This window comes from Hyperolius riggenbachi, chromosome 1, assembly GCF_040937935.1.
Source record: "Hyperolius riggenbachi isolate aHypRig1 chromosome 1, aHypRig1.pri, whole genome shotgun sequence".
NCBI classification, from domain to species: Eukaryota; Metazoa; Chordata; class Amphibia; order Anura; family Hyperoliidae; genus Hyperolius; species Hyperolius riggenbachi.
The window spans coordinates 589,133,884-589,205,972 of NC_090646.1; the positions used below are offsets into that span (position 1 = coordinate 589,133,884).

The 72,089-nt window shown below is 46.3% G+C and overlaps 2 protein-coding genes across 2 annotated transcripts; both read left to right on the top strand.

Annotated features, from left to right (window-relative positions):
• Positions 1–31,616: 31,616 nt before the first annotated feature.
• Positions 31,617–32,597, top strand: LOC137540149 (proteinase-activated receptor 1-like). The gene is given in 1 exon segment (XM_068261828.1): positions 31,617–32,597. A coding segment is annotated over 1 exon segment (879 nt). The 5' UTR covers positions 31,617–31,718.
• Positions 32,598–59,712: 27,115 nt separating this feature from the next.
• LOC137540315 (proteinase-activated receptor 1-like) lies at positions 59,713–62,697 on the top strand (the record flags this gene model as incomplete). The annotated part of the gene is made up of 2 exons (XM_068261829.1): positions 59,713–59,763; positions 61,717–62,697. Coding segments are annotated over 2 exons (1,032 nt in total), but the record flags the coding sequence as incomplete, so codon positions are not given.
• Positions 62,698–72,089: the final 9,392 nt, after the last annotated feature.

Here is a 72,089-nt window from a genome sequence, read left to right on the forward strand (position 1 = left end):
AGCGTTAGCTTAGACCTGCAAAAAGCAGGTCTAAACTAGCTAGTGCACGTCGTCGCCGCAGCATCTGGGGGTCTCCTTTAATAAGGAGACCCCCAGAGCTCCCCGTCGGGTCGCCGCACAGTTTAGAAGCCCCCGCGCAGCTCTGCAAAGGCTCCCCTGTCATACGTACCGCCGCCGATCACCCACCGCCTCTCGCCGCAAAATCCGTCACGTAATTACAGTGTATCTAACACTGTAATTACTGTCCGCATAGAAGGAGCCCGGGCAAAGCATCTTTGAATCTGCAGCCTGGGCTCCCCATTGGTCCGCTGTCTGAGCCATTTTATTGGTTCAGACAGCGGACCACTGGGGAGCCCAGGCTGCAGATTCAAAGATGCTTTGCCCGGGCTCCTTCTATGCGGACAGTAATTACAGTGTTAGATACACTGTAATTACGTGACGGATTTTGCGGCGAGAGGCGGCGGGTGATCGGCGGCGGTACGTATGACAGGGGAGCCTTTGCAGAGCTGCGCGGGGGCTTCTAAACTGTGAGGCGACCCGACGGGGAGCTCTGGGGGTCTCCTTATTAAAGGAGACCACCAGATGCTGCGGCGGAAGATGTTGGCGATGTTCGGCGGGCGAGTGCGCATGTGTGGGGAGTGAGGCCGTGGTGCTGATGGACAGCACCACAGTGTAAACCTCACTCCCCATCGCTCGGTAAAAGGGAGCATCGCTCAGGCTTTCGCCTGAGTAATGCTCCCTAACGATCGGCCATCGCGCGAAGGATATGGGCAATAGGATTTGCCGGTAATCCTCGTGCGATGGCAAGGTGATAAGTAGCTTGCATCTGCAAGCTACTTATCACCTTGAATAGGATATGGCCCTTAATCTCACACATGACAAAAAAAACAATAAATGCATAAAAACAAAGAAATTTTGAAAAAAATAAATGTTTTTTTTTACTTTCACGCTACAAAAAATATTTTAGAAGGGGAGTCAACAGGGATTTTTTCTCAAAACCTATTATTTCAATGTCTCTTGAGTGCAGAGACACCAAATTTATGTATTTATTTCCAATCTGGCATTATTGGATGTCACAGGAAAAATTGTATGTATTTGGGTTTCGGAAGACTAAAAATATATAGCAAGTTTTTTTTAGCACCATACTTAATTTATAGCAGGGCTAAAGGTACAAGACTACTGAATATCCCCCAAAATGACCCCATCTAGAAAACTAGACATTGGATTAAAATCTATGGCGGCGCCCCCTTTTTGTCCACCCTTGTCCTGCGCACTTTTTTCCTGCTACCGTAAAAACATGCTACATTATATACTACATATACTCACGCTATGCTATATAGTAACTATATACTATATATACTACCGTAATTATATACTATCATACTACACTATATACCTATATACTAATGCTACACAATCTGATAAAATCTACGCTATGCTACGCTACACTACACAATATACATATTTATTTTCGGGCAGCACAGTGGCGTAGTGGTTAGTGCTCTTGCCTTGCAGTGCTGGTTCCCTGGTTTAAATCCCAGCCAGGGCATTATGTGCATGGAGTTTGTATCTTCTCCCTTTGTCTGTGTGGGTTTCCTCCAGGCATTCCAGTTTCTTCACACATCCCAAAAACATACTGATAGGTTAATTGGCTTCCCTTAAATTGGCCCTAGACTATGATACATACATACATAGACATATGACTAGTCAGAGCAATTTTAGGTACCTGAAGTCGGAGTCGGAGTCAGTGGTTTCATTAACTGAGGAGTCAGAGTCGGGAGTCAGATTGGGATGATTTTTGTACCAAATCCACAAGCCAGGAAAGTTATAGACTAAGACGTCAGAGTCAAGGAGTCGGAGTTGGAACAATTTTGGGTACCTGGAGTCGGAGTTGGAATTGAAGTCGGAGGTTTCATAAACTGAGGAGTCGGAGTCAGATGATTATTGTACCGACACCACAGTCCTGGTAGGGACTAGATTGTGAACGCCTCTGAGGGACAGCTAAGTGACAAGACAATGTCTGTACAGCACTGCAGAAGATGTCAGTGCTATATAAATACAAAATAATAATAATATTTTTAATAATAAAGTATGTATATACTGTAATTGTAATCCTCAGCGCTGATTAGAGATGGCTCGAACCGGGTTCGCGAACTTCCGCAAAAAGTTAGGTTCGCAGGAACTTTTGCAAACCGCAATAGACTTCAATGGGGAGGCGAACTTTGAAAACTAGAAACATTTATGCTGGCCACAAAATTGATGGAAAAGATGTTTCAAGGTGTCTAACACCCGAGTTTTTTCAGTGACTACAAGAGGGAAATTTTTTTTTTCAAAAAGACCTTATAGTTTTTGAGAAAATTGATTTTAAAGATCTCCTTCTGACCGTGGGAAAATTAAACGCCTGCCGACTTTAGCGGTTAATTGCAAAGCCCCTTTAAAAGTTAGAAACACCAAAATTGCTGGGAATGTTAAGTAGAACAGTTGGAACAAGAGGAAAACATTTTTTTCAGAAAGACCTTATAGTTTTTGAGAAAATTGATTTTAAAGTTTCTATGTAAATTTTCCTTCTGACCATGGGAAAAAAAACCCTGCCGACTTTAGCGGTTAATAGCAAAGCCCCTTTAAAAGAACATTAAAGGATTTTTCTCGTGGTTGTGTTTTTATTTCATTTAACCCTTTGTGGAAATGGGTAAGGTGTACTTTGTACCCCTATACTCATTTCTCCTGGGAGGGGGGTGGGTATCTGAGGTCCCCTTTTTAAAGGGGACTCCCAGATGCCACCATGAACCCCCCCAGGGAGTCGTCGCCCCCACCTCCTCCTGGGGCACCGGAGGTGGGGAAGAGCCCCTTATCCATGGACTGGACAAGGGCTCCGGGGGGGGGGGGGGGGGGAAAGGGGAAGGCTTGGTCGCCCCTCCCCCCCGGAGCCCCCCCATACCATGGACCATGAGGGCTGGTATAGCTCAGGGTGTGAAGCCCCAGTCGGCCGGGGCTCCACATTCTGGCTATCCCAGCCTGCATGGGGGACAAGGGGTTACAGAGGCTTGGGAGGGGGGGCCCACGCCAAAATCCCAACTTTTTTCAAAGGGCGATGGCTCAGCAGTGGCACATTTTCTAGCATTGTAGGGACTCTTAGGGGGATCATGACTGGTGAGTTTCGGGCCCCTAGGCCAAAGAGGTCATAGCCTAGGGTCACAAACCTGTTTATTTTGGCAATGTTAATGGTGTCGATTCTGAGGAACATAAATCGCAGCCATGGCCGTTAGCAAAGTCTGAATCTCATGACATGTCTTATGCAGGTAGAAGGCATATTGTTGTACTTGCACTCCAATGTTGGGTTCCCTACATCTCTGCAAACCAGAGTTACGGGGGTGGAAAAATGCTAAAATCCCCCATAGGCTTTCATTGGGCCTCCTATTTCACTTTCCAAAATCTCATATTTTTTCAAAGGACGATGGCTCAGCAGTGGCACATTTTCTAGCATTGTAGGGACTCTTAGGGGGATCATGACTGGTGAGTTTTGGGCCCCTAGGCCAAAGAGGTCAAAGCCTAGGGTCACAAAAACCTGTTTATTTTGGCAATGTTAATGGTGACGATTCTGACCAACACAAATCGCAGCCATGGCCGTTAGCAAAGTCTGAATCTCCCGATATGTCTCATGCAGGTAGAAGGCATATTGTTGTACTTGCACTCCAATGTTGGGTTCCCTACATCTCTGCAAATCAAAGTTTTAAAAAAATATATTTTTTAAAATTATTTTTATGTGCTGAGTGTGGGAAATCTGAAAAAAATGGCATGGGGTCCCCCTTCCCAAGCCTCTGTAACCCCTTGCCCCCCATGCAGGCTGGGATAGCCAGAATGCGGAGCCCCTACCGACTGGGGCTTCGCACCCTGAGCTATACCAATCCGCATGGTCCATGGTATGGGGGGGCTCCGAGGAGGGAGGAGTGGCCAAGCCATCCCCTCTCCCCCCCAGAGCCCTTGTCCAATCCATGGACAAGGGGCTCTTCCCCACCTCCAGTGCCCTTGGAGGGGTTGGGGGCGATGACTCCCTGGGGTGGTTCGTGGTGGCATCTGGGAGTCCCCTTTAGGAAGGATGCCCACCCCCCTCCCAGGAGAAATGAGTATAGGGGTACAAAGTAACCCCTTACCCATTTCCACAAAGGGTTAAATGAAATAAAAACACAACCACGAGAAAAATCCTTTAATGTTCTTAATTAACCAGAAATACTTACCTGTACCTTTAAAAACAAATTCCCACGACAATATCCTCGGTAAACGATCCAACGAATACAGTATCCTCTTATCTTGCGATCTTCAATTAAGTTGATTGAAGATCTCCGACGCCCCCCACATAGCAGAGAATGCGTCCTTCGGGACGCATATCTGCCGACTCCCGCTGTCTCTCCCGATCTGCCTTCACCTGTCACCCTCACCTAGGCTGGCACCTGGTGCACCGGGTGCCAACCTAGGTGAGGGTGACAGGTGAAGGCAGGTGGGGAGAGACTGTGGGAGCCGGCAGCTATACGTCCTGCACAGGACGCATTCTAAGCTATACTAACGGTTCATTAATCATCCGGTTCTTTTTAATGAATCGGTTCTTTTTTAATGAATCGGCTCTATTTTTTTTTAAACTTTAAAATTGATTTTCTTTGAAACTTTAAAATTGATTTTCTCAAAAAGTATAAGGTCTTTTTGAAAAAAAATGTTTTCTTCTTGTAGTCACTGCCCTTCTCTACATACCCTGCAAATTTGGTGTTTTTACTATGTAAGGGGACTTTGCTATTAACCTCTAAATTCGGAGGGCATTAAAGTCTATGGGCGAACCGGAACTTTTTTTGAAAAAAGTTCCTGGTTCACTGCTAACGTGAACCACCGAAGTCCGCTGGGAACCGTTCGCCTGCAAACCGTTCAGGCCATCTCTAGCACTGATATAACATCCACTCCTGCTGCTACAGCCTGCAGTCACCCAGTGCTCAATAGGTATACAGTGTCCACCACCAAAGGACAAACCATAGGCCAGGCTTAGTAGATTTTAGCAACAGGGGGTTACACTTTTATTTCACAGTCTTCCCTACCAGGTTTCAGCGCTTTGCCGTCATCAGGGTATCCCCTGACGGCATGGCACTGAAACCTGGTAGGGAAGGTGAGATGGGCTATCTCTATCAAAGACCACCCTGATGTGTGATGAGGTGCATTTGACAACAGTCAAAAAACACGTGTTTATGCAGTAAGGGTCCAGTTTGCATGGACCCACAATGTAAGTGATTTGTTTTTAATATATGAAGACTGTGAAATAAAAGTGTAATTCCCTGTTGCTAAAATCTACTAAGCCTGACCTATGGTTTGTCCTTTGGTGGTGGACACTGTATACCTATTGAGCACTGGGTGACTGCAGGCTGTAGCAGCAGAAGTGGGTGTTACATCAGCACTGAGGATTGCAATTACAGTTTCTACAGTTTCATTGTGGATTGGAATTAACCTCTGGCAGCTAATCTGTTTGTGGAGCGCTCAATAATTCTTTCTGCAACAAAGTATGTATATGTGTAATGATCTGCTCAGCTGCCTGTGCAGGCAGGCAGCTTTTTGACCATTGTTTAGGTTTGCATGCTGCAGGACTCTGGAAAGGAGACCTTCTGTCAGTTTTGCAGCTTGTGCTTGCTGAGGAATTTGCATACGTTGTCATGCAAATTGCCTGGCCACATTCATTGGAGGCGTGTACTATAAGTACTATGTGTTTCCCACAATGCTGGGCTGGTCATAAGGATTCCTTCCTGTGAAACCCTCAAGATCAGCTTAGAGTAATTCCTGGCTAGGCAGGTTCCCTAGTGCAGTTAGGATTGTTTATCTGTTTTGTTTGTCTGTTGCGGTTGTCCTGTCCCAGCGGTGGTCGACAGGAAATCGTTCTGTTCTCTGTTCTTGGAGCATAGCTGGTGCAGCGGTTGCTACCAGCTATCTCTTCTGATCTGCCTCCCTGGATCGTACTAGCCTCTTTTCGCTAGTGCTGTGGATCCTTCTGTTCTGCCTCCCTGGATCGCACTAGCATCCTGCGCTAGTGCTGTGGATCCTTCTGTTCTGCTACTCTGTACCTGGATCGCACTAGCATTCTGCGCTAGTGCTGTGGATCCTTCTGTTCTGTCTGTCTGAATCCCACTTGCCCTAGCGTTAGTGGCAGTGGATTCCTCTGGTCTGGATCTTGGACCTAACCTCGGCTGCGGTCGCTGCTGCTTACTCCTTCTGTTTGTCGTGTGCTTGGATCACACTGCTCTGACAGCAAGAGCAGTGGATCTTTCTGATACCTGGTTCGCACTGGCTCTGACGGTAAGAGCAGTGGTTCCTGTTTGATCGATTCTCGTTGTCTGTCTGTTTGCGTGCGCTTGCTGGTGCCTGTGGTAAGGCAATCGTGTAGCAAGCGCATTTGTGTGGTGTCTGTCTTGTGTTGGTTAGTTAGGCGTGCTTGTCCCTGTTGTGCTTATCACGCGGGGACCGCGCACGAACGCGTGCACTGTTGCGAATGAGTGTGGTGTTCACGTTCAGTTAGCGTTTGTTGTTTTCTTTATCTTCTAGTTGTATGATTTGCTGTGCCTTTGCTATCCTCGTATTCTGTTCTGATCTGCCTTGTGTCGCTTCTGGCAATCGCCTTTCTTGCGGTTGCGTTTCTGTTTCGTATCTGCTGTTGTGTGTGCGCTTTCGCGGGGTGGCGACTAGGTTGGCGCACACACATACAACCTGTCCCTTTGCTCGTTCTCATTTGCAATCGCTTCTCTTGCAATTGCGTTCTGCGCTTCGTACAATTCCTGTCTGGCATTTGTGGAGGTACAGAGGATTGGTTCCTCTGCACTTCCCAGCTCCATCTGCCGACAGGAATTTCCCTCTACGGGTGCGTAGCACCTTTTGCTGGGTTCCTGCAATTATACGCTTGTGGAGGATTTCCGCCGTATCAGCGCACGCGTTGTGCGCTGATCACGGAGAAAGTTCCACAATCGTTACAATATGTATTTTTTTTTTTTTTTACAACAGAGATGTGATCTGTTCTCTCTGAGAACAGATCACATCCAGCCTGCATCCTCTTTCCTTATGATCACTGTGATCATGTGACCCCCAAAGCATCTTATTGGCTGCTCTGCTGCTAGCTATGGGACCCGGCTACAGTACAGAGCCAGGTCATGTAGCATATCGCCGGGATGAGAAGCATACGGACGGATGTCCATGCAGCGTCTTCTTCATTGTTATGACTGCAGTGATCACATGATCACTGCAGTCATGTGACATGCAAAACAGTGATTGGCCGCTTTACTAATTACCCACGGGACCTGGCTACAGTGTACTGCCGGGTCCCATGGGATACGAGCAGCGGGGGGAAGAAGCCGATGGCTGCATTAACTGAGCGCCATTTATAAAGGGCGCTGGTGGCTTTAAAGAGACAGATGTGTGCCGTTTATAAACGGCGCTTGGTAGTAAAGAGGTTATAGTCAATGGGAATCCTTTTTTTTTTTTCTTTTAAAAGCCAGATACTTACCTAAGGAGAGGGAAGTCTCTGGGTCCTATAGAGCCTTCCCTCTCCTCTCCAGGTGCCTTTGTTGCGTCAGCTCCTCCGTTTAAATCTCTTGCTGTGGGGGACTTCAGGAGTCTTCAGGAGCCAAGTTCTCCCGAAGATGGGGGCTCCATACTGTGCACACACGAGTGCATGAGAGAGGGCACTCGTGTGTGTACAGTATGGAGCAGCCCGTCTTTAGGAGCACTGGGGCTCCCGAAGTCTCCCTTCGGCGGCGGACACAGCAGTATTTGACCAAATTGGTTGAATACTTCTACGGGGGATCCTGCACTGGAACTGGAAGCCCTACTATCACCCTCCTATTTTCTTCTCTTCATCACCCCATTCATTCCCCTTAAGAGGAAAGAATAGGACGGTGATGGGAGGGACATCACAGCAAGCCTGCCTCTTCCTGTCTAAAAATTTGACTTAAAGTAAAAATCTATTTTTTCAACAAACATATTACAGGGACCTGGAGGAGCGAGGAGAGGAACAGTCAACATACAAAGATATGTGGATCTATCAGGAGCATACTTCTGTGCTTATGTTAGGTAGCTTTGTCCCGGATCAGATGTGCTTTCAGGGAAATGGGGGGGGGGGGTGATTTGTGACTTCTTCCCAATTGAGTAGGGACAAGGTATTGTCTTCTGCTTGCTTGTAGAATTGGTCAACAATATATTAATTTTAGCAATTCAGATTGGAGTTCATATTCTTCTCTTGGTGTTCTCGGTCCGGTGTTGTCCCCCATTTAAATTTGCTGCTTCTGGGAACCCTCAGGAGGTTTTAGAAGCACCCGTGTCCCCAAATGCTCCCAGAGACTTTTCTGGCTACATATGTTTTTATGGAAATTGCATTTTACCGGTACAATTTTTTGAAAGTACAAACTGCAACCACATTAGCATCAGTATGGAAAAGATTGCAATTTGTTGATCATCTTTGTCTATCTATCTATCTATCTATCTATCTATCTATCTATCTATCTATCTATCTATCTATCTATCCATCCTTCCATGTATAACAATATAAACTATTACTACTAGGGCATGAAATAAGTTATATATACACTATGTAGACCAGGGGTGCCCACACTTTTTCGTCTCGCGAGCTACTTTAAAATTTGCCGAGGCCAGGAGATCTACCAACGTCCCAAATGCTAAGCACGCGTCCCCCCCCCGCGTTAGCCAGGTATATGTGCCTGCAGCATAGGTTACATGCCCTCAGTATAGGTTAGCCTGGTATTTGGGCCCTCAGTGTAGGTTAGCCAGGTATATGGGCCCTCAGTGTAGGTTAGCCAGGTATATGGGCCCTCAGTGTAGGTTAGCCAGGTATACGGGCCCTCAGTGTAGGTCAGCCAGGTATACAGGCCCTCAGTGTAGGTTAGCCAGGTAAACAGGCCCTCAGTGTAGGTTAGCCTGGTATATGGGCCCTCAGTGTAGATTAGCCGGGTATATGGGCCCCCAGTGTAGGTTAGCCTGGTATATGGGCCCTCAGTGTAGATTAGCCAGGCATATGGGCCCCCAGTGTAGCTTAGCCAGGTATATGGGCCCCCAGTGTAGGTTAGCCAGGTATTGGTGCCCCCAGTGTAGCTTAGCCAGGTATTGGTGCCCCCAGTGTAGCTTAGCCAGGTATTGGTGCCCCCAGTGTAGCTTAGCCAGGTATTGGTGCCCCCAGTGTAGCTTAGCCAGGTATTGGTGCCCCCAGTGTAGCTTAGCCAGGTATTGGTGCCCTCAGTGTAGCTTAGCCAGGCATATGGGCCCCCAGTGTAGCTTAGCCAGGTATATGGGCCCCCAGTGTAGGTTAGCCAGGTATTGGTGCCCCCAGTGTAGCTTAGCCAGGTATTGGTGCCCCCAGTGTAGCTTAGCCAGGTATTGGTGCCCTCAGTGTAGCTTAGCCAGGCATATGGGCCCCCAGTGTAGCTTAGCCAGGTATATGGGCCCCCAGTGTAGGTTAGCCAGGTATTGGTGCCCCCAGTGTAGCTTAGCCAGGTATTGGTGCCCCCAGTGTAGCTTAGCCAGGTATTGGTGCCCCCAGTGTAGCTTAGCCAGGTATTGGTGCCCTCAGTGTAGCTTAGCCAGGTATAGGTACCTGTAGCGTAGGTTAGCCAGGGTCCTCTGGACTCCTGGAACCTCCGGCAGGCAGGCCGCTGGCCAATATGAATGGCGGGGAGAAGACGCGGCGAGGAGAGAGGCGGCGCGGCCGCTACGTTATGGCTGGGGGCAGCGCCGGGCATGTTACCAGCACGCACGTTGCAGGCTGCCCGGCGCCGCCCCCAGCCATGACGTAGCGGCCGCGCCGCCTCTCTCCTCCCTCTCTGCTCGCCGCGTCTTCTCTCCCCGTCTCCCGTGCATTCTTATTGGCCAGCAGCTAAACATGATGAGCTGCTGGCCGCAAAATTTAATGAGACGCGGCCAAGAGGCCGCGATCTACCGAGGAGGCGGTCGCGATCTACCGGTAGATCGCGATCGACCTATTGGGCAGCCCTGATGTAGACAGTATACACATGCCACCCTTACTGTGGCTGTTGTGGAAAACCGTGGCAACAAAAATAAGCTCCTTCCCCCTTACCACAAATTTTTGCAAGAAAAGCCAGAAGATTTGCCATGCAGTTGTGTTCTCACCAGTGTGGGATAGTTAAATGCCTTGGACAATGCATGAAAACCTTCGATATTTCAACGCACTGTTAAAAGTTTTGTGGTTACCAAACAATAAATATTTATGTCACTGACGTGTCTACAGCATATTTTATACTGCAGTATCCATAAGAGACCTCAGATAGACCCAAATAAATTCAGATGTAAGCCAATATATGAAAAAAGTGAAAACAGAGTTTAGATAGACAAAACTAGTAGTAAGCTGGTGCCAGGCAGGGGGGAGCTAGGGTTAAACAATGGCCTCTGATGAAGTGGCTGCATGAGATACATGTCAGACCGGTGCTTCCCTCTTCCTGCCACTACCTTACCAGGTTTGTCTGTCTGAGCTCCGTTTTGCGCTTTTTACATATATTAGCTTCTATTTAGAATTTTTTTGGGTCTATATGAGGTCTGTTATGAATATTGCAATATATAATATACTTTAGACTCAGGTGGTGACATACTGTATATAGTACACATCATTCCAAATTATTATGCAAATTGTATTTAAGTGTCCTACAAATAAATATTTTGTTTTTCTTTTAAACTCATAGATGGTATTGTGTCTCAGGGCTCTATTGATCACTGAAATCAATCTCGGACACCAGTGACAATTAGTTTGCTAGATGAGCCCAATTAAAGGAAAAGAATAGTATTCCACGGGTGCATCTTATTTCGGCGCCGCTCGGTTTCGGCGCGGTGAGAGTGGAATGACGGCTCTCACCACTGCCGCTAAATTCCGAGGTGCCATTAAATACTATCCCCCCTCCGAGTTGTCGCAACTCGGAGGGAGATGTAATTCGGGGTCTGGCAGCCGCCAGAGCCCCGAATTACCGTTACGCGCCCCACGCAGCATAGCATTGCTGCTATGGGGCACCCAGTTTCGGCGTTCCACTCTCAGAGCCGTGCGCCGAAATGAGCTGATCCGGTATTCCACCATTTTCAAGCAATATGGGAAAGAAAAAGGATTTCTCTGCTACTGAAAAGTGTGAAATAGTTGAATACCTTGGACAAAACTTTAGATAGTAATCATCATACTGGTAAAAGATTTGTGGCGGACTCAGAGCCCACATGGGTTTGTGCAGATAAAGGCAAAATGAGGAAGGTTTCTGCCAGACAAATACCTCAGATTAAGAGAGCAGCTGCTAAAATGCAATTGCAAAGCAGCAAACAGGTATTTGAACCTGCTGGTGCCTCTGGAGTCCCACAAACATCAAGGTGCAGGACCGTCTAGAGGATTGCAGTTATGTTTATACCTTTTATTTGTCCAGTCTTAACCTATGCTCATAAGCAGAATAGCTGCAGTTGGCCCAGGAATACTAAAAGTGTGGTGCAACCCTGGATGGTCCAGATGGATGGAGTGGTGGACAGTTGGTGGACGGCCACCATGTCCCAACAAGGCTCCGAAATCAGCAAGGAGGTGGCAGAGTTATGTTTTGGGCCAGAATCATAGGAAGAAAGCTGGTTGTTCTCTTTAGGGTCCCTAAAAGGTGTAAAAATTACCTCTACAAAGTATGTGGAGTTTCTGGCTAACCACTTTCTTCCATGGTACAAAAAGAAGAACCATCCTTTCTGTGACTAAATCATCTTCATGCATGACAATGCACCATCTCACACTGCAAGGAATACCTCTGCATCATTGGCTGCTATTGACATAAAAGGAGAGAAACTCATGGTGTGGTGCACATCTTCCCCTGACCTCAATCCTATTGAAAACCTTTTGAAAACCTTTGTAGCATCCTCAAGCAAAAGATCCATGAGGATGGGAGGCAGGTTTTTTTTACATTTAAACAACAGATCTGAGGGGCTATTCTGACATCTTGGAAAGAGATGTCAAAAAAGGGGTGAGATAAAGAAAGGTGGGTATGACCCGATTGAGCACAAACTACACACAATTGGTTACTGTAATAACCTGTTTAACTTTATTAATCTATAATTTCTAGAACCATAAAATACATATATTAAAAATGTGCCCGCCCCGCACCCCCAAGCAAGCCTCCCACCCCGACCTCAAGAAACCCCCGCTACCAACCCACAAATCCCCTCAGATGGTTTAAGCACTAGAAAGATTTCACTAGACGTCTGGTTGACATAAATTGGATCCAAGAATTGTATAGGTATAGGCCACAGCCAATATAAAATAGAGCGGTGGCATACAAACAGTCTCTAAATAGATAGGCAGCAAATTGCTGCAGCCGGCACAAAAAATTGGTTAGTTGCATGCAACCAGTCTCTAGATAGATGACAGGCAAATTAGTGCAAGCAAGGAGATTTTCCAGTCGGAATCATGCAGGTCAATCACAGCAAATTGATTAAAGCTCCGAGCAAAGTCTCCAGATACAACAGACATCAAGTAGGTGGTCTAAAGCAAAGCAAATTGGCTGGTATAACATTGAAGCACATCAAAGCACATGCAGAGTTCAGACCAAGTGATGAACTATCACAAATCCAGCTTGCCTTTGATAAGCAGTCCACATACATAAACAAAAGCCATGCCCGTGGGGCTGCTTACGTGTACATAGTAGATATTGTTGCTGATGTAATGTCCTCTGGAGAAGGCCTGTATTAGATGAATATCCAGCTAGTAGTCCAGGTGCACCAAGTTGCCATCCATGTAAGGGCTGATTCCTGCATGATCAAAACACCAGACTGGCTGTGGAGGAGACAAAGGCTTCTATCCATGCGGCGGAGGGAGACAGCATGGAGGCCGGGACGCTGCACATGCGTCCTCGACCGGTTTCGCCGGACTTCCGGCTTCCACTGGAGGTGTGCAAGGCAAAATGAGGAAGGTTTCTGCCAGACAAATACCTCAGATTAAGAGAGCAGCTGCTAAAATGCAATTGCAAAGCAGCAAACAGGTATTTGAACCTGCTGGTGCCTCTGGAGTCCCACAAACATCAAGGTGCAGGACCGTCTAGAGGATTGCAGTTATGTTTATACCTTTTATTTGTCCAGTCTTAACCTATGCTCATAAGCAGAATAGCTGCAGTTGGCCCAGGAATACTAAAAGTGTGGTGCAACCCTGGATGGTCCAGATGGATGGAGTGGTGGACAGTTGGTGGACGGCCACCATGTCCCAACAAGGCTCCGAAATCAGCAAGGAGGTGGCAGAGTTATGTTTTGGGCCAGAATCATAGGAAGAAAGCTGGTTGTTCTCTTTAGGGTCCCTAAAAGGTGTAAAAATTACCTCTACAAAGTATGTGGAGTTTCTGGCTAACCACTTTCTTCCATGGTACAAAAAGAAGAACCATCCTTTCTGTGACTAAATCATCTTCATGCATGACAATGCACCATCTCACACTGCAAGGAATACCTCTGCATCATTGGCTGCTATTGACATAAAAGGAGAGAAACTCATGGTGTGGTGCACATCTTCCCCTGACCTCAATCCTATTGAAAACCTTTTGAAAACCTTTGTAGCATCCTCAAGCAAAAGATCCATGAGGATGGGAGGCAGGTTTTTTTTACATTTAAACAACAGATCTGAGGGGCTATTCTGACATCTTGGAAAGAGATTCAAGCAGCATCTCTCCAACAAATCACAAGTTCAATGGATGCAAGAATTATGAAGCTGCTATCAAATACGGAGACCTGTTAAGAAGTTTTTGATTAAAATCTTTTTTTTATTTCAGTGAATATATGGAAGGGAAAAAAATTGAAAAAATTCCACTTACCTGGGGCTTCCTCCAGCCCCTGGCAGCCGTCCGGTGCCCTTGCCGCAGTTCCGGTGGCTCACGGTCTTCTCCGCTGCAGAAGCCGACATCGCCAGGTCGGCTTCCGGGTCAGCTTCTTCTGAGCTACACCGCTGACATCATCAGCGCTGCACAGCGCAGACGTAGTTCTGCGCCTGCGACGTGCAGCACTGATTACGTCAGTGGTGTAGCGACAAAGAAGCCGACCCGGAAGCCGACCTGGCGAGGTCGGCTTCTGTAGCGGAGAAGACCGGGAGCCACCGGAGCTGCAGCGAGGGCACAGGACGGCTGCCAGGGGCTGGAGGAAGCCCCAGGTAAGTGGATTTGTGTTTTGGTTTTTTTCCCCTGAACGTATCCTTGGCTGCAAATTCAACAAATGACCGTTTTCACTTCTTTACAGCCCATAAAATGTTTCAAAACTCCGCTGTGCATAATAATTTGGAACAGTATAGTTTAGGTTTTTTTATTTTTGAAAAACATACGATTATCATTAGGAGGTTTGTTCAGTAACATTCAAATATGGTTCACGACTCAAAAATGACTTGCCAGACAGAAATATCATTTGCATAATAATTTGGAATGGGATGTACAGTATTTGTATTGTTTGTGGGATATGAAGCTGGCCTGATTTCTATTTATTTTTTTACAATCTGATATTATGCTATTTTTCTATTGGCCTATGCACTGACTAATTACCTGATGAGTAAAGGGGGGGAGGAGGGGGGGTCAATAGAACCAAAAAAAGAAAAAGAAAGGAAAACAAAAATGTGAAAAGCAACATTCTGAGATAGGAACTTTTTGCCTGGGTAAAGCAGGTGCATGGGCGTAGCAATATCGGGTGCAGAGGTAGCGATCGCATCGGGGCCCTTGGGCCAGAGGGGTCCCGAAGGGCCCTCCCTTAACTACAGCATTAGCTCTCTATTGGTCCTGTGCTCATAATAATCACTTCTATAGATACTTTGAATATTGGTAATCATTAACAAACTGTTCCCCATCCCCTTATTGCACCTCTGACACTAGTTGCCATTGGCAGGTTTTGGTGCGCCGTATCAATTGTTATGTATAGAGTGCTTGGGGGACCCCATTTTAAAACTTGCATCGGGGCCCACAGCTCCTTAGCTACGCCACTGAGCAGGTGATAATCTTCTTGCTCGTCTGCGCTTAGTTTTACCTGCCTAACCCTAAGCCCCCCCTCCCAAACACCCTATTTGTACATCTAATATTAATGATGAGCACAAATTTCCCATAGACGTAATTTCACATCAAAATTCGCAATTACGATGGAAAATTGTAATGTGAAATTTCTGGAAAAATTAATTTCGTCTGTAATTGTAATCATTCATAATTACACGTAAGGATTACACAAAATCAATTAAATGTATAAATCGTAATTAAGTATGGGTGTAACTAATAATAATAATAATTTGTATAGCACTTTCTCTTGTCGGACTCAAAGAGCTGCAGCCACTGGGACACACTAAAGAGGCCACCCTGCACTGTTAGGGAGTCTTGCCTTGAACTTCTGACTACTGAATAGGCACTGACCCTGGCCAGGATTCCAACCCTGGTCTCGCACGTCAAAGGCGGTGCCCTTAACCAGTACACTATCCAGCCACTACTCTGTGAAACTGCGGAAATGTATGCAAAATTTTGCATAACCGTAGTTAGCTGATTACGATCATCACTACCACCTCCCAAAGCAAACCTCTATCTGTACACCTAATCTTAGACCCCCTCCCAAAGCAAACCGCGTCCTATATGGCAAACCACTATCTATACGCTTAAGCCTCATCCAGCCCCCCCCCCCCCCCCCCGATCCCAAAGCAAACCCCTATCTATATGCCTAACCCCCCACCAAAAGCAAAGCCCTATCTACTGTATATGCCTAACCCCGCTCCCAAAGCAAACCCCTATATTTACACCTGACTCCCCTCCTAAAGCAAACCCCTATATTTACACCTGACCCCCCTCCTAAAGCAAATCCCTATCTATACACCTAACCCCCCTCCCAAAGCAAACCCCTATCTTTACGCCTAATGCCCCTTCCAAAAGCAAACCCCTATCTACAGTATATGCCTAACCCCCCTCCCAAAGCAAACCCCTATCTATATGCCTAACCCCCCTCCCAAAGCAAACCCCTATCTACAGTATATGCCTAACCCCCCTCCCAAAGCAAACCCCTATCTATACGCCTAATTCTCCTCCAGCCCCCCCTTCCAAAGCAAACCCCTTCCTATAGGGCAAACCACTAACTATCTGCCTATCCCTCATCCAGCCCCCGCACTCCCAAAGCAAACCACTAACTATACACCTAAACCTACCCCCCCCCCCCAATGCAAAATCAAACCCCTATCTATGGGGCTAACCCTAACCCCCCCTCCCAATGTAATCCCAATCTATCTATATATATATATATATATATATATATATATATATATATATATATATATATATATATATATATATATATATATATATCTCACTATAACTAACACTAACTTCCTCTCCCTGGCTATTCCCCTCCCAACACTAATAATCCGAACATTTATATAGCGCTTTTCTCCTGTTGGACTCAAAAGCTGCAGCCACTGGGACGTGCTCAGGAGGCCACCCTGCAGTGTTAGGGAGTCTTGCCTTGAACTTCTTACAGAATGGGTACTGACCCTAGCCAGGAGTGAAACCCTGGTCTCCCATGTCAAAGACAGTGCCCTTAACCAGTACACTATCCATCCACTAGTCTAAACGTTATCATATCTTCCTATTGCACTATCCAGAGCTTGGCTATATAATAGCTGAGCCCTTGCGCCAATATCCATCCATAGCTCAGTTATATAATAGCCAAGTCCTGCCACTCATAATAGCTATATAATAGCCAAGCTCTGGCATCATTATCTGGAGCATATATATATATAGTGTAGTAGCCAAGCTGTGGCATCTGTTAAATATCCTGGGCAGAGCTCGGCTATTTAAGCGACCCCACCACATATTCGCCTTATAGCCGGCACCCAAAGTACTCTTCTAGCAGTGTATTCATTGTAACCGCTTCACTACAAAGCAATAACCCAGCAAGAACAATGGCTGAAAGTAGAGCATGGCTAACAAGCACGTTATTGAAGATCAACTAAAGTTCAATCATGTTTAAAAAAGAATACTGAAATGTCTAACCACTACACCATTGGGTAACACGGTGGCGTAGTGGTTAGCTTTCTCACCTTGTAGCGCTGGGCACTATCTGGATGGAGTTAGTATGTTCTCCCTGTGTCTGTGTGGGTTTCCTCCAGGCACTCTGGTTTCCTTCCACATCCCAAAATCATACAGATAAGTTAACTGCCTTGCCCCTAAATTGGCCCTAGACTATGATACATACAATACAGACATATGAGTATGGTAGGGATTAGATTGTGAGCCCGTCTGAGGGACAGATAAGTGACAAGACAATATATTCTGTACAGCGCTGTGGAAGATGTTGGCACTATATAAATACTAAATAATAAGTATAATGGCTACGGAAGATACCATAGCTTATTTCCTTTGAAAAAAAGTGCTACTAAAGCTATTGAAGTTTGTTTGTTTGTTTTTTTGTTTGTTTTTTACATAATAGATCGATTTGGATCAGTTTTCTAGAATCATATTAACTACTTGACGACCGCCCCACGCCAACGGGCGTGGCCGCGGCGACAGCCCCAGGACCGCCTAACGCCAATTGGCATCAAGTCCTGGTGCTCTAATTTACATGCGATCGCGTGCACGCTGCGCGCGCATCTCGTGCTCGGGGAGCGGAGCTCCACCCCCTCTTCATTCTCTGAGAGGATATTGCCGTTCAGGAGACTGTTAGACGGCAAGATCGCCATCTATTTACACAGCGCAGCACTGCGATCACGGCCAAGTCCCCCTGGGGGACAAGAGAGCGATTGGCAGTGATAGGCTGGAGCCTATCACAGCCGATCGCTGTGATAGGCTGGCTGAGGGAGGGAAGGAGGGAAGCTGGCTGGGGGAGGCAGAGCAAAGGGTTTTTTTCTTTTTTAAAAAAAGGAAACAAATATTTATAAAAAAATAAATAAACAACTGGGGGGGGCGATCAGATCCCGCCAACAGAGAGCTCTGTTGGTGGGGGGAAAAGGGTGTTCTGTGTTGTGTGGCCCTGCAGCTGTGCCTTAAAGCTGCAGTGGCCATTTTAGCCAAAATGTGCCTGGTCTTTAGGGGGGTTTACCACTGTGGTCCTCAAGTGGTTAAGGAAAATCATGTTTGATTTTCAGTACACCCTGATGTGATTGTATGTTGCATAGCTGTGTGATTGTTTTTGAGTATTAGGAACAAAAAATATATACAGACCATACATGAAACTAATCATTTATGATTTATATTTTTTCATACTTTCAGCCTTTTTCCTTCATATGTCTGTTTCACTTACATATTCACAAATACAAATACTGGGATCAAATATGACTAATAAAAATAAAATAATTTCTTTTAACTTTGTTTATTTTTTCCTCCAGTGCCGGGTGGTACCAGTTTCGTAAGCAAAGGCAATAACATTACAGAGCATGGCAAGTCTTATCTCTCTAGTAACTGGCTGACCAGATTCGTGCCATCAGTGTACACCCTGGTATTTGCTGTGTCTTTTCCTACAAACATAATAGCGATTATCATGTTTGTATTTATAACAAAAATCAGCAGCCCGGCAGTGGTGTATATGCTGAACCTGGCAGTTGCCGATGTCCTCTTTGTTAGTGTGCTGCCTCTCAAAATTGCTTACCACTTCTCAGGGAACAGCTGGCACCTTGGAGATGGAACTTGTCGCTTTGTCACTGCAGCATTTTACTGCAATATGTATTGCTCCATCCTTCTCATGACCAGCATCAGTGTGGACAGGTTCCTGGCTGTGGTGTATCCTCTGCCTTCCCTTTCCTGGCGCACAAAGAAAAGAGCCTGGCTGGTTTGCTCCTTTATGTGGGTCATATCAATAGCCAGTACTCTACCTCTTCTTCTAAAAGAGCAAACTCAAGACATACGTGAACTGGACATCACAACGTGCCATGATGTTCTAGACCTGAAACATCAACAGTACTTCTACAAGTATTATTTCTCCGTCTTTTCATCAGTTTTGTTCTTCTTGCCATTGGTTATTACCACCATTTGTTACATTGGCATGATACGAAGACTAAGCATCAAAACTACTGAGAATTCTGGTAAGAAGGCCAGAGCAGTGATGTTGTCCATTGTAGTACTTATAACTTTCCTGGTCTGCTTTGCTCCAACCAACATCATCCTCATTATTCATTATTTGCACTTTAGTAATGGATCTAATGAGCCTTTGTACTTTGCCTATATGTTGTGTGTGTGTGTCAGCAGCATCAGCTGTTGCCTGGATCCTCTTATCTATTATTTTGCTTCTTCGAGGTTCCAGAAGTATATCTATAGCATGCTGTGCTGCAGGAAACCAGAAACACTGGAAACAATGACACAGCTCTTTACTGCTGGCAAGAATCCTTCAACAGAAAACACATCCACAGCATAATAAAAGTCGAATACGCATAGCTGGACAGACTAGTGGCTAAGCCTTTTCTGTTTCCTATACTCAGATAACATTTTTGAGCATTTTAACCACTTCCCTACCACAGATTATTTCCCCCTAAAAACGACGACATGTTTCGCATCACGCGCCTCCCATTCATTCACCAATAACTTTATTGCTATTTATGACACCAAAATGGTCTATATTTATTGGATTTTGTTGCGGGAGAAACTAGGCTTTCTTTGGGTGGTAATTTTTGCTAAGAATTATTTTATTTTATATGCATTTTACTGGGATGAAGAAGAAGAAAAAAATTGAAAAAAATCAGAATTTCTCAGTTTTCTGCCATTATAGTTTAAAATAAAAAGTTCTACTGTAGATAAAACCCACACATTTTATTTGCCCATTTGTCTCAATTATTACAACATTTAAAGGGACCCTGAGGGGAACATAAAATCAAAATTTGGACTTACCTGGTGCTTCCTCCAGCCCCCCGTAGCGTGTGAGGTCCTCCGGCATCCTTTTCTTCTCTCTCCTCAGGACGTTGTCGGCTCCGGTAAATTGCAACTCTCCGTTGAAGTCGCATGTGCGCGCCCGACCAGCGCACCAATTGCGTCATTACGCCGGTCAGCATAAGCATCAGTTCTCTAAAGACTGAACCATGTATGACCAGGGAGCTCTCAGCGACTGGCGTGATGATGCAACGGGCGTGTGGCGGGGGCGCACATGTGTGACTTCACCCGAGAGTCACTAATTAGCAGAGCTGCCAGCGTCCCATGGATAGGGAAGAACAGGATGCCGGAGGACCTCGTGGGATACGCGATCACGTGAATGTGAAAAATCGCGGCAATTTTTCCGCTATTTTTACCGTGATTTTAAATGAAAGTGAATGGGAGATTTTCAAAAAGCGCTCAGAAAGTGCTAATCAATCACAAAGCGCTCAGAAAAGCGCTTACAGTGTGATTCCAGCCTTATAGTGGGAACTATTGAGGAGGGGGAATAATGGGTTAATAAATAATGGGTTATGTAATATTTTGTATTTTTACTTTGTGGCCACTAGAAGTCCCCACACTTTTTTCCTCTGTATTTTCACTTTGAGAATACTCTCACTTGAATGAACACTGGCATCTCGCTGATGCCCGCTTTCATTCATTACAGGCACTTTGATCAGCTTTGGGAACACACTGATCATGGACCGGCGAGATGACGACGAAGGCGAACAGGAGCATGTCCACAATCGCGATCGTCAGAGGTAAATAAACAAAGACGCATATCTACGCCCCTGATCTGCAAGTGAAGTTTACAGGGGCTTAGATATGCGTATCTGGAAGTGGTTAAAATTATTTACCATATACAGTATGTAATGTTCTGAAGGACTTTGCTTCTAATGTATTCATATGTGACAGCCATATTTTCTCTCATTACTTATGCATATTCATGCTGTGATTGAAAAAAATGATTACTATTACTGATTAAATGTAAGGAGGAGTAAGCCACCAAAGGGACCTAGTGAAAAGAGCAATTAGATGACTCCAAAAGCCTGTTGGAATTTCTGTTGTGTTTAAGGAACAAATATCAAAGAAAGTGTTTTTCTGTAATCCCCACATACCTATAGAGCTTTTACCCAGCAACACTAAAATGCTTTTCAGAGGTGTCTCAACACAGCCTGTGTGAAAAAAAGCTGTGTTTACTAGCTATCTTATAACAATTTTGTGTTGGCATCAGGGCTGGGGGGGGGGGGACAATTTACTGTAATCTGCCTATAAACTGTTTACACTGCGTGGCAGAGAGAGACACACACAGACAGGAACACTGAGCTTCAGCTGATGATTATTTGCACACATTTGAAGCTATATTTCTGCTTTCTAAAATTCTGAACAGATTTCAATCACAGTATTAGAGCTAGTGAACATTGTTTCTGTATGCCGGATGTGCAGGGCACAGTCCTCCATAGTAATGCCCACAGTGAGAACTATTCTCTGTAAATGTCATTTTCTTCATATAAAACATGAAAAGATGAAACAAAGCCCTTGCATTGCTATTTGCTAGTAATTACTGGAAATATATGTGGCATTTAGAATTTTAGCTAACTTTGATAGTTGTCTTTTAAGGAGTAATAAAAGCACATACATTCAATTTCTAATGACTTTAAATGGGTCTATATCCCTAAAAAGACAAGTCTTGCCTAAAACATCAGCTGTAGGGCATATGTCCCACTTCTGGCAGAAGCCATGCTTGAACTGTTGATCTTCCTCACTTGATAAAGCTCTGTTGACTGTAATGTTATGCTTGCTGTCTATGATACTCATCTTAAATAAAAGGCTACTGCTGCTAAAATACAGATGAAGTCCCCGGTTATTTTGGCATTCCTGATTTGCATTACACTCACTTGTCTTAGCTGGTTATGGGTTGAGAAGAATTGTTTACTAAAAACACACTAAGTACTGTTCATGCAATGCATAGACAAAGCTTCTTAGTGCTGCTAGCACTGGTATTGCAAACATCAAGAAAAAAGAGAGAACCAACCGGTATAGCTGCACTCAAAGAACATATGTTTATTGCAACAATATGCATAAATGCTTAGTCAGGTGAACAGCGACCCAAAAATAAGGGTGTACTTGCATACTTTTAAATACATGAAAAAGACCATAGGAAGCCCGCACCTAACCATAAACATACCCAACATATTGGATAAACCCCTCCAGTTCAAGATGGCAATAATAACGCATTTCAGTTCAGGGACTTCAAACTCAAATCCTCTAGTCCTAGCAAAAGACAGTCCGTCCCAATTAAAGCTTGCTAGCTGGACGCAAACCTACAGACATATACTATAAATAACAGTTCCTCTGCAGATTCAGCGGCTATGCGATAAGTGTTATGGGAAGGCACGTGCACAGGGGGGTGCTCTGGATGCTCAAGCACCGCCTTTTGCAAGCCCCACTAATGTGGCCTCCTCACCTGGTCCACCTCCATGTAGTGCCTGGACCCTGTGTTTTAGAGAAAAAAGTGCTTATTGGCCGGTGGACGCCAACCGCTGACAGATCTGCAGGCCAGGGATGGCCGGAGCCAGCATCTAAGTACTTCCTGTTTCGCAACATCTCCATGGCAACCAGACGCGGCTAATGCCTGGACAGAGGCATGCTGGAGGGGGATACTTGGCAAAAGTTCCACAAAAAAAGAGTCATGTTTTAATCTCTAAAGGGCAGAAATCACATTGCATTACTAAATTTGTGGAATAAAGTGCTTTAAGGCATCCAGCATGTGTACACATCGATCAGGTAGTGTAAGGGTTAGACCCGGTTCTCACTAACAGATGAAACACCACGTTTACTGCACCACAAACAACCGCAAAGAGCTTTAGCAATAAGTAGACTTCCAGGATGTAAATGATAGTCCTCTCTGTGGCAATATTTGTGTAGTGGTGACAGCCGCGATGCTTGTGTGCATGTTCATGGTAGTGCACACGATTGCGGTTTTCCAGCCCCTATGGTTGGGCTGAAGTATCACTTGAGGGGACCATAAAAAAATAAATTTTGGAAAAACGTATGCAGGGGATGTGTAAATAACTCTTCTGACACATCAAGGGAAGGGGCTGTGGTGCTAGTGGTGGTGGAGGAGGAAAGGGTAAGTGGGGTGCCCATATCAGTGCAGGATGAGGATGGCATGGCAAAGTTCCTAGTAGAAGTGGTAGAAGATGGGGTGTGCTGTGTTAACCAGTCAACTGCATCTTCAGCATTTTGTAAAATCAAGGTATGTGCCTTCTAAACACTGGGCAATATGCTACGGCCACAGGATATCACATCAGCATGACCCCTAGGACCCCTGTGGTGTGGCCTGTCTCTGCCTGTCATTTTCTAACTAAACAATATTAATATAGCAAAACTAAAGGCCCTGCCAATGAGGAACTGAATGATATGAGGGAACAGATAGGTTTATGCTATGTGCAACAATCACCACAAAATGTAGGCCCTGCCAGTGAGGCCTTATTCAGGACAGTAGTGAATAGATGGCAATAGTGGTTCTGGTCTTGACACTCAGTTGATTTTTTTTTTTAACTGAATGTCACTTCACCCATGTGACAGGTTTATGCTGTATGCAACAATCACTACAAAATATAGTCCCTGCCAGTGAGGCCTTATTCAGGACAGTAGTGAATAGATGGCAATAGTGGTTCTGGTCTTGACACTCAGTTGATTTTTTTTTTAACTGAATGTCACTTCACCCATGTGACAGGTTTATGCTATATGCAACAATCACTACAAAATATAGTCCCTGCCAGTGAGGCCTTATACAGGACAGTAGTGGATACTAGATGGCAGTAGTGGCAGTGAAGGATTATTGTGTTAGCTCAGGCATGGGCAAACTTGGCCCTCCAGCTGTTAATGAACTACAAAACCCACAATGCATTTGCCTTTATGAGTCATGACTTTGGCTGTCAGACTCATGCAATGCATTGTGGGACTTGTAGTTCCTAAACAGCTGGAGGGCCAGGTTTGCCCATGCCTGGGTTAGCTAGTTGGTGAACTACAAGAACCCGTACACCTGTCTCCAACAGCTAAAGTGTGCACTGTACACACAAAACAGCAATATAACAATAGCAAGAAAAAAATCAGCCCTTACAAGGACTATTGGATTATATAGTCAGTGAACTACTGTAGCAGCATTGCACAACTGTCTCCAACAGCTAAAGTGCACTGGACAGTGGATACACAAAACAGCAATCTACACTAAGTCTAGTTGGTGAACTACTGTAGAAGCACACCTGTCTCCAACAGCTAACGGATATGCACTGGACACACAGAACAGCAATATAACAATAACAAGAAAAAAACAGCCCTTATAAGGGCTATTGGATTATCTAGCCGGTGAACTACTTCAGCAGCACTGCACAACTTTCTCCAACAGCTAAAGCGCACTGGGCAGTGGATATGTTACGGCCAGAACCCGAAGTCTGGCCACTTCGGGTTCTGGCCGGTCAAATCTAGAAGTGGCCGGCTGATGCGGCCAATATTAGAAATAAACGTTTCTTCCGGACTTTGGCCGGCCAGAACGCGTTCTGGCTAAGTGTGGCCGGCCAAGTTCCGATCTGCCGCTCACCTCTCCCTCCCCTGATGCCGCTAGTCACTGCCAGACCTCACATCAGGACGACCCGGACCGGAGAGGTAAAGAGAGGCAGAGCAGCGCCGCACACGCGACCCGCAAAGACGCTTACACTTCCATGCAGAGGTGACGTCATTGCTCACTTCCGCATGTGAAGTGTATGGGTCAGGGCGGGTAGTGTGCGCGCTGCTCAGCTCCTCTCCGCCGCTCTGATCTGGGGTCTGGAAATAGCGCAGGCTGCCCCCCCCCCCCCCAGTCATGCAAAGCAGCCAGAAAAGCCCCCACAGCCATGCAAAACTACCCCAGCAAGGCACAGTGCCCAGCAAAGCGCCCAGCATTTACCCCCCAGCCATGCAAAACGGCCAGCAAATCCCCCCCCCCCAGCCATGCAAAACGGCCAGCAAATCCCCCCCCCCCAGCCATGCAAAACGGCCAGCAAATCCCCCCCCCAGCCATGCAAAACGGCCAGCAAATCCCCCCCCCCAGCCATGCAAAACGGCCAGCAAATCCAAAGTGTCATGCAAAAACCCAGCAAATTCCCCCCCCCCCCTCAGCCATACAGAAAAGCCCCCACAGCCATGCAAAACTACCCCAGCAAGGCACAGTGCCCAGCAAAGCGCCCAGCATTTACCCCCCAGCAAATCCCCCCCCCCAGCCATGCAAAACGGCCAGCAAATCCAAAGTGTCATGCAAAAATCCAGCAAATCCCCCCCCCCCCCCTCAGCCATACAAAGCGCCCAGCAAATCCCTCCCCCCAGCCATGCAAAGCAGCCAGAAAGGCCCCCACCCCCCACAGCCATGCAAAACTACCCCAGCAATGCACAGTGCCCAGAAAAGCCCCCCCCCCTGGCTATGCAAAGGGCCCAGCATATCAAACCCCAGCCATGCAAAAACCCAGCAAGTCCCCTCCCCCCCCCCACAGCCATGCAAAGCGCCCAGCAAATCCCTCCCCCCAGCCATGCAAAGCGCCCAGCAAAGGCCCCCCCTCCCCTCAGCAAAGCTTCCCCCCCCCCCCTCCAGCCACGTATAGCACCCACCTGACTGCCACAACAAAGCAGCTAATTTAAAAGCACATGATGTTAACAATATGCCTGCTCCCAAGAAAGCAGGATGTAGACACACTGCAGATTTATTGCAGGATTTGTATCAGTTGTAACTAACAAATAGTTCCAAGTGCCATTCATGTTTCTGGACTTTGGCCGACTGACTTTGGCCGGTTCTAGAACTGGCCGGCCAATGTCAGAAATTCCCAGCATTTTGGACTTTGGCCGACGTCAAATCGGCCAGTTCTAGAAACGGCCGGCCAATTCTAGAATTGGCCGATTTCTGGTTTTGGCCGTAACAGATACACAGAACAACAATTTACACTAACAAGAAAATAGTCACACAGCCGTTACAAGGGCTATTAAGTTATCTAGTCCGTGAACTAGTACTGGAGCAGCAAATAAAGTGCACTGGAGACACAGAACAGCAGCTAAATACGCTATCCCTCACTCAGCACAGCACAGCGCCAAATGCAGAATGTAAAATGGCTGCTGTGCTCGCATTTTTATGGGTGGGGGGGAGTTCCAGGTGGGAGGGAAAGCTGATTGGCTGCCATGTGTCTGCTGACTTTGGGGTGAGGGGTCATTTTTGGCTCCATGCATATGTAGGGGGTGCCTTGTAAAACTCACCATCTGTTCACTGGTGACCCCTAGGACCCCTGTAGTGGATACTAGATGGCAGTAGTGGCAGTGAAGGATTATTGTGTTAGCTCAGGCATGGGCAAACTTGGCCCTCCAGCTGTTAATGAACTACAAATCCCACTATGCATTTGCCTTTATGAGTCATGACTTTGGCTGTCAGACTCCTGCAATGCATTGTGGGACTTGTAGTTCCTAAACAGCTGGAGGGTCAGGTTTGCCCATGCCTGGGTTAGCTAGTTGGTGAACTACAAGAACCCATACACCTGTCTCCAACAGCTAAAGTGTGCACTGTACACACAAAACAGCAATATAACAATAGCAAGAAAAAAAAATCAGCCCTTACAAGGACTATTGGATTATATAGTCAGTGAACTACTGTAGCAGCATTGCACAACTGTCTCCAACAGCTAAAGTGCACTGGACAGTGGCTACACAAAACAGCAATCTACACTAAGTCTACTTGGTGAACTACTATAGCAGCACACCTGTCTCCAACAGCTAACGGGTATGCACTGGACACACAGAACAGCAATATAACAATAACAAGAAAAAAACAGCCCTTATAAGGGCTATTGGATTATCTAGCCGGTGAACTACTTTAGCAGCACTGCACAACTTTCTCCAACAGCTAAAGCGCACTGGGCAGTGGATACACAGAACAACAATTTACACTAACAAGAAAATAGCCACACAGCCGTTACAAGGGCTATTAAGTTATCTAGTCCGTGAACTAGTACTGGAGCAGCAAATAAAGTGCACTGGAGACACAGAACAGCAGCTAAATACGCTATCCCTCACTCAGCACAGCACAGCGCCAAATGCAGAATGTAAAATGGCTGCTGTGCTCGCATTTTTATGGGTGGGGGGGAGTTCCAGGTGGGAGGGAAAGCTGATTGGCTGCCATGTGTCTGCTGACTTTGGGGTGAGGGGTCATTTTTGGCTCCATGCATATGTAGGGGGTGCCTTGTAAAACTCACCATCTGTTCACTGGTGACCCCTAGGACCCCTGTAGTGTGGCCTGCCTCTGCCTGTCATTTCTTTTATTAAGCAATATTAATATAGTAAAAATAAAGGCCCTGCCAGTGAGGATCTGAATGTCACTTCACTGAGGTAACAGATAGGTCTATGCTATGTGCAACAACTTTCTCCAACAGCTAAAGTGCACTGGACAGTGGATACACAGAACAAAAAATCTACACTAACAAGAAAAAAAACACACATCACACAGCCCTTACATTGGCAATTAAGTTATCTAGTCCGTGAACTAGTACTGGAGAAGTAAATAAAGTGCACTGGAGACAAAGGACAGCAGCTAACTGCGCCATCCCTCACTCAGCACAGCACAGCTCTCCCTACTCTGCCCACTAGCACAGCACCAAATGCAGAATGTAAAATGGCTGCTGTGCTCACATTTTTATGGGGGGGATGGCCCTGGAGGGAAGGTTTGCTGATTGGATGCCATGTGTCTGCTGACTTTGGGGTGAGGGGTACATTTTTTGCTCCATGCATTTGTATGGGGGGGGGGGGGTCTGTTCACCGCCATCTGTGACCAGTTTGGGCCATCACTGACTGGTACAAATGTAGATGATATTGGCAAAAAGATAGATCCCTTAAGGTGCCTATTAACAATCCAATTTCCCAAACAATTGACCATTCAATCAGATCAATTGGAAATGATCCTACAGGCCCACTGACGGAAGATAAAACACCAAGCAATCCAATCGGACTGAAAGAACTGCTCCAAAATTCAGATCGAGGGAAGGAATGATCAATAGAACGATCGTCAATCAGCACCATTAACAACATCCAGTCCAAACAATTGTATGGTCGATTGTACCGTTAATGGGCACCTTTAGACTACAGACTCATAAAGACAGGGTCCTCTCTCCTGTTGTGTTTCGGTATTGCTGCATTTGCTGTGTGCACAATTAGCACAAGATGCTACTACCCGATAGACAGACACAAGAAGCCTGTTAGTGGGAAGAAGCCTGGAAAACTCCTGCTGAAGATGAAGTAGAAAGACCCCATAAGCACCCACCTAAGAACATCGAGAGGGAAACAACAGCGGTCATAGTGGACAACACAAACACACATGAAACCAGGACAACCTGCCACCTTCAGTAACACTGAAATCTGATCAATATTAAAGCGGACACAAACCAAACATTTTTTTAATTCAAAATATTTAGTTGCACCACTCTGACACATACAAAGAAAAATAAACACTCCTTCAAGCCTATGAGCATTTCAGTGCATGCTTTTCACCCTTCTCTTTGCATAACTAGGGTTATACTGGGGGCTGCCATTACTTCTGAGCTTAGTGAGAGGTTTTAGATCATGGGTGTGTTTGTCATCAGCTACCCTCCCTCACAGGGGCGTTGTCTTTGTGAAATCTCACACAAGCTGAGATCACCTCCCCTGTGACATCATCAGTAGCAGCCCGTGTTTTGTTTTTGTTTTTTATCTCCTCCACCAGTCTGCCAGATTCTGTACCGGCAATATGAAAGGAAGGGAGAGGTTCCTCCAATAAATGTAAAATATTTTATATTTGTCATCATGCAGCTGAAAAAAGGCTGCTATTTATTATTATAAGTTAGAAGTCATTTCTGAAATCTTGTATTTTTAATTGTATTTTTAATTTGGGTCCACTTTAAGTAGTGTTTTAATGCAGGACCCACACAGCCACATTCAACACCATTTCAGCACTGGACAGGTTGTGTTCCATTTAGTTCTGATACTTCCTCCTTCCAGCTTAGAATCAGGAATTATCAGAGCTAAATGAAACTCACACTGTTCCGCTGTCCAGTGCTGAAATGGTGCTAAATGTGTCTGAGTTCCAAACCATGTGGTCCTGCATTAGAACAACTTTAATATAAGCTTATTAAAACCAAGATTATCTGCTTAGTCTGAGTAAAAACCCATATAAGAAAGAAGCATTTAATGGAGGGTAATAATGACAAGTGCATCTCAGCAACAAAAATAATATTGACACAGAAAAGACACTGAAAAACACTGCAGCATTTCTAATGGAAAAATAGCACAATCTTTATTATACCAATTGCATGAAATCTGTAAAAAGACACTCTATATATTATAGACAATATATTGTATGTTGGTATGTAGGCCTGCCCAGTTTAGCGGTGCGATGCTGTGCTTGCATTGCAAAACCAGCCTTCGTTTTACCCTGCATCACCTTGCGGCGTCATGGTCATATACATAAAGCAGCCCCCATACTGGGCAGCAAGTACATCAGTGGGATTCCCGTTGGTCTACGCATCAATGCTGCGTCGCACTGCGCTTATGTCATTTACACTTACTGCGTCGCCCATAGACTTTCATTACCCCAAGCACCCTGTGTTAAGCGTGGTGCTTGCAGAATGCGCTGCCTGCAGGCTGTGTGCACGGATTGCAGCAAATTGCATCACGTAAAAGGGGCCTCAAAGACAATTTTTTTATGAAACTGACCAAATAATCACAAGTAAAGATGAGCTTTTGTGAGAAGATGCTCGCCCTCGCCTCAGCCCCGGTCCTCCTCCGTGTCTCCACTGGCCGCCCACAATGATGGCAACCCGGTTGCAGGGATCAGCTCTTCTATGACTGCATGGTGTACACTTCATCTGGCACATACTACACCTCCGCACAACTACTGCACAGGCACAGTACGCGCCAGATGACATGGACACGCGCAGAAGATCAGACCCGTCGGTAGGTCGCCATCATTACAGGTGGCCAGCGGGGACACAGAAGAGGATTGGGGCTGCGGTGAGGGACTGAGATGGCTGCTCGGGGCTGGAAGAAGCCCCAAGTGAGTAAAACAAAGATTTTTATTTTAACATCCGAAGTCCATTTAAAGTCTTAGATTTTGGCGCACAGCCGAATTGTACAGTTTGAAAATTAAATTATGGCGCACTGCCATACCACCAATATTTTATTGTTTAATGCCTGTTTCATAGATTAAAGCGTCCACTGTGTAAACCCGCTTCCCCAGCATTGCCAACATTCCCCGTTTTCATGCTGCTATTTAAACCACACTTTCCTCCAGCATTGGTGACATTCCGTTTCTGGGAACCATGCCTGTGTTCTGCCACTTTCTAAGCCCCGCTTATCCCCGGTTTTGTTATCCAGCTGCACCAATTGTCCTTGCTTTCCTTTCCCTTACTCAGCACTAGCGCTATTTATCCTCCGCTCATTGCCGGTGCCCTCAACCGGCCACTCAGTACCGATCATCCCTGCTTTTCTCTATATGCATATGCTTTATGCCGATGTGTACCACAAACAATTCCGAGTGTGTCAACTGCTGCACTTGGCGAAATAAATCTGATTCTGATTCTGACAACTCAGCACTAACACTATTTTTCCACTGCTAATTCCCAGTTTTGTTTTTTTTCGCTGCTCATCCCATTCAGCACAGAACAGCTGCTATTTACAGTAATGATCGCACTGCACTTGTGTAATAGTGAATCATATAGTTTAAGTGGATAATTCTATGGTAAATTGAGTAAGCAGGGAGTTTTCTATATACAGGTATTGCATGCTCCAGACGATAGCATCTCCTCCACTTCCTGGTTAGTTTTTGCAGGTGTCTTACAGCCACGTACATATGTGTACGCCGCCGGTGAGCTGGGCGCAGGGTGAGCCAATGATCGCTATTAGCTCGCCCTGCTGCCGCTCAAAGTGTTAAATACCATTCCCCCTCTGAGTCATCGCAGCTCAGAGGGAGATGTCATGGCGATTGCCATAACCCCGAACTATCCTTTTGCACCCCGCGCACTATAGCATTACTGCTATACCGTCGCCTGGTTTCAGTTCCTGCATGGTCAGCTAAGACTTCAGTCCCTGCAAGGTGATTGGCTGACTGCAGGACACTTGCAAACTAACCAGGAAGTGGAGGAGACATGATCGCCGGGAACACGCAATGTATAATAATGCTAGATGACAGTAATGACACCTCATTACTAACATTATTTAACATTTTAGAAATGTCCTAAAACATTAAAAAATGTATTAAAACGTCAAATAACATTGGTAACAAGATGTAATTAACAGCTTTACCCTGCACCATAATTAAACTGCGCTATTTTTTTAATGTGTGCTGAGGTCTTACTAACAGGGAGTTTATCCAGCTAGGATGGCATCTGCTGGTATTCTGCTTCAGGGACTCTGAGCATCAGGCAGTTGGGTATTATACTCAACTGGCACATTCCTCTACTGCGTCTTCTGCTGCATTCTGTGCTCTTGCTGGAACTTGCGCTATTTCCGGTGCTGCTGTTTCTGTACTCTTTCCTCTTGTCCATCTCCTGCCGAGTTTTTGCGATTGTTGCTTTTCTCGCCTTTTCTGGGTCCTCTTGTCCAATACTGGGGTCAACCGTGGCTGCTGTAACTTCAAAAATGTATTCAATTTACTGAATTTTGTTTCTTTTGTCTCCAGAGATTCCAGGCTCCTTTCCTTACAATAAAAACATTACAGAGAACGTCAAGTCTCACCTCTCTAGTAATTGGCTGACTAGATTTGTTCCATCGGTGTACACTTTGGTATTTGCTGTGTCTTTACCAACAAACGTCATGGCGATGATCATGTTTGTATTTATAACAAAAATCAGCAGCCCGGCAGTGGTGTATATGCTGAACCTGGCGGTTGCCGATGTCCTCTTCGTTACTGTGCTGCCTCTCAACATTGCTTACCGCTTCTCTGGGAACAGCTGGCGCCTTGGAGATGGAATGTGTCGCTTTGTCACTGCAGCATTTTACTGCAACATGTATTGCTCCATCCTCCTCATGACCAGCATCAGTGTGGACAGGTTCCTGGCTGTGGTGTATCCTCTGCCTTCTCTTTCCTGGCGCACAAAGAAAAGAGCCTGGCTGGTTTGCTTCTTTATGTGGGCCATATCAATAGCCAGCACTCTACCTCTTCTTCTAAAACAGCAAACTTAATACATACCTGAACTGGATATGACAACGTGCCATGATGTTCTGGACCTGAAACATCTCCAGAACTTCTATCTGTATTATTTTACCACCTTTTCAGCAGTCTTGTTCTTCTTGCCATTGGTTATTACCACCACTTGTTACATCGGTATTATACGAAGACTAAGCACCAAAAATATTGAGAATTCTTGTAAGAAGTCCAGAGCAGTGCTCCTGTCCATTGTAGTGCTTACAACATACCTGGTCTGCTTTGCTCCAACCAACATCATCCTTGTTATTCATTATTTGCACTTTATTAATGGATCTGATGAGTCGTTGTACATTGCCTATATGTTGTGTGTGTGCATCAGCAGCATCAGCTGCTGCCTGGATCCCCTTATCTATTATTTTGCTTCTTCGAGGTGCCAGAAGTATATCTATAGTTTGCTGTGCTGCAGGAAAGTGGATACACAGGAAACAACAACAACACACACTGGAAGCAAGAAACCTACAACAGAAAACACATCCACTGCATGAAACAAGTCTAATACGCCTGGATGGAAAAAGTTGTTAGGCATTCCACCATCTCCCACTGGATAACTTTAAGAACTTATCTGGCCATTTTAAAATAGTTTTACCAAACAGGGCCGAGCCTGGGCAGGAGCTGCGGGTGCAAGGCACCCAAGCGCCTGCCTATGAGAGGCGCCGCCCGGCCGCCGCTCTCCCCCTGTGCCCACCGCTCCCTCCCTTCCTCTAGCCGCCGGCGCCGCCGCGTCAGACCTCGATCAGGCGGGCGGGCGCTAGGACCTAGCACGCCGCACTGATATGCGGAAGTGTCATCACTTCCGCATTAAGAGCGGGTGCGTCCGGCGCCTTCTTCTTACTGGTCGGGTCGCCCGCTGATTGAGGTCTGAAGCTGCTGTAAGGTGAGGGGGGAGCGGCGGTGGCGGCGGGAGGAGAGGGTTGGGTGCGCTCCTGTCACTCACTACCTAAACGGGGACCCTATACCCCCTGGCTACATATACTGGTCACATATACCCCCTGGCTACATATACTGATCACATATACCCCCTGGCTATATATACTGGGCACATATTACCCCCTGGCTATATATACTGGGCACATATTACCCCCTGGCTATATATACTGGGCACATATTACCCCCTGGCTACATATCCTGGGCACATATTACCCCCTGGCTACATATCATGGGCACATAATACCCCCTGGCTACATATCCTGGGCACATATACCCCCTGGCTACATATCCTGGGCACATATACCCCCTGGCTACATATCCTGGGCACATATACCCCCTGGCTACATATCCTGGGCACATATACCCCCTGGCTACATATCCTGGGCACATATACCCCCTGGCTACATATCCTGGGCACATATACCCCCTGGCTACATATCCTGGGCACATATACCCCCTGGCTACATATCCTGGGCACATATACCCCCTGGCTACATATCCTGGGCACATATACCCCCTGCCTACATATACTGGGACATATACCCCTACCTACATATACTGGGGACATATAGCCCTGGCTATATATTATGGGGACACTGGCTGTTTGCCATTATGTGCATTTACTGGGGAAAAGCTGTCTTATTATGTGCATTTGCTGGTGAAAGTCTGTCTTATTATGTGCATTTGCTGGTGAAAATCTGTCTTATTATGTGCATTTGCTGGTGAAAAGCTGTCTTATTATGTGCATTTGCTGGTGAAAAGCTGTCTTATTATGTGCATTTGCTGGTGAAAAGCTGTCTTATTATGTGCATTTGCTGGTGAAAAGCAGTCTCTTGTTATGTGCATTTACTGGTGAAAAGCCGTCTCTTGTTATGTGCATTTACTGGTGAAAAGCTGTATCTTGTTATGTGCATTTACTGGTGAAAAGCAGTCTCTTGTTATGTGCATTTGCTGGTGAAAAGCGGTCTCTTGTTATGTGCATTTACATGGGGAAAAGCTGTCTCTTATGTGCATTTAGTGGGGAAATTTTGTCAGTAAAAATAATCTTTTGTCAGTAAATTTTTAGGTATTTGTTAGTAAAAAATAACGTGAAAGGTTGGCAACAATGGCAGGCTGTGTGGCGCAACGGGAAAGATACAGGCAGCCCACCTTGGGCTTGGCAGGTAGAAGGAGCCGACATCAGTGAGCGAGAGTAGGGTGGCCGCAGGCAGCCATAAATACGCAGTGTGTGACTGTGTCGCACTCGCAGAGCCTCTCAGCCTGAGTCAGTCCAGAGACTAGCAGACTCGCAGGAAGCCAAAGCCAGCCAGGAGCAAGCCCATGGAAGAGGGGTAAGAATGGGGTATCACATGCATGCGTAAAGAGGTGGAAGGTGTGGGTGTGATTAGGCAGGACATGGGTGTGGTTATGTGGTTGGGCGCGGTTAATTTAACCACTCCCATAGGCGCCAGAGAAAATCTTGCACCCAGGTGCCAGGCACCCCAGGCTCACCCCTGTTACCAAATATGTTAATATGATGAGCTTTAAATACAGCTTAATAGTGCATGAATCCTTTAAAGCCAATTGCACACCTGAGGCCGTTTCACACCAGCAACCTGCGCTTTGGTTGTGGTGCGATCGGATGATTGCATCGCACTCCAACACTTAAAATAGGTTTTGGAGATTGCCGCGGAAATGCACTGTCATCTCACTTCTGGCAGCAAGCCAAATATGAATTGCACGGAAGAAAAACTACGCTTCCTCGCATGCGAAACATTTTAAAATATCTGTGTCGCCATTGACTTACATGACATCCGGTCAACGCAAGTCGCCGCTGATGTTGATTGGTAATGCGCAGATGCTTTTGTGTCAGAACAGATGCTTCCAGGGCATCCCACCACGGCAGGTATGAAATGTCCCATAGACTTTCATTGCATTAGCGTTACCCTGCTGTAAAAAAGGGTAACACAACGCAATGAAAAGGTCCTAGTGTGAAAGGTGCGAGCACCACAGAAATTAGTAGTGTTGGGCGAACAGTGTTCGCCACTGTTCGGGTTCTGCAGAACATCACCCTGTTCGGGTGATGTTCGAGTTCGACCGAACACCTGATGGTGTTTGGCCAAACCGTTCGGCCATATGGCCGAACTAAGAGCGCATGGCCGAACGTTCCCCGAACGTTCGGCTAGCGCTTTGATTGGCCAAACAGGTCACGTGGTTCGGACCCGAACGCGCTCTGATTGGCCGAACGGGTCACGTGGTTCGGGTAAATAAATACCCGATCCACGTCATTTCTCCGCCATTTGTCTGTGGGTTTAGCTTTGGGTAGGCAGGCAGGGTAGTTCTCTCTCCAGCCAGGCTAGCCAGGGTCCCCCCAGTCATTGTGTCGCTGCTGGGAACAGTAGTACACCGCTCACCCACACTATATAGCATTGTGTTTACTGCCACTCTGTGTACACCGCTCACCCACCACTGTATAGCATTGTGTTTACTGCCACTCTGTGTCTCTGCTGGGAACAGTAGTACACCGCTCACCCGCCACTGTATAGCATTGTGCTCTGTGTTGCTGCTGGGAATAGTAGTACACCGCTCACCCACCACTGTATAGCATTGTGCTCTGTGTCGCTGCTGGGAATAGTAGTACACCGCTCACCCACTACTGTATAGCATTGTGCTCTGTGTCGCTGCTGGGAACAGTAGTACACCGCTCACCCACCACTGTATAGCATTGTGCTCTGTGTCGCTGCTGGGAATAGTAGTACACCGCTCACCCACTACTGTATAGCATTGTGCTCTGTGTCGCTGCTGGGAACAGTAGTACACCGCTCACCCACACTATATAGCATTGTGTTTACTGCCACTCTGTGTACACCGCTCACCCACCACTGTATAGCATTGTGTTTACTGCCACTCTGTGTCTCTGCTGGGAACAGTAGTACACCGCTCACCCGCCACTGTATAGCATTGTGCTCTGTGTTGCTGCTGGGAATAGTAGTACACCGCTCACCCACCACTGTATAGCATTGTGCTCTGTGTCGCTGCTGGGAATAGTAGGACACCGCTCACCCACTACTGTATAGCATTGTGCTCTGTGTCGCTGCTGGGAACAGTAGTACACCGCTCACCCACCACTGTATAGCATTGTGCTCTGTGTCGCTGCTGGGAATAGTAGTACACCGCTCACCCACTACTGTATAGCATTGTGCTCTGTGTCGCTGCTGGGAACAGTAGTACACCGCTCACCCACCACTGTATAGCATTGTGCTCTGTGTCGCTGCTGGGAATAGTAGTACACCGCTCACCCACCACTGTATAGCATTGTGCTCTGTGTTGCTGCTGGAAATAGTAGTACACCGCTCACCCACCACTGTATAGCATTGTGCTCTATGTCGCTGCTGGGAACAGTAGTACACCGCTCACCCACCACTGTATAGCATTGTGCTCTGTGTCGCTGCTGGGAATAGTAGTACACCGCTCACCCACCACTGTATAGCATTGTGCTCTGTGTCGCTGCTGGGAATAGTAGTACACCGCTCACCCACCACTGTATAGCATTGTGCTCTGTGTCGCTGCTGGGAATAGTAGTACACCGCTCACCCACCACTGTATAGCATTGTGCTCTGTGTCGTTGCTGGGAACAGTAGTACACCGCTCACCCACCACTGTATAGCATTGTGCTCTGTGTCGCTGCTGGGAATAGTAGTATACCGCTCACCCACTACTGTATAGCATTGTGCTCTGTGTCGCTGCTGGGAACAGTAGTACACCACTCACCCACCACTGTATAGCATTGTGCTCTGTGTCGCTGCTGGAAATAGTAGTACACCGCTCACCCACCACTGTATAGCATTGTGCTCTGTGTTGCTGCTGGAAATAGTAGTACACCGCTCACCCACCACTGTATAGCATTGTGCTCTATGTCGCTGCTGGGAACAGTAGTACACCGCTCACCCACCACTGTATAGCATTGTGCTCTGTGTCGCTGCTGGGAATAGTAGTACACCGCTCACCCACCACTGTATAGCATTGTGCTCTGTGTCGCTGCTGGGAATAGTAGTACACCGCTCACCCACCACTGTACAGCATTGTGCTCTGTGTCGCTGCTGGGAATAGTAGTACACCGCTCACCCACCACTGTATAGCATTGTGCTCTGTGTCGCTGCTGGGTACAGTAGTACACCGCTCACCCACCACTGTATAGCATTGTGCTCTGTGTCGCTGCTGGGAATAGTAGTATACCGCTCACCCACCACTGTATAGCATTGTGCTCTGTGTCGCTGCTGGGAACAGTAGTACACCGCTCACCCACCACTGTATAGCATTGTGCTCTGTGTCGCTGCTGGGAATAGTAGTACACCGCTCACCCACCACTGTATAGCATTGTGCTCTGTGTCGCTGCTGGGAACAGTAGTACACCGCTCACCCACCACTGTATAGCATTGTGCTCTGTGTCGCTGCTGGGAACAGTAGTACACCGCTCACCCACCACTGTATAGCATTGTGCTCTGTGTCGCTGCTGGGAACAGTAGTACACCGCTCACCCACCACTGTATAGCATTGTGCTCTGTGTCGCTGCTGGGAACAGTAGTACACCGCTCACCCACCACTGTATAGCATTGTGCTCTGTGTCGCTGCTGGGAACAGTAGTACACCGCTCACCCACCACTGTATAGCATTGTGCTCTGTGTCGCTGCTGGGAACAGTAGTACACCGCTCACCCACCACTGTATAGCATTGTGCTCTGTGTCGCTGCTGGGAATAGTAGTACACCGCTCACCCACCACTGTATAGCATTGTGCTCTGTGTCTCTGCTGGGAACAGTAGTACACAGCTCACCCACCACTGTATAGCATTGTGCTCTGTGTCGCTGCTGGGAATAGTAGTACACCGCTCACCCACCACTGTATAGCATTGTGCTCTGTGTCGCTGCTGGGAATAGTAGTACACCGCTCACCCACCACTGTATAGCATTGTGCTCTGTGTCGCTGCTGGGAATAGTAGTACACCGCTCACTCACCACTATATAGCATTTCTGTACTGCCACTGTACTGCTGCCAGTCAGCGTGTACTTTAAGGATAAGTGAAATGAAGAAGAAATCCTGTGAAAGAGGGAGGGGCAAGGGAAGAGGTGTTTCCCCTGATGGTTCACGTACAGGCAACAGTGGAGCACCGAAGAAAACCCGCTCAATACCGCCCATGTTGTCCAGGAAATCAACCCTCACAAATCCAAAAGAACAGGACCAGATAATTAATTGGATGACCTCTCAAGCGTCCAGCAGTGGGTTAAGCAGCCCCAGCACATCACGCACGAGGTCCGAGTCCTCAGCCAGTTACAAGGAGCCAGTGGGCACAAAGCTGACACAACCGGCAGCAACACCACGCACACAACTGCCAAATAACCAGTCCGAAGAGTTTCCTCAGGACACAATGGGGTATTCGCAGGAGCTATTCCCAGCCCAACAAACTTCCACCTTTCAAAGGTCAATGGAACAGCCAGAAATGTTGTGCCCGGATTCACAACCATTTACTGTGGGAAATGCACCGCGCACTGAAATGCAAGGCGGGTCCGAGGACTTTGAAACCCAAATCCCAGAGCAAGTTGGGCAAGAGGGGTTTCAATTGCAGGAGGTCGGCCGAGAAGATCTGGAAGACGACGTTGGAGTGACCTGCGCAGAAGTTGTTCTGGGGAGCTCTACTCCACGGCGGCGGCCCACAATCACACATGACGAGTTTGAGGAGATGGAAGAGGAGGGTTTTGACAATGTTGACAGAGACCCAGATTTTGTATGTGAAGGAGAACATCGCCGTCGTAGCAGCACAGATGAGTCTGTTGAAGAACCCACTGCTGCACGAGTTCGCCTTGTGCCACAAGGTAGGCGGCGCAAAATTTCAGGCACCACAAGCGTGGAAGTTCAAGTGAGACGCAAAAGAGGCGCAAACAGAAATCGCCAGCAAGGCAGGTGCTCCAAAGTCTGGCCTTTCTTTGAAGACTGCAGTGAGGATGGTACCATGGTGATTTGCAAGGTGTGCAAGACCCGCCTGAGCAGGGTGAAAAATATTAACAACCTCTCCACCACCAGCATGACCCGCCACATGGTATCCAAACATCCCACTCTGTGGGCAAACGCGGCAGGACAGGGTACCAGCAACACTGCCTCCCTTGGGGTCACCAGACTCACCACCAGACCCTCCTCAGCAGCAGCAGTAGCCCAGCCATTGCGTGGTTCACAACAACATTCACAAACATCAGACGACGCTGACACTGTCACTTTCCGGAATAGTGCTCTTGAGGTCTCCCAGTCTTCATCAAACACAACAACCAACAGCCCTTCAGTGTGCAGCCCTACGGTTCAGTTGTCTGTCTCGGAGATGTTTGAGCGCAAGAGGAAATTGCCAGCAAATGACCCCCGGGCCGTGGCACTAACAGCCAGCATAGCCAAGCTTCTGGCCTGCGAAATGCTGCCATATCGAGTGGTGGAGACAAACAGCTTCAAGGGCATGATGTCAGTGGCCATCACACGTGACGTGGTTCCTAGCCACTACCACTTTGCGCGCTCTGCAGTGCCTGAGTTGCATGAGCACGTGGTCAGCAAAATAACCCGAAGCTTGAAGAATGCCGTTGCCTGCAAGGTTCACCTCACCACTGACACCTGGACGAGTGCGTTCGGCCAGGGTCGATACATCTCCCTTACCGCGCACTGGGTAAACCTTGTGGAGCCTGGCAGCGATTCCTCACCTGCTACGGCGCGGGTGTTGCCCACGCCGCAAACAGCTGCACCGCCGTCCCTCCCACTGGATAACAACAGCAGCACCTACCTCTCTGACTCCTTCTCCTCCAACGCATCTCAAAGCTGTACCTCATCCGGAAACGCTAACCCAGCAGCAGTAGGATCGTGGAAGCAGTGCAGCACAGCTGTTGGCATGCGTCAGCAAGCATTGCTGAAGCTGATCTGCCTTGGGGATAAGCAGCACACAGGGGAGGAAATTTGGAGGGGAATAAAGGAACAGACGGATTTGTGGCTGGCACCGCTGGACCTGAAACCGGGCATGGTTGTGTGTGATAATGGGAGTAATCTCATTCGCGCTTTAAGGTTGGCTAAACTGACACACATCCCTTGCCTGGCGCACGTGATGAACCTAGTAGTTCAGCGGTTCCTGAGGACATACCCAGGCATGGCCGATCTTCTGTTGAAGGTGCGACGAGTGGCCAAACATTGTAGAAATTCCAGTACTGCTTCGGGGGCACTCGCCAAGATGCAGGAGCGCTTCAATCTCCCCCACCATCGCTTGCTGTGTGATGTCCCTACGCGCTGGAATTCTACGCTGCACATGCTAGCCCGCTTTTGCGAGCAGAAGAGTGCAGTGGTCCAGTACATGACGGCGCAGTACCGAGGCGCATCCGGACAGCTGCCAAGCTTCTGTGGATCCGATTGGGCCAACATGTTGGACCTCTGCCAAGTCCTCCAAAATTTTGAGCAATCCACGTTGCTTGTGAGCAGTGACAACTCTTCAGTCAGCATTACCATACCACTGCTGTGTTTACTGAAGAAGTTAATGTTGAAAATCAAGGAAACAGCAGTCATGATGCAACTGGGGGAATCTGAAGGAGAAAATGATCAGCGTGATGATACCAACATCTGGCCATCTGCCTCAGGAAACCCTGGCCCCAGCAGCTATGACGAAGAAGAGGAGGAACAGCTGGAGTTGGAGCAGGAATTTCATGTCACCACTGACGAGGGCCAGAGCGGTGCACGTTGGACTTCCACAATTCAGCGCGAATGGTCAGCAGAAGCAGACCAGGAAGAAGGTGACGACTATATGCATCACAACTATCACAACGCTCACAAGAGGATGATGAGGATTCTGGCAGGACTCTGGCACACATGGCTCAATTCATGCTAGACTGCATTGATTGCGACCCACGCATTGTGCGCATTCTGGACAACACCAATTACTGGGTTTATACCCTTCTGGATCCACGGTACAAACACAATGTTCCAAAACTGCTTGAAGAAAGAGTCAGACAGGTCAAAATGTAAGAATACCAGCAGGCCCTTGTGGAGACTTTAGAGAGGAGATTGACATCCTCCCCCTCCTCTAGCCAGTTGTACGCCAACAGACTGACTTCCGCAAACCCAGGATGACCAGGAGGGCAGCAAACAACACAAGCCGCAGCTAGTGCCCAAAAGGGAATGGTATCGGCAGTGTCCTTGGAGTGGGAAAATTTTCTGACACCTATGCAGCAGCCCACAGAACAGCAAGCGTGCAGATCCACCTCCAACACCGATCGCCTGGAGAAGATGGTCAAGGACTACATGTCAGATGGCGTAGCTGTGTTGAACAATCCATCTGCACCCTTCAACTATTGGGTATCGAAGCTAGACACCTGGCACGAACTGGCAATGTATGCAATAGAGGTGCTGGCTTGCCCGGCAGCCAGCGTTATGTCGGAACGCTGTTTCAGTGCTGCCGGAGGCATCGTCACAGATCGGCGTATCCGCCTCTCCACAGAAAATGCAGACCGTCTGACTCAAATGAAAATGAATCAATCCTGGATTGGAAACGACTACGCAACACTCCCGGACCCCAACCAAGTAACATTAACAATGAACATCTGTGATGGGTTAGCGTTTCCGGTCCCTGTTTATTGAACCTCTCATCTGTATTACATTTATGACTGCATGGCGACAAAATGCATTGCTATCCGCACGCTTCTTGTCCTCATGCAAGGCCTGGGTTGCGCCTGAAAGCGTGGTCTTCTCCTCCTGCGCCTCCTCCTGTTCCATCACGTGTGCTGCTGCTGGGTTAGCGTTGCCGGTCCCTTTTTACGGAACCTCTTATCTGTATTACATTTATGACTGCATGGCGACAAAATGCATTGCTATCCGCACGCTTCTTGTCCTCATGCAAGGCCTGGGTTTTTGTGTCTCAAAGCGTGGCCTTCTCCTCCTGCGCCGCCCTCCTCCTCTTCCATCACGTGTGCTGCTGCTGGGTTAGCGTTACCGGTCCCTTTTCCTGGAATCTCTTATCTGTATTACATTTATGACTGCATGGCGACAAAAAGCATGTTACCTGTGCAAAGAAAAATGACATTTTCCGCATTTAAAAGACATTTTTTCCTTTGAAACTTTACAATCAATTTTCTCAAAAACTATAAGCTCTTTTTCAAATATTTTTTTTCCTCTTGTACCCACTCACAAGGTGCACATACCCTGCAAATTTGGGGTATGTAGCATGTAAGGAAGCTTTACAAAGCACGAAAGTTCGGGTCCCCATTGACTTCCATTATGTTCGGAGTTCGGCGCGAACACCCGAACATCGCGGCCATGTTCGGCGAACGTTCGCGAACCCGAACATCCAGGTGTTCACCCAACACTAGAAATTAGGCTTAATATGACCCTGTGCCACTGTGCTACAGGGTCATATTGATAGCACCCACCTGGCAAGTGATGTACTCCCTGCTGGGCAGGAAGTACATCACTGGGATTCCCATCGGTCTGCGCATGCATGTCTCATTGCTTCCTGCATACATGCTATGTCACCCATTGACTTGCATAGTAAAAGACTGGTAAATGTTACTGATATTTTACTACAGCTAAGCCTAACTCTACTCTAGTTTCTCACACAGAACCCTCCATCCACCAATGCCTAACCTTAAACCCCTCTTCCTGGTGCCCAACCTTAAAACCCTATTCCTGACTCTACCCCTAACACTAAAACCTCCTTTCCTGATGCCTAGCCCTAAAATTCCTATTCCTGACACCTAACCTTAACTTCTTGCCGACCGCTCCACGCCGATTGCCGTAGGCATGGCGGCAGCCCCAGGACCGCTCCATGCCGATTGGTGTGAACGGCCTTCTCTGGGGCTAGCTGGAGATCGCGCGCACGCACACTGCGCTTGGTAGTGCGGAGCTCCGCCTTCAGACTCCCAGCAGTGATCACCGCTCAGAGACTGTTGGACGGCGAAACCGTCATCTAATTACCCCGTACGGCACTGCGATCTAAGGCAGCGCTGTACTGGGGACAACCGTGTGACACGGCTGTCCCCTCCATAGGCTGGGGAGTGATTGGCTATCATAGGCGGAGGGAGTGGGGAATAAAATAAAATACAAAAATAGGCAAATTTAATAAAAAAAAGAATAAAACAAATATTTATCAAATAAATAAATAAACAACTGGGGATAGATCAGACCCCACCAACAGAGAGCTCTGTTGGTGAAGAGAAAAGGGGGGGAATCCCTTGTGTGCTGAGTTGTGCGGCCCTGCAGCTAGACCTTAAAGCTGCAGTATGCTTAAAAACAAGAAGAGAATCGAGAGCCCAATATGGTGCAGTATTGTCAGGTAAAATTAAGAGTTCAATACAATTTTATGTATATATACTCACAAACACAGGTTACCCATAGGCAACCACTTTAAATGCAGCTATTGCTTTATCCACTGAGCGCCTCTGCTCAAACCTATTGCTTGACTCACAGAGGGGCTCAAACCTATTGCTTGACCCACTGAGTTGTGCTCCCATTTTAGCCTGAGGAAGCGGGGTCACACCTGCGAAAAGCGTTGCATTTGTGGAGTTGAATACATTTCTTGTCAATTCTGTTTTATCGAGACTCAAGTGAGTTTTCTTTTTTTTGTAAGAGGGAGGTAAGTCCACCCCAACATCCCCCTCTGCTTTTAAGCGGTTTTTAAAATGTTTTACTCTACTCTGGCACCTCTGTATACCGAGTTTTTTCTGATTAAAGCTGCAGTGGCCATTTTAGCAAAAAATGTCCTGGTCACTAGGGGGCACCGCGGTCCTCAAGTGGTTAAAACCCCCCTTCACAAATAATGTAAATACAAAAAATTATACATACAATACACATTTCTAAAACAAAACATTTCAAAATTATATAGTTCAAAATGATAAATTTCAAAATTTTTAAAAAAATAAAAATTCGATTGGACAGTTCTGGAGCTTGCTATTTATCAAATTTCTGCTTTTGACGTCCAATTTCCGATATTTGCATTAGCAAATCCCGCTCAAATTTCCTGCTTCCAAAAGGAAGCCCCTGGTTAGCACCACTGGTAAACCTTTGCATCACTTATTGCTATGCCATAGTATAGCATATAAGATTCCTTGTGAAAGCCTCATTCACATTTTATAACTGAGATTAATGCAATAGTCTGTAGTCAATATAAAAGTGTGAGTGCAGTTGCAAAGCAAATAGCTCTAAAGTCTAAGTTGCTGAGACTGAATAAATCTTTAACAAGCTTAGCGAAATAATGGTGATTGGCAAACAGTTGTCATTTACTTGGTCTCTAGTAGTGCCTCTCTGTTGCATCTTCTGCTACTTTTTCCACTGATGCTGAACCAGTGCTGAGCCGAAATTACGCATTAGCGTAATTACGCATCGTAATTCACTACAAATGCACCGTAAGCGTTACGTGTAAGGTTACGGTATTACACGTAATTAATTACGCGTAGACCATAGGTTACGTTATTACTCGTAACAAATTACGCGTAAGACCGTAAACTCCTATTGAAATTACACAGTCTGCCGTAATCGCGTAATATTACGCTCCCGTATAATATAACAAAGCCGTCGACTTTAAGGGTTAATAGCAAAGCCCCCTTAAGTGCTAAGAGCCTCAAATTTGGAGAATATATTAAGGAGATCAGAAGGAATAAGAGGAACATTTTTTTTTCAAAAAGACCTTATAGTTTTTGAGAAAATCGATTTTAAAGTTTCAAAGGAAAAATATATACATTTAAAAACCCGCCGACTTTAACGGTTAATAGCAAAGCCTGCTTAAAATTTAGGAACACCAAATTCCCAGGGTATATTAAGGGGATCAGTGGGAATAAGAGGAAACATTTTTTTTTTCAAAAACACCTTATAGTTTTTGAGAAAATCGATTTTTAAGTTTCAAGGGCAAAAATGTCTTTTAAATGCGGAAAATGTCATTTTTTTTTGCACAGGTAACAATAGTGTATTATTTTCATAGATTCCCCCAAGTGGGAAGAGTTTTACTTACTTCGTTCTGAGTGTGGGAAATATAAAAAAAAAACGACGTGGGGTCCCCCCTCCCAGACCTCTTTAACCCCTTGTCCCCCATGCAGGCTGGGATAGCCAGAATGCGGAGCACCGGCCGCGTGGGGCTCTGCACCCTGACTATACCAGCCCGCATGGTCCATGGATTAGGGGGTCTCGGAAGGGGAGGGGCAGCCAAGCTTTCCCCTCCCCCTCCGAGCCCTTGTCCAATCCAAGGACAAGGGGCTCTTCTCCACCTCCGATGGGCGGTGGAGGTGGAGGCCGCGATTTCCTGGGGGGGGGGGGTTCATGGTGGCATCTGGGAGTCTCCTTTAAAAAGGGGTCCCCCAGATGCCCACCCCCCCCCCCTCCCAGGAGAAATGAGTATAGGGGTACTTGTACATCTTACCCATTTCCTTTAAGAGTTAAAAGTAAATAAACACACAAACACTTAGGAAAAGTATTTTAATTGAACAAAAAACATAACCACGAAAAAAGTCCTTTAAAATTCTTAATTAACCATTAATACTTACCTGTCCCTTTAAATAAATGATCCCTCGCAATAGCCTCAGAAATGTTCTATCAGTTACAATGTAACAAAGTTATTACAGTGTAACAACTTTGTTACATTGTAACTACGCCGCACCCGACGTCACTCGCCGCTCAGCCGCTGCATACACTTACGCGTCCTTGCAGGACGCTAAGTCCCCGCCGGGTCCCGCCGTCCACCCCGCCCACATCTGTCACCTACATGTGGGTGACGTGGGTGACATGTGGGAGAGGCGGGGAGGGCAGCGGGAGCCGGCGGAGACTTAGCGTCCTGCGCGGACCCGACAGAGCTCTGAGCTATATAGCTCAGAGCTCTCTAAGCATCTTTGTATTTGGGCTCCAAGGAGCCCCATTGGTCCTTAGCAGACCAATGGGGTTCCTTCAAATCAGAAGGAACCCCATTGGTCTGCTAAGGACCAATGGGGCTCCTTGGAGCCTAAATACAAAGATGCTTAGAGAGCTCTGAGCTATATAGCTCAGAGCTCTGTCGGGTCCGTGCAGGATGCTAAGTTCCGCCGGCTCCCGCTGCCCTCCCCGCCTCTACCACATGTCACCCACATGTCACCCACATGTGGGTGACAGATGTGGGCGGGGTGGACGGCGGGAGCCAGCGGGGACATAGGCTTCAATTCATCAAGCATTACCGCATTCGGTAATGCTGAAAACAGCTGAGTTAACGGAGCACTTAAGAAAATGTTAATTCATCAAAGCTGTTACCGAATGAGAAGCTGAAATCACAGAGCAATGAGATAAATTACCGACTTGTGCTCAACACATGTCAGCAAATGTCAGTAAATGTTAATTCATCAAGGTTACCACATTCGCTAGCACATTCGGTGTTTATCTCAAGCTCTCCCCTGTCGTTACAGGCTTCGAAAGCCTTCTGTGTGAATGTTTTCATGATTAGCAGGAGCAGGCAGCCAATAGAAACAGCCCCTGTTCTCCTGCAAGTGCTGCTGATAGGTCACACAGGCTTCTCCACACAAGCTTTCAGACCCCCCAGACAGTGAGCAGAGATAACGGGACAAAAGATATCCCCAGATGTCCTTCGGTGGTTTAACCCTTTGAGTCCCTGTTTGAATATACAAAGATGCATGTGGTGAAATCACCAAGCATGGCATTTGTAAAGTCTCCAGGAAGTTTATCTACGTTGTGGCAAAGAAGTAAAATGTTAAGAAACACTGATGGACAGATTCAGAGCAGCAGAGGCAGTATAAGTAACAGTAACTATAACACCTTTACATCACAAAGGGATGTCTGGATGCCTTCTATTGTTATCAGCTTGTAACAACACAGAGACATTCCAAGCTGCTCTGCACCACTCTGCTGTTATCTAACAGCCTTTGATGAACTGAAGCCAGAGTACTTCGGTAACTTAACGAACCTCTACCACACATGGGAAAATATTGATGAATTAGCACAGTGAAGTGTAAAATACCGAATGCGGTATTTTAAGGACTGGGATTTTGTTATCGAACACCCTTTGATGAATTGAAGCCTTAGCGTCCTGCACGGACGCGTAAGTGTATGCGGCGGCTGAGCGGCGAGTGACGTCGGGTGCGGCGTAGTTACAATGTAACAAAGTTGTTACATTGTAATAACTTTGTTACATTGTAACTGATAGAACATTTCCGAGGCTATTGCGAGGGATCATTTATTTAAAGGGACAGGTAAGTATTAATGGTTAATTAAGAATATTAAAGGACTTTTTTCGTGGTTATGTTTTTTGTTCAATTAAAATACTTTTTCTAAGTGTTTGTGTGTTTATTTACTTTTAACTCTTAAAGGAAATGGGTAAAAGGTACAAGTACCCCTATACTCATTTCTCCTGGGAGGGGGGGTGGGCATCTGGGGGACCCCTTTTTAAAGGGGGCTCCCAGATGCCACCATAACCCCCCCCCCCCAGGAAATCGCGGCCTCCACCTCCACCGCCCATCGGAGGTGGAGAAGAGCCCCTTGTCCTTGGATTGGACAAGGGTTCGGAGGGGGAGGGGAAAGCTTGGCTGCCCCTCCCCTTCCGAGACCCCCCAATCCATGGACCATGCGGGCTGGTATAGTCAGGGTGCGGAGCCCCACGCGGCCGGTGCTCCGCATTCTGGCTATCCCAGCCTGCATGGGGGACAAGGGGTTAAAGAGGTCTGGGAGGGGGGACCCCACGTCTTTTTTTTTATATTTCCCACACTCAGAACGAAGTAAGTAAAACTCTTCCCACTTGGGGGAATCTATGAAAATAATACACTATTGTTACCTGTGCAAAAAAAACTGACATTTTCCGCATTTAAAAGACATTTTTGCCCTTAAAACCTAAAAATCGATTTTCTCAAAAACTATAAGGCCTTTTTGAAAAAAAATTTTTTCCTCTTATTCCCACTGATCCCCTTAATATACCCTGGGAATTTGGTGTTCCTAAATTTTAAGCAGGCTTTGCTATTAACCGTTAAAGTCGGCGGGTTTTTAAATGTATATATTTTTCCTTTGAAACTTTAAAATCGATTTTCTCAAAAACTATAAGGTCTTTTTCAAAAAAAAAATTTCCCTCTTATTCCTTCTGATCTCTTTAATATATTCTCCAAATTTGAGGCTCTCAGCAATTAACCTGCTGAGCGGTCTGGACGAGCTCAGCTCGTCCAACACCGCCAGAGGCTGCCGCTCAGGCCCTGCTGGGCCGATTTTAATGAAATAAAAAGCAGCACACGCAGCCGGCACTTTGCTAGCCGCGTGTGCTGCCTGATCGCCGCTGCAGCGCGGCGATCCGCCGCGTGCAGCGGCGAAAGAGGGTCCCCCCAGCCGCCCGAGCCCAGCGTAGCCGGAACAAACAGTTCCGGCCAGCGCTAAGGGCTGGATCGGAGGCGGCTGACGTCAGGACGTCGGCTGACGTCCATGACGTCACTCCGCTCGTCGCCATGGCGACGAGGTAAGCGAAACACGGAAGGCCGCTTATTGCGGCCTTCCGTGTTACTTCTGGCCGCCGGAGGCGATCGGAAGAACGCCTCCGGAGCGCCCTCTAGTGGGCTTTCATGCAGCCAACTTTCAGTTGGCTGAATGAAATAGTTTTTTTTTTATTTAAAAAAAACCCTCCCGCAGCCACCCTGGCGATTTAATCAGAACGCCAGGGTGGTTAAGGGGGCTTTGCTATTAACCCTTAAAGTCGGCGGCTACCTAACATTGATCCATGCGTCAACTTTTCCGCTTGGGAGCATTGACTTACGCATTAATTGCTAGTAGGAAACTACGCGTAAGGCAATAAGGTAACAACCTGCATTACGGTATTCTTACGCGTAATTGCGTAATGGCCATGCGTAATTACAGACATGAACCGTAAATAAATGTCTACGCCGTAAGCGTAATTCCGTAATGCGTAATAGCGTAAAATTACGCGTAATGATCCGTAAGTGTAGTTTTTTCCATTACGCCCAGCACTGTGCTGAACCTCTTGATGTTTCCTGCTGCTCCTGTAGCTATTACTGTTGTCCATCTATTGGTGAGTTGCTACTACTGCTGTTCCTGTAATTCTCTTGCCTCTACTGGAGCTCCTGCAACCACTTTCTCTTCCTTCCTCACTGTAGTTATCCCCTATGGTGACCAACAAGTGTGACTTCACCTGGACACTGCTTGCCCTATCATCACTATGAACCTTTATATTGCGTCTGTTGTAAGCACTAACTATCACCCACTTATGGAGTATTACCTTATATTTTGATTCAACCACCAGGTTTAATCTTGTATGACCTGGTAGCAACAAATGTTCTCGCATTTACGTTCCCTCATGCATTCCAGAATCACCAAATTTGCTATCATATTAAGCAGCACAGTGGGAACAAGGAGAAAAAAAATCTTTCAAAAAGACCTCATAGTGTTTGAGAAAATAAACTTAAAAGTTACGATAGGGGCTTTGCTATTAACCGCTAAAGTTTGCCTGCCATTAAAGTCAATGTGGTCTGCCATGAACAATCGGTTTGCAATCTACATCTATCACTGCTCCTAGCACTCTGTCCCCAACATTAGGTGTTCCAGTGAAGACCAAACAGTACATAGACCCTGACTGTACCTCATACCGTAATGTGTCTACTCATTGCTTATGTCACAGTGCATTACCACTGCCTATAGTAAAGGTGCAGTGAGCGTCCTTTAACCTCTTAAGGCCCGCGGTCTTAAACCCTCCTAGTGACCAGACCATTTTTTTACTAAATAGGTTACAGCAGCTTCAAGGCCTAACTGCAGGGCCGCACAACTCAGCATACAAGTGATCCCCCCTCTTTCTCCCCACCAACAGAGCTTTCTGTTGGTGGGCTATGATCGCTCCCAGGGTGTTTATTTTTATTTTTTTTATACATTTTTATTTATTTTTTTAAAATAAATAAAATCATTTTATTATTAATTTTATAACACACCCTCCCTCCCGCCGGCAGCCAATGACAGTGATCGGCTGTCATAGGCTTAAAGGGAACCAGAGACGAGGGTAAGCCTAAAAATGGTAAAAGATGTTATACATACCTGGGGCTTCCTCTAGCTCCATAAGTCTGGATCGCTCCCATGCCGCTGTCCTCCGCTGCCTGTATCGTCGGTACCAGGTCCCATCACTTCTGCCGGACGCGACCAGTTGTACGCATGCGCAGGGGCTCCCTCCGGATTTGTACGCGTGCGCCTGCGTAGTATGGAGGGAGCGCACTGCGCTTGCATCGACTGGCTTGACTGGCCGAAAGTATGGGACCCGGTACCGGTGGACAGAGGCAGTGGAGGACGGCGGCGTGGGAGCGATCCAGGCTTATGGGGCTGGAGCAAGCCTCAGGTATGTATAAATCTATATCTTCTTCATCTCTGGTTCTCTTTAAGCCTATGAGAGTGGATTGCTAATGTCTCCCCCAGGCCGAAAGTACGGCTGTCCCAGTCATGCCACACGGCTGTCCCCAATACAGCGCTGCCTTAGATCGCAGTGCTGTACGGTGTTATTAGATGGCGTCCAACAGTTCGTTTTGCCGTCCAACAGTCTCCTGGTGCGATCGCCGCTAGGAGACTGATGGTTGAGCGGGGCTCCGTCATTCATGCGGAGATGCGCCCACATCGGCGCACGCGATCTCCTGCAAAACCCCGCCCCAGGACTTCATGCCAAAAGTACATGAACCTAGGTCACATTCTGTAGGTACTGTATTAATGTAGCACACATGTCAAGCTTGTATGACTGGGACATACCTCCCAACTTTTTGATCACCCCTGATCACGCCCCCGTCACACTCCTAGTCACGCCTACCATAAAGATTTCATAAAAAAAACATGTTGTTTTATAATTCAAACCACACTGTTCCTTTCTATCCTGGTTAATTTTCCTTCATATTAAACTTTTAAAATTAGTAATATATCAATTTAAAGGATGGGAATAACGTTTGGAGTCAATCACACACATTTTCAGTTAATTCCTCCCTTTTACCACTCTCCCCCTTTCAGTATAGGTAGCCAGCTCGCCTCCACACTGCAGCAGCCATCAGTGTCACTCTCACATCTCCGTTGATCTCCAGCACAGAAGCTTCCTCTTCCCCTCCATTTCCATCAGCCGTCGCTGTGCATCTGTCCCTCCAATCGAGTCAGAGGGAAAGAGGAAGCTTCTACGTTGGAGATGAGCGGAGATGTGAGTGACTGACAGCTGCTATTCCACTTCCTCCACTTGCTACTTTGCAATGCTGCCCAAGTCTGTAGCTGCCCGCCACAATGCCAACGTGCACAGATATCAGGGTGGCCACTGCACAGGGGGCTGGCAGCAGTGTACCACGGTCAAGCGTTTGCCTGATCTCCCTGCACTGCAGCATTTGCAAGCTAGCAAATGCTGCACCAGCTTAGCCTGCTGCTTTGGTGCCCTTGCTCCTGCGGTGCCCTAGGCCATGGCCTAGGCGGCCTTGTCCTAAATCCGGCCCTGTATATATATATAGATAGATATATATATATTGTATATATGTTTAATGAAACTGCAGAGCCCATATCTTTATGACCGTTTTTGCTGGCTTGGCTCCCCGGCATTATACAATATTTCAAGTATTTGTCTGCCCGATATATGATACATATATACATATACCTTGCACACCCCACAGCTCTTCTCACACATCTGACCCTAGAGATCAGCACAAATTTTGCATAATCGTAATTCTGCATCGTAATTGGCCATTACGATGCAAATTCGTAATGCAACATTTCAGGTAAAATCGCAATAAATTTCAGATAAAATAGCAATAATCACCTGACAATCCTGACAATCCTGCTTGCTGCACAGAAGGGAACAAACCTTGCCAGAAGAAAACAAGCCAGCATCACTGATGAATTTAAGAATGTTAATCAAGACAAGCGAAACCGTATAACAGCGGTAACCTGGCAACAGGGACGTGAGACGAGGTGACGTCACCAGGAAGTGGACCAGCCGATACCCGGAAGCACTACATCTCACTTTGGTAGTGCGGGGAAGCTGATACGAGTCATTGAGCTGACGGCCGAAGCTCTGACTCACAACTTGTCCTAGTTAGCGAAAAATGACACTTTGTGAAAAAAACAATTAAAATCAATTTCCGCTTACTTGTGACAAAAAATAAAATATTCTATGAACTCACCATACTCCTAACGGAATACCTTGGGTTCTCTTCTTTCTAAAATGGGGTCATTTGTAGGGTTCCTATACTGCCCTGGCATTTTAGGGGCCCTAAACCGTGAGGAGTAGTCTTGAAACCAAATGTCGCAAAATGACCTGTGAAATCCTAAAGGTACTCATTGGACTTTGGGCCCCTTAGCGCAGTTAGGGTGCAAAAAAGTGCCACACATGTGGTATTGCCATACTCAGGAGAAGTAGTATAATGTGTTTTGGGGTGTATTTTTACACATACCCATGCTGAGTGGGAGAAATATCTCTGTAAATGGACAATTGTGTGTAAAACAAATCAAAAAATTGTCATTTACAGAGATATTTCTCCCACCCAGCATGGGTATGTGTAAAAATACACCCCAAAACACATTATACTACTTTTCCCGAGTACGGCAATACCACATGTGTGGCACTTTTTTGCAGCCTAACTGCGCTAAGGGGCCCTAAGTCCAATGAGCACCTTTAGGCTTTACAGGGGTGCTTACAATTTAGCACCCCCCAAAATGCCAGGACAGTAAACACACCCCACAAATGACCCCATTTTGGAAAGTAGACACTTCAAGGTATTCAGAGAGGGGCATGGTGAGTCCGTGGCAGATTTCATTTTTTTTTTGTTGCAAGTTAGAAGAAATGGAAACTTTTTTTCCCCTTTCTTTTTGTCACAAAGTGTCATTTTCCACTAACTTGTGACAAAAAATAAAATCTTCTATGAACTCACCATGCCTCTCAGTGAATACTTTGGGATGTCTTCTTTCCAAAATGGGGTCATTTGGGGGGTATTTATAGTATCCTAGAATTTTAGCACCTCATGAAACATGACAGGGGGTCAGAAAATTCGGAGATGCTTCAAAATGGGAAAATTCACTTTTTGCACCATAGTTTGTAAACGCTATAACTTTTACCCAAACCAATAAATATACACTGAATGGTTTTTTTTTTATCAAAGACATGTAGCAGAATAACTTTTGCGCTCAAATGTATAGGAAATTTTACTTTATTTGAAAAATGTCAGCACAGAAAGTAAAAAAAGTCTTTTTTTTTTTTGATGAATATAATAAAAAGTAAAACTCACAGCAGCAATCAAATCGCACCAAAAGAAAGCTGTATTAGTGACAAGAAAAGGAGGTAAAATTAATTTAGGTGGTAGGTTGTATGACCGAGCAATAAACCGTTAAAGCTGCAGTGGTCTGAATGGAAAAAAAGGCTCTGGTCCTTAAGGGGTTTTATGACTGCAGTCCTTAAGTGGTTAAAGCATCCACTGTATAAACCCTGCTTTCTCAGCATTGCCAACATTCCCTGTTTTCATGCCGCTATTTAAACCACACTTTCCTCCAGCACTGGCGACATTCCCTGTTTCTGGGAACCATGCCCGTGTTCTGCCACTTTCTAAGCCCCGCTTATCCCTGGTTTTGTTACCCAGCTGCACCTATTGTCCCTGCTTTCTTTTCCCTGACTCAGCACCCGCGCTATTTATCCTCCGCTCATTCCCGGTGCCATGCAGTGCTGATCATCCCTGCTTTTCCGTATGCGACTCAGCACTAACACTATTTTTCCACCTCTCAGTACTGCTAATTCCCGGTTTGGTTTTGTTAGCCTGACTGAGAATTGCCTTTGTTTATGCAGTACCATACGCGTACGTTAAAAAAGGGCGCCGGGAAAAAAGGGCGCAGGGTTTTAAAAGATAATCATGAATAACGTTTAAAAAAAATTGTGTTATATTTCGTTTAAAAATAATGTTTTATAAAGTTATAAATCATTAAATAATGTGTATAAAATCGGCAATTTTAAAAACGTTAATCTTCCCTGTTTAAAAATTGAAATTTATAATAACGTTTTATAAAACATTAATAAGAATTTTACTAAAGCTATACCTAACCCTACTCTCACACAGAACCCTCCCTGTACCTATCCCTAACCCCTAGACCCCCCTGTTGGTGCCTAACCCTAAGACCCCCCTGTTGGTGCCTAACCCTAAGACCCCCCTGGTGGTGCCTAAACCTAAGACCCCCCTGTTGGTGCCTAACCCTAAGACCCCCCTGTTGGTGCCTAACCCTAAGACCCCCCTGTTGGTGCCTAACCCTAAGACCCCCCTGTTGGTGCCTAACCCTAAGACCCCCCTGTTGGTGCCTAAACCTAAGACCCCCCTGGTGGTGCCTAAACCTAAGACCCCCCCTGTGATAAGCATTAATAACGTTTTAAAAAAATATGGTGCAGTTTTTCGTTTAAAAATGAAAAAAAAAAAAAAAAAATATTGTACGGTTTTTCGTTTAAAAGTAATGTTTTAAAAAATATTGTACTGTTTTTCGTTTAAAAATAATGTTTTAAAAATTATAAATCATTAAGTAATGTGTAATCATGAGAAACAGTTATAAAACATTAAAAGTCTCCGGGCGCCGCTTTTAAAACGTTATTTTTCTCCGGCGCCCCTTTTTCCTGTTGGGCGCCGATTTAAACGATATTTATTATGGGAGTGAATGGCGGCGCCCTTTTTGTCCACCTGCCTCATGCGCCCAAATTTCCTGCTTCCGTACCATACGCCGCTTCGTTAACAAAAATGCCAAAACGATTTAGTGCAGTTCAGACCGAACACGCCGAATCCAGTGCAGGAGACTTGGGCACAGCTGGCGCCACCATAGGCCGTAATAGGAATTATGGCTATAGCAGCGCACAGAGTGTAACTTCTGCGCCGTCAGAAGATGGAGCTGAAGTTACTTTTAAAACACTATAATTCGGCCTCCAGCAATAGCTGGAAGCTGAATTATTTAATTCCCCACCATCCATGGCGGCCTGGAGGGGGAATAGTATTTAATGTGGCCGGGAACTCATGCAGTAGCAGGATCAGCCATACCGGCTGTATCCTGCGCCCAAGTCTCCCGCGGCGATTCCTCTCCTGCCCCTAAGTCTCCTGCGCCGATTTCACTCGTACGCGTTCAGACTATAGAACCACTTTAATCACGTTATATACATTAAATAATGTCAGTTATTTTTACAAATATTGCTTTGTTTGCTCTCATTCACTGCATAAATGGTAAAGTAATCTAAAAGATTTTCATTTTTTTCCACTGCTCATCCCATTCAGCACAGAACAGCTGCTATTTACAGTAATGATCGCACTGTACTTGTGTAATATTGAAGCCTATAGTTTAAGTGGATAATTCTATGATAAATTGAGTAGGCGGGGAGTTTTCTATATATTACATGCTCCAGAGGATAGCATCCCCTCCACTTCCTGGTTAGTTTGCAGGTGTCATACAGCCACGTACATATGTGTACGCCGTCGGCGAGCTGGGCGCAGGGTGAGTCAATGATGCTGCTGCTCAAAGCGTTAAATATTATCCCCCCTCTGATTCATCGCAGCTCGGAGGGAGATGTCATTCGGGGTCTGGCGATTGCCATAACCCCGAACTATCCTTATGTACCCTGCACACTATAGCATTACTGCTATACGGGCGCCTGGTTTCAGTTCCTGCTTGGTCAGCTAAGCTTCAGTCCCTGCAAGGCGATTGGCTGACTGCAGGACACTTGCAAACTAACCAGGAAGTAGAGGAGACATGATCGCCGGGACCAGGAAATGTATAATAATGCTAGATGACAGTAATGACACCTCATTACTAACATTATTTAACATTTTAGAAATGTCTTAAACATAAAAAATGTCCTAAAACGTTAAATAACATTGGTAACAAGATGTAATTAACAGCTTCACCCTGCGCCATAATTAAACTGCACTATTGTTTTATGTATGCTGTGGTCTTACTCACAGGGAGTTTATCCAGCTAGGTTGGCATCTGCTGGTATTCTGCATCAGGGATTCTGCGCCTCAGGCAGTTGGGTATTATATATATAGCTATTTAGTAAAGAAAGGTTATGAGGCCACCATAATTATACCAATATGCAAAAATGAGTTTATTACAATAAGATACACTACAATACAAAGCACAATCCCTTAAATAGTCCCTCGAATAGTCTCAATACCCTCCCCATATTTAAAAACCAAAACATGCGGAGCCTGTATCATGCATGAGTGGTCCACAACCTGTGCCTTAAATACAGATCAACAATCATGAGTTTAAGCCTGAAGGCTAAATATTCACCTCACAATCGCCCGCGCACACATTCACCTTCCAACCTGCCACCATGTCCAATTGTATAACGGGGGCCCCCACTGGTGGAGAATATGATGTCCAATTCTCAATTGATAAGTTCCGCTATAATGAATCAAATCTCCGGATATCTTATCACCTCACAACCTTGGGTGTAATGCCTTTAAAAAGTATGGATGGGTCTCACCCGTGCACTGGTTCCTTTTCCGTATATTCAGTACCGCTTGTTCCGTTCAGTGTATTGAGGCCATGTACATGGTAGCTCCAGTATCCGCACAGATCACCGGAATAGATGACTCCATTGCGTGTATAAACAACACGCGGACCACGCCAGCCACGCTGGTACTGGATACAGGATGGAGGCGGCCGCCAGAAGTGATGTCACTGGTATGCAACCACTCCGCCAGACAAGGCTCCGCCCACCGACGCGTTTCACGCCCACTTTGGGCGTTTCATCAGGGTGTGGCCTATACAGCCTTTGCATTCGCTTAAAAACAGTCCCGTAGCTCCTCCTATTATGTTACCATAGCGACTAATAAACTTTGCCCGTTAGTTCATACGGAGGCTGCACTGGGTCACAAGTACAAATAAAGCAGTTCCTATTGTTATAATGGACATAGCTTCCAGCGGGAGTTTCCTCAAGGTATCATTGCCATTATAAAGATAGATATATATATTTTTTTGATCATTCAGAGCAAGTCCATGTACATAAAGATTTTTACCAACGCTAATGCGTGCATATTAAATATATTTCCGAATGGGACAGTAGGGCAAGGCGGAATTCCGTATCTATTAGTGGCATAGTACAACAATCACTGCGGCACCATACACACTGCATGCATTACCCCTCAATATGCACTTTACAGCAAATTTACCTAAGATTTATTCCAAAACTATCTATATCTATTATGTCTCAGGAACGGGGATAAATCTAGTTCCGCATTTAGACCTAGGGGGGTCACTGTACCTAATTTAAAGATCCACATTGCTTCCTTGCAATAGAGAACCTCATCAAAGTCCCCCCTCCTCCCAGATATTTTTAATTTATATAATCCCTTCACCACTGTTCCCCTTAAGGAATTATCATGGTACTCCCTATAATGATCATATATTATCCCTGTGGCTTTTCCTCCTGTAATCTTTCCAAAATGTTCTAATATCCGCTCCTTCAAGCTTCTTTTTGTCTTGCCCACGTATATAAGTTTACATGGGCATTGAATTGAATATATTACTTTAGTGGTGTCACAATTTATAAATGACCTGATTGTAAACTCATTTTTTCCATCACTGCTATGAAAGATATTGGTGCGTTCAACATAAGGACATAATTTGCATTTTGAACATTTATACATTCCAACTGGTCTTCTACGATCCAGCCAAGTCGAGGGATTTCTCTGTATCTCACTATGTACTAAATAATCTCTTAAATTAGGTGCCCTTCTGGCAGTAATAAGGGGGCGTGGCCCCACAACTTTGGCAACCTCCTGATCAGCAATCAAAATGGGCCAAAATTTCGTAAGTAATTCATTCAACCCCTCCCAGTGGGCACCGAACCCGGTTATGAGCCGCGTATGTCCCCCTCCCTCCGCACTTCGCGGCACCCCCCTGGGGGCCAGCAACTCTTGCCGGTCCTTACCCCAGGCCCTCTTAAGTGCCCTACGAAGAACTGAATGGGAGTAACCCCTATCCCGGAATCGCTGGTACATGAGTCGGGATTCCTTTTTAAAATCCTCGTCTCGGCCACAATTCCTGCGTAACCGGAGGAATTGACCATAGGGGATACCTCTCTTGAGGGGCACTGGATGATGGCTGGCGGCATGCAGAAGTGTGTTTCCTGCCGTGGGCTTGCGAAAAGATGTGGTCACAACTGTCTCCCCCTCCACCTTTAACATAAGGTCTAAGAAGGAGATTTCCGTACCAAATGTGTATGTCAATCTAATATTTCTATTGTTTTGATTTAGCTTGACCACAAATTCATCAAGTTCCACAGCTGTACCAGTCCATGCCACCAGAACATCATCCAAATATCTAATCCAGAGGGCGACGTGTGCACCATATTGGGGACTCGGAAATACCTCCTCCCTTTCCCAGAGTCCCAAATGGAGACATGCATAGGCTGGAGCACACGACGCCCCCATGGACGTGCCCCTCAGTTGTTGGTAGTACTGCCCCTCAAAAGTAAAACAATTCCGGGTCAGGATCAGTTCCATGGATTCAACAATAAAGGCATTATGGGCCACTGCAGAGGGATACCGCTCACGGAGGAAGAGGGACATTGCCCGGAGCCCCTCCTCATGCGGGATCGAAGTGTACAAGGATTCAACATCGATCCCCACAAGGAGGGACCCCGGGGGCAGCACAAAACCGTCCAGGATCCCCAAAACATCCCGCGTATCCTGTACATAAGATGGCAGCATCCGAACCAATGGACTGATCTTTTTGTCAATAAATTGACCCAATCTTTGAGTTGGACTGTCTACCGCCGAAACGATGGGTCGCCCTGGTGGGTCCACCATTGATTTATGTATTTTGGGAAGTACATATATAGTTGGAATATTATATGTAGTTACCATCAAGTATTCCCATTCTTGTTTGGTCAAGATACCCTCAGCTAGTCCGTCATCCAGTAGGCCATTTACCCTATCCTTAATAAATGGAAAGGGATTATCCCTGAGTTTCCGATAAGTATTAGTATCACCCAATTGGCGCTTAATTTCCTGAATGTATTTCTCCTCATCCATGAGGACAACATTGCCCCCTTTGTCACTAGGTTTTATAATCAATTTAGGGGCCTGTTGCAACTCTTTTAAGGCAATCATTTCTTGGGAAGTCAAATTTCTGTCCCCATGGAGAGGAGAAAGCCTCAATTTCCATAATTCCTGTTCCACTGTGTCCAAAAACACCTTAACATTTCGATTTTGTGTTAATGGTGGCATATAGATGGATTTGAGGCGAAGATTGGTGTTTTGTGGGGGTGGGGGTATGAGCAGAGGGTTATCTTGCTGACTAGTCTGGGGAGGAGACAGATATTCTTCCACAGAGATATCATCATAATATTCCATGGTCATAGAATGATCCACCGATACTTGTTCTTGCATTAAGGATTCTAAAGCTGCTAAAGTTTCTCTCTCACTTAATGTGAGAGGAGTATATCCCTGCAGTTGTTCAGTAGGTTGTTGAGGAGATTGTCCATAAGATAATTTCAACAATACTTTCCTCAAGAACAGATATATATCCTTATAGATTTCAAAGATGTCACCAGAGGTGGTTGGGGAAAAAGACAGTCCACGTCTGAGTAATGAAACATGCCTATCCTGCAACTGGAAGACTGAAAGATTTATTATATTCCTGCCAGTCTCCCCATCTCCAGGTTTCACTTTCTCTGATTGCCACTCCTGGTCACTCTGGCTGATACCTCCTCGTCCATCTGTTCGTCTTTGTCCTCCTGCTCTGTCCCCCTCCCCCCTACATTTTTCCACTCTCCTCGTCCTCCTCTCCCTCCTTTGCCTCGTCCTCTTCCTCTTCCTCTTCTGTTCCTCCCTCTCCCTCTCCTGGGGGTATTGCCCTCTTCTAAAAAAGTTACTGACTTTCTACTGCCTAGGGAGCCATCTGTATCAATACTTGATGGCTCCAAGCTTTCAAGCCCAGAGGAGCCACAGGGATAATATATGATCATTATAGGGAGTACCATGATAATTCCTTAAGGGGAACAGTGGTGAAGGGATTATATAAATTAAAAATATCTGGGAGGAGGGGGGACTTTGATGAGGTTCTCTATTGCAAGGAAGCAATGTGGATCTTTAAATTAGGTACAGTGACCCCCCTAGGTCTAAATGCGGAACTAGATTTATCCCCGTTCCTGAGACATAATAGATATAGATAGTTTTGGAATAAATCTTAGGTAAATTTGCTGTAAAGTGCATATTGAGGGGTAATGCATGCAGTGTGTATGGTGCCGCAGTGATTGTTGTACTATGCCACTAATAGATACGGAATTCCGCCTTGCCCTACTGTCCCATTCGGAAATATATTTAATATGCACGCATTAGCGTTGGTAAAAATCTTTATGTACATGGACTTGCTCTGAATGATCAAAAAAATATATATATCTATCTTTATAATGGCAATGATACCTTGAGGAAACTCCCGCTGGAAGCTATGTCCATTATAACAATAGGAACTGCTTTATTTGTACTTGTGACCCAGTGCAGCCTCCGTATGAACTAACGGGCAAAGTTTATTAGTCGCTATGGTAACATAATAGGAGGAGCTACGGGACTGTTTTTAAGCGAATGCAAAGGCTGTATAGGCCACACCCTGATGAAACGCCCAAAGTGGGCGTGAAACGCGTCGGTGGGCGGAGCCTTGTCTGGCGGAGTGGTTGCATACCAGTGACATCACTTCTGGCGGCCGCCTCCATCCTGTATCCAGTACCAGCGTGGCTGGCGTGGTCCGCGTGTTGTTTATACACGCAATGGAGTCATCTATTCCGGTGATCTGTGCGGATACTGGAGCTACCATGTACATGGCCTCAATACACTGAACGGAACAAGCGGTACTGAATATACGGAAAAGGAACCAGTGCACGGGTGAGACCCATCCATACTTTTTAAAGGCATTACACCCAAGGTTGTGAGGTGATAAGATATCCGGAGATCTGATTCATTATAGCGGAACTTATCAATTGAGAATTGGACATCATATTCTCCACCAGTGGGGGCCCCCGTTATACAATTGGACATGGTGGCAGGTTGGAAGGTGAATGTGTGCGCGGGCGATTGTGAGGTGAATATTTAGCCTTCAGGCTTAAACTCATGATTGTTGATCTGTATTTAAGGCACAGGTTGTGGACCACTCATGCATGATACAGGCTCCGCATGTTTTGGTTTTTAAATATGGGGAGGGTATTGAGACTATTCGAGGGACTATTTAAGGGATTGTGCTTTGTATTGTAGTGTATCTTATTGTAATAAACTCATTTTTGCATATTGGTATAATTATGGTGGCCTCATAACCTTTCTTTACTAAATAGCTATATATCTAATTATCTTTGGGTTGGCCCCACCCTATATCACACGGGGACATCAACCAATATACAAGGCACCATTACCGCTCTATTTAATTAATTATGTAGTTGGGTATTATACTCAACTGGCACATTCCTCTACTGCGTCTTCTGCTGCATTCTGTGCTATTGCTAGAACTCACGCTATTTCCGGTGCTGCTGTTTCTGTACTCTTTCCTCTTGTCCATTTGCTGCCGAGTTTTTGCGATTGTTGCTTCTCCCGTCTTTACTGGGTCCTCTTGTACACCAATTCTGGGGTCAACCGTGGCTGCTGGAACTGCAAAAATGTATTTCATTTACTGAATTTTGTTTCTTTTGTCTCCAGCGATTCCAGCCGCCTTTCCTTATGATAAAAACATTACAGAGAACGTCAAGTCTTACCTGTCTAGTAATTGGCTGACCAGATTTGTTCCATCAGTGTACACCCTGGTATTTGCTGTGTCTTTACCTGAAAACGTCTTGGCGATTATCATGTTTGTATTTATAACAAAAATCAGCAGCCCGGCAGTGGTGTATATGCTGAACCTGGCGGTTGCCGATGTCCTCTTCGTTACTGTGCTGCCTCTCAACATTGCTTACCGCTTCTCTGGGAACAGCTGGCGCCTTGGAGATGGAATGTGTCGCTTGGTCACTGCAGCATTTTACTGCAACATGTATTGCTCCATCCTCCTCATGACAAGCATCAGTGTGGACAGGTTCCTGGCTGTGGTGTATCCTCTGCCTTCTCTTTCCTGGCGCACAAAGAAAAGAGCCTGGCTGGTTTGCTTCTTTATGTGGGCCATATCAATAGCCAGCACTCTACCTCTTCTTATAAAACAGCAAACTCAATACATACCTGAACTGGATATGACAACATGCCATGATGTTCTGGACCTGAAACATCTCCAGAACTTCTATCTGTATTATTTTACCACCTTTTCAGCAGTCTTGTTCTTCTTGCCATTGGTTATTACCACCACTTGTTACATCGGTATTATACGAAGACTACGCACCAAAAATATTGAGAATTCTTGTAAGAAGTCCAGAGCAGTGCTCCTGTCCATTGTAGTGCTTACAACATACCTGGTCTGCTTTGCTCCAACCAACATCATCCTTGTTATTCATTATTTGCACTTTATTAATGGATCTGATGAGTCGTTGTACATTGCCTATATGTTGTGTGTGTGCATCAGCAGCATCAGCTGCTGCCTGGATCCCCTTATCTATTATTTTGCTTCTTCGAGGTGCCAGAAGTATATCTATAGTTTGCTGTGCTGCAGGAAAGTGGATACACAGGAAACAACAACAACACACACTGGAAGCAAGAAACCTACAACAGAAAACACATCCACTGCATGAAACAAGTCTAATACACCTGGATGGAAAAAGTTGTTAGGCAGTCCACCATCTCCCACTGGATAACTTTAAGAACTTATCTGGACATTTTAAAATAGTTTTACCAAATATGTTAACGTGATGAGTAGTGTTGGGCGAACAGTGTTCGCCACTGTTCGGGTTCTGCAGAACATCACCCTGTTCGGGTGATGTTCGAGTTCGGCCGAACACCTGATGGTGTTCGGCCTTTTAGTTCGGGTTCGCCCGAACTGCTCAGTGCCCGGCCGAACAGGGCCCTGTTCGGCCGAATACGGCCCCTCTATGGGGTCGCAGGCATAAGGGGGGAGCATGCCCCGATCGCGGGGGGGGGGGTCGGAAATTCCCCCCACCCCCTCCGCTAGCGCTCCCCCCTCTGCCCGCTTCCCCATAAAAAAATTTGCGTAAAGTTAAATAGTACCGGTGGTCGCTGCTGCAGTGGCTGGCTGGCAGTGGTGTGAGTGAGGAGGAGGAGTCCGAGTAGGACGCATTGAGGCCGGGCAGCGGGCGGTTCAGCGGTAGTACCCTTGTGGTACTTCCGCCCTTTCTCTGACCTCACGTCCTCTACGTGATGACGCATACGAGGGTACGCGTCACGCCTCCTCACTCACACCACTGCCAGGCCAGCCAGCCACTGCAGCAGCCACCACCGGTACTATTTAACTTTACGCAAACTTTTTTGTGGGGAAGTGGGCAGAGGGGGGAGCGCTAGCGGAGGGGGTGGGGGGAATTTCCGACCCCCGCCCCGCGATCAGGGCATGCTCCCCCCTTATGCCTGCGACCCCATAGGGGGGCCATATTGCGGCATGTTCGGGTCCCCATTGACTTGCATTGAGTTCGGGGTTCGGGCCGAACATGCCGAACATCTGGCCCATGTTCGGCCTGTTCGGCCCGAACCCGAACATCCAGGTGTTCACCCAACACTAATGATGAGCTTTAAATACAGCTTAATAGTGCATGAATCCTTTAAAGCCAATTGCACACCTGAGGCCGTTTCACACCAGCAACCTGCGCTTTGGTTGTGGTGCGATCGGATGATTGCATCGCACTCCAACACTTAAAATAGGTTTTGGAGATTGCCGCGGCAATGCACTGTCATCTCACTTCTGGCAGCAAGCCAAATACGAATTGCACGGAAGAAAAACTACGCTTCCTCGCATGCGAAACATTTTAAAATATCTGTGTTGCAATTGACTTACATGACATCCGGTCAACGCAAGTCGCCCCTGATGTTGATTGGTAATGCGCAGATGCTTTTGTGTCAGAACCGATGCTTCCAGGGCACCCCACCACGGCAGGTATGAAATGTCCCATAGACTTTCATTGCATTAGCGTTACCCTGCTGTAAAAAGGGGTAACACAACGCAATGAAAAGGTCCTAGTGTGAAAGGTGCGAGCACCACAGAAATTAGGCTTAATATGACCCTGTGCCACTGTGCTACAGGGTCATATTGATAGGACTAACCCGGAAAGTGATGTACTCCCTGCTGGGCAGGAAGTACATCACTGGGATTCCCATCGGTCTGCGCATGCATGTCTCATTGCTTCCTGCATACATGCTATGTCGCCCATTGACTTGCATAGTAAAAGACTGGTAAATGTTACTGATATTTTACTACAGCTAAGCCTAACTCTACTCTCGTTTCTCACACAGAACCCACCATCCACCAATGCCTAACCTTAAACCCCCCTTCCTGGCGCCTAACCTTAAAACCCTATTCCTGACTCTACCCCTAACACTAAAACCTCCTTTCCTGATGCCTAACCCTGAAATTCCTATTCCTGACACCTAACCTTAACTTCTTGCCGACCGCTCCATGCCGATTGGTGTGAACGGCCTTCTCTGGGGCTAGCTGGAGATCGCACGCACGCACACTGCGCTTGGTAGTGCGGAGCGGAGCTCCGCCTTCAGACTCCCAGCAGTGATCACCGCTCAGAGACTGTTGGACGGCGAAACCGTCATCTAATTACCCCGTACGGCACTGCGATCTAAGGCAGCGCTGTACTGGGGAAAGCCGTGTGACACGGCTGTCCCCTCCATAGGCTGGGGAGTGATTGGCTATCATAGGCTGAAGTCTATGACAGCCGATCATGCTGATTGGCTGGCGGGGGGATGGGGGAATAAAAAAAAATACAAAAATAGGCAAATTTAATTAAAAAAAAGAATAAAACAAATATTTATCAAATAAATAAATAAACAACTGGGGAGCGATCAGACCCCACCAACAGAGAGCTCTGTTGGTGAAGAGAAAAGGGGGGGGGGGGAATCCCTTGTGTGCTTAGTTGTGTGGCCCTGCAGCTAGGCCTTAAAGCTGCAGTATGCTTAAAAACAAGAAGAGAATCGAGAGCCCAATATGGTGCAGTATTGTCAGGTAAAATTAAGAGTTCAATACAATTTTATGTATATATACTCACAAACACGGGTTACCCATAGGCAACCACTTTAAATGCAGGTGGGGAGCATTAGGACCTGACCCCACTCAGGTTAAGAAGTCGCTCTCTTAGATAGTAGATGGGGATGCACCCCTCCACCCAGGGTGGACTAGAAGATCAGCAAAAACTTGGTATACAGACAGGGCCGGCCCGCTCATGAGGCGGGGTGAAACTTTTGCCTCAGGCAGCAAATTTCCAGGGGCGGCACCCACCCGTCCGTGGGTGCGGGGAGCCGGCCCGCCGAGCTGGAGGGGTAGCTGGCAGGACAGGGGTATTGGGCCAGCGGTGGGGAGGGGGGTCGGACCCCCCCCTCCCTCGCCTGGGTCCCCCGTGCTCCGCTCCCCTCCAGCCTAAATAGAAGCAGCCGTATGTGTAAGAGGCACGGGCGGGGAGACACTCACCTCCTCCTCGCTCCAGCGTGCGCTCCACTGACATCACTTCCTGCAACGCTGCAGGAAGTGACGTCAGTGGAACGCACGCTGGGAAGAGGTGCTGGAAGAGCTGGCCCAATACCCCCGTCCTGCCAGCTACCCCTCCAGCTCGGCGGCCCCCCAGAGGGGGGGGGGAGGGGCGGAGGTGACAATTTTTTTACAATTTGCCTCAGGCGGCAAAAAGTCTAGGGCCGGCCCTGTATACAGAGGCGCCAGAGTAGAGTAAAACATTTTAAAAACTGCTTAAAAGCAGAGGGGGATGTTTGTGTTAGAAACGTGTATTGTATGTATAATTTTTTGTATTTACATTATTTGTGAAGGGGGGTTTTAACCACTTGAGGACCGCGGTGCCCCCTAGTGGTGCCTCTGCTCAAACCTATTGCTTGACTCTTAGAGGCGCTCAAAGCTATTGCTTGATCCACTGAGCGCCTCTGCTCAAACCTATTGCTTGACTCACAGAGGGGCTCAAACCTATTGCTTGACCCACTGAGTTGTGCTCCCATTTTTGCCTGAGGAAGCGGGGTCACGCCTGCGAAACGCGTTGCATTTGTGGAGTTGAATAAATTTCTTGTCAATTCTGTTTTATCGAGACTCAAGTGAGTTTTCTTTTTTTTTGTAAGAGGGAGGTAAGTCCACCCCAACATCCCCCTCTGCTTTTAAGCGGTTTTTAAAATGTTTTACTCTACTCTGGCACCTCTGTATACCGAGTTTTTTCTGATTAACCTCCTTGCTGGTTATCCCGAATTCAGTTCGGGGTAACCTGCGCAGGAGGATTTCTCAGGCCCCGCTGGGCCGATTTTCATAATTTTTTTTGTTACAAGCAGCTAGCACTTTGCTAGCTGTGCTGCCTCCTTGCCGGGGGAATTAGACCGGCAAGGAGGTTAAAGCTGCAGTGGCCATTTTAGCAAAAAATGTCCTGGTCACTAGGGGGCACCGCGGTCCTCAAGTGGTTAAAACCCTCCTTCACAAATAATGTAAATACAAAAAATGATACATACAATACACATTTCTAAAACAAAACATTTCAAAATTATATAGTTCAAAATGATAAATTTCAAAATTTTCAAAAATATAAAAATTCGATTGGACAGTTCTGGAGCTTGCTATTTATCAAATTTCTGCTTTTGACGTCCAATTTCCGATATTTGCATTAGCAAATCCCGCTCAAATTTCCTGCTTCCAAAAGGAAGCCCCTGGTTAGCACCACTGGTAAACCTTTGCATCACTTATTGCTATGCCATAGTATAGCATATAAGATTCCTTGTGAAAGTCTCATTCACATTTTATAACTGAGATGAATGCAATAGTCTGTAGTTAATATAAAAGTGTGAGTGCAGTTGCAAAGCAAATAGCTCTAAAGTCTAAGTTGCTGATACTGAATAAATCTTTAACAAGCTTAGCGAAATAATGGTGATTGGCAAACAGTTGTCATTTACTTGGTCTCTAGTAGTGCCTCTCTGTTGCATCTTCTGCTACTTTTTCCACTGATGCTGAACCTCTTGATGTTTCCTGCTGCTCCTGTAGCTATTACTGTTGTCCATCTATTGGTATGTTGCTACTACTGCTGTTCCTGTAATTCTCTTGCCTCTACTGGAGCTCCTGCAACCACTTTCTCTTCCTTCCTCACTGTAGTTATCCCCTATGGTAACCAACAAGTGTGACTTCACCTGGACACTGCTTGCCCTATCATCACTATGAACCTTTATCTAGCGTCTGTTGTAAGCACTAACTATTACCCACTTATGGAGTATTACCTTATATTTTGATTCAACCACCAGGTTTAATCTTGTATGACCTGGCAGCAACAAATGTTCTCGCATTTACGTTCCCCCATGCATTCCAGAATCACCAAATTTGCTATCATATTAAGCAGCACAGTGGGAACAAGGAGAAAAAAATCTTTCAAAAAGACCTTATAGTGTTTGAGAAAATAAACTTAAAAGTTACGATAGGGGCTTTGCTATTAACCGCTAAAGTTTGCCTGCCATTAAAGTCAATGTGGTCTGCCATGAACAATCGGTTTGCAATCTTCATCTATCACTGCTCCTAGCACTCTGTCCCCAACATTAGGTGTTCCAGTGAAGACCAAACAGTACATAGACCCTGACTGTACCTCATACCGTAATGTGTCTACTCATTGCTTATGTCACAGTGCATTACCACTGCATATAGTAAAGGTGCAGTGAGCGTCCTTTAACCTCTTAAGGCCCGCGGTCTTAAAGAGACTCTGAAGCGAGAATAAATCTCGCTTCAGAGCTCATAGTTAGCAGGGGCGTGTGTGCCCCTGCTAAACCACCGCTATCGCGCCGCTAAACGGGGGTCCCTTCACCCCCAAACCCACCCCCGCAACACTTGGTCCTGGAATTGGTCGCTCCTGGAGGCAGGGCTAACGGCTGCAGCCCTGCCTCCAGTCGCGTTTATCAGCGGCGCATCGCCGCCTCTTCCCCGACCCTCTCAGTGAAGGAAGACTGAGAGGGGCGGGGGAGAGGCGGAGATACGCCTTGACAGACGCGCGTGTGGCAGGGCTGTGGCGGTTAGCCCTGCCCCAACCAGGAAGCGCTCCCTCGCTGCACCGAGGGGATTTGGGGGTGAAGGGACCCCCGTTTAGCGGCGTGATAGCGGCGGTTTAGCAGGGGCACACATGCCCCTGCTAACTATGAGGTCTGAAGCGAGATTTATTCTCGCTTCAGACTCTCTTTAAACCCCTCTAGTGACCAGACCATTTTTTTACTAATTAGGCTACAGCAGCTTCAAGGCCTAGCTGCAGGGCCGCACAACTCAGCATACAAGTGATCCCCCGTCTTTCTCCTCACCAACAGAGCTCTCTGTTGGTGGGCTATGATCGCTCCCAGGGTGTTTTTTTTTATACATTTTTTTTTTAAATAAATAAAGTCATTTTATTATTAATTTTATAACACACCCTGCCCCCCGAGGCAGCCAATGACAGTGATCGGCTGTCATAGGCTTAAAGGGAACCAGAGACGAGGGTAAGCCTAAAAATGGTAAAAGATGTTATACATACCTGGGGCTTCCTCTAGCTCCATAAGTCTGGATCGCTCCCATGCCGCTGTCCTCCGCTGCCTGTATCGTCGGTACTAGGTCCCATCACTTCCGCCGGACGCGACCAGTTGTACGCATGCGCAGGGGCTCCCTCCGGATTTGTACGCGTGCGCCTGCGTAGTACGGAGGGAGCGCACTGCGCTTGCGTCGACTGGCTTGACTGGCCGAAAGTATGGGAACCGGTACCGGTGGACAGAGGCAGCGGAGGACGGCGGCGTGGGAGCGATCCAGGTTTATGGGGCTGGAGCAAGCCCCAGGTATGTATAAATCTATATCTTCTTCATCTCTGGTTCTCTTTAAGCCTATGACAGCGGATCGCTCCTGTCTCCCCCAGGCCGAAAGTATGGCTGTCCCAGTCATGCCACACGGCTGTCCCTAATACAGCGCTGCCTTAGATCGCAGCGCTGTACCGTGTTATTAGATGGCGTCCAACAGTTCGTTTTGCCGTCCAACAGTCTCCTGGTGCGATCGCCGCTAGGAGACTGATGGTTGAGCGGGGCTCCGTCATTCATGCGGAGATGCGCCCACATCGGCGCACGCGATCTCCTGCAAAACCCCGCCCCTGACTTCACGCCAATTGGCCTGGAGTGGTCCTGGGGTTGCGGGCCCCTGCTCACGCCGATTACCGTGGAGCAGTCGTTAGGCGGTTAAAAATATATTACTCTCTTTGCTCATAGGATTTATTCAGACAATGTTGCTTGCTATTATTTTCAGTTGTCATCAAACTTTCATCTTCATTTTCAGCAAATTGTTTTGTAGTGTGTGAAACTACTGAAGACAAAATACCATTATGATAGCCAAGTTAATACATTTTTTTTAAATGCAGTAATAACAAAATAAAATGTATCTGTTTGCATTTGAGTGTTATTTTATTATTTCTTTTATTGAAATGAAAGGTTTTATAGCTCTGTGGCTGTTTCATGAAGACATGCAGTGCCATGGGAAATCTGTGATACACATTCCTGCCTCTCCTCTTGTTAGGTTTGCTTTAAAACTTAAAAAGAAAAATCAACAGATTTGAATATTCTGACAATATCATCATCATTCTAGACTGCGGTTTCTAAGCATCAGGACTATTAGGAGAAACCAGAGGCATAACTACAAATCATGGGGCCCCCCACTCCAGTGTTCACACCCTTACCTTGCTGCGTAACCCTCACAGCCTGGGGGCCCATCTTGCAACGGTCATAAAACTTGTGTGGGCAACATAATCTCACAACCATAACAAGTGTAGCTACACAGCACCTGAACTAAAGGATGGATCCGCTCATAGAGAGTGTACTAGTAGTTACAGCTCTGGGCCCCCTGTGGTTGCAGGGGCTTATACCCTGTAGTTACACCCCTGGAAGGAGGTGATGTTATTCCCAATCGCCACACTGACTACTTGTTGGAGACAGGACAAGAATCCACTTGATCCCTAATTTTACGTTCACACTGCATCAGTTGCTTTGAAGAATAATTCTGCATGTCAACTCACTGCCCATACAAGTCTATGGGCCTGATCATATCTTTTCAGAATTATTTGCATCTCACTGACCATCCCTACTTTGTGACATAAGCCCTTCCAGTGACATACGTGCAAATCAAACCCTTAAATATGGTATTCAAATTAAACGGTTTGACTTACACATACTGTACGTGTTGACAGTCAGTAGCAATCCAGTACCGGATTGGGTGTTAGTGGGTGCCCTAATTTCTTTTTAAAACAATAAGTGGTATATTGACATCAAGAAATGTATGCAGCCAAAGCCTATTTATTAGCCGTGTATTAAAATAATTCTTACACTGTTAATGGTAGGGTTCTCAAACTTTGCACAGTTGGTCACTGGGTGACTGAGATTAATATTCAGAAAAGTGGGTGGAGCCTACAAAGCCAATCAAACTTCACCTATTGATTTTCAAGAGGAATATTTAATTGCTGCCATTCTTGCACTGTTAATGTCACAAGTCTCAAATCTGCTACAGTCGGTCATTGGGTGACTGGGGTTAAAATTCAGAAAAGGGGGTGAAGCCACAGCCAATCAGATTTGTTTCATTTCAATGGAAACTATTGATGCCAAAGAAAGTAATTGAGAAATTGTGTTAGGTTTAGAAAAAGTGGGCGGAGCCAACGCCAGCCAAATACATACCCGGGCAACGATAGATTATATATATATATATATATATATATACAGTGGCAGACAAAGCCATCAATGGTGTAAATGTTCTGATAAAATACATGAACCTAGGTCACATTCTGTAGGTACTGTATTAATGTAGCACACATGTTAAGCTTGTATGACTGGGACATACCTCCCAACTTTTTGATCACCCCTGATCACGCCCCCGTCACACTCCTAGTCACGCATACCATAAAGATTTCATAAGAAAAACATGTTGTTTTATAATTCAAACCACACTGTTCCTTTCTATCCTGGTTAATTTTCCTTCATATTAAACTTTTAAAATTAGTAATATATCAATTTAAAGGATGGGAATAAAGTTTGGAGTCAATCAAACACATTTTCAGTTAATTCCTCCCTTTTACCACTCCCCCCATTTCAGTATAGGTAGCCAGCTCGCCTCCACACTGCAGCAGCCATCAGTGTCACTCTCACATCTCCGTTCATCTCCAGCACAGAAGCTTTCTCTTCCCCTCCATTTCCATCAGCCGTCGCTGTACATCTGTCCCTCCAATCGAGTCAGAGGGAAAGAGGAAGCTTCTACGTTGGAGATGAGCGGAGATGTGAGTGACTGACAGCTGCTATTCCACTTCCTCCACTTGCTACTTTGCAATGCTGCCCAAGTCTGTAGCTGCCCGCCACAATGCCAACGTGCACAGATATCAGGGTGGCCATTGCACAGGGGGCTGGCAGCAGTGTACCACGGTCAAGCGATTGCCTGATCTCCCTGCACTGCAGCATTTGCAAGCTAGCAAATGCTGCACCAGCTTAGCCTGCTGCTTTGGTGCCCTTGCTCCTGCGGTGCCCTAGGCCATGGCCTAGGCGGCCTTGTCCTAAATCCGGCCCTGTATATATATATATATATATATATATATATATATATATATATATTGTATATATATATATATATATATATATATATATATATATATATATATATATATATATATATATATTGTATATATGTTTAATGAAACTGCAGAGCCCATATCTTTATGACCGTTTTTGCTGGCTTGGCTCCCCGGCATTATACAATAGAGATTTCAAGTATTTGTCTGCCCGATATATGATACATATATACATATACCTTGCACACCCCACAGCTCTTCTCACACATCTGACCCTAGAGATCAGCACAAATTTTGCATAATCGTAATTCTGCATCGTAATTGGCCATTACGATGCAAATTCATAATGCAACATTTCAGGTAAAATCGCAATTAATTTCAGATAAAATAGCAATAATCACCTGACAATCCTGCTTGCTGCACAGAAGGGAACAAACCTTGCCAGA